The 72,089-nt window shown below is 36.8% G+C and overlaps 1 protein-coding gene across 3 annotated transcripts; it reads left to right on the top strand.

Moving 5' to 3' along the window:
• Positions 1–19,672: 19,672 nt before the first annotated feature.
• On the top strand, positions 19,673–42,144 carry LOC133877687 (dolichol kinase EVAN). Of its 3 annotated transcripts, none has more exons than XM_062316072.1 (15): positions 19,673–20,070; positions 20,447–20,559; positions 22,097–22,303; positions 22,575–22,679; positions 23,392–23,462; positions 23,552–23,632; positions 23,706–23,920; positions 25,729–25,918; positions 26,013–26,078; positions 29,787–29,875; positions 29,975–30,089; positions 31,559–31,610; positions 31,738–31,838; positions 32,177–32,312; positions 41,673–42,144. In XM_062316072.1, the coding sequence occupies exons 1-14, from the start codon at positions 19,877–19,879 to the stop codon at positions 32,288–32,290; spliced, it is 1,713 nt and encodes a 570-aa protein (XP_062172056.1). In that variant the 5' UTR covers positions 19,673–19,876; the 3' UTR covers positions 32,291–32,312; positions 41,673–42,144. The 3 variants fall into 3 exon arrangements, with proteins under 3 accessions (XP_062172056.1, XP_062172055.1, XP_062172054.1); XM_062316071.1 differs by lacking the exon at positions 41,673–42,144 and adding an exon at positions 33,605–33,752; XM_062316070.1 differs by lacking the exon at positions 41,673–42,144 and having other exon boundaries at positions 19,674–20,070; positions 32,177–32,806.
• Positions 42,145–72,089: the final 29,945 nt, after the last annotated feature.

Raw genomic sequence — 72,089 nt, 5'->3', positions numbered from 1 at the left:
TTGCAGATCCATTAACAAAAGGGTTACCACCAAAGACCTTTAAGGAACACGTTAACAAAATGGGTCTTGCTTGTAACCTATTGTGCCCGTAATGTTTATGGATTACATAATGTTTGTTTATGTTATTAGACACTTTTAAGATCTCATTAAATATGTTTCTGATTTTTCTTGTTTATCCATTTTGTACGTACATATAAGATTGGATGAATGACAACAGGAATAGTCTTTGACAAAAGACATTTTCGTTGGACCATTTTGGACACTTTTTATTTATGAACCATGATTGAACAAGTTGCTAGTGTTGTGGTACATGGAAGGGACTATGTCGCGTTTTGATATACAACCACCATGACTCATACTAGTAGGTTGTTTGATTATGGTATTTATGCTTACCAAATTGAAGGATGGATTAATTTTTTGCGCGCCTAATGTTAACCTTATCGAGTCTAAAATAGTATTAGTCATATGGGCCAAGTGGGAGAATGTAAGAATTTAATGTCCCACATGACCTGGCACATAAGACAACTTATTAGACTCAATCCTAATGTTGGTTAATTAATCCTCCTTTATTAATTGTTGGTTAATGGTTAATTAATACACCTTAATAAATTGTTGGTTAATTAACTACGAGAAGTTAATGTTTCTTATTAATTAATTCTAACTTTGATGGAAAGTAGAATTAATGGTGATAAAAGAACAAAGGAAACCGGTCCTCTCTCTACCCTATAAATATGTACAATATCTATCAGTTTTGTATATCTTAAGAGGGTCAAGTGAGAGAAACTATTTCCTAGTGTTTGAGCTTTGAAGAAGACTTTTATTGCTATGGATTTTGGTATGTTTCTTTTATTCTATTAATTGTGAAAAAAATCATGATAGTTAAGATCTTGGAAGTTATAAATATTATGTACATTACATTTAACAAAATACTCTATTATTAAGTGACGTAGCTAGAAGCGATAAACATGAAAGAGAAATTGTGTTCTCAATGCACAAAATCAACACACACGTTGATAGAGAAAATTAATAATATTATTGATGGCAAATACTAAACTATATATTCCATTATGATTGCTTCTAATTTATAATGAAACCCTAAAACTACAAAAGGATAAAATATTCTAGGAATGAAAATAAAACAAAAGAAACAAATTAAGGAAATACTTGGTAGCTACATAGGCTAAAATATGGAAAGATCCTAAAGCTATGAAAGAGTAAAATCTTCTAACAAAGGAAATAAACAACGAAGGAAAAATATAATAGCTATGATAATTCTTGATGACTTCATCAATCTAAATATCAGAATCTTCTAGAAGAGGAATCAGGAAATTTAGTAAAAGTTACTATGCTAAATATCTTTCAAATCACAATCAGTCTATAGTCTCTTCTTTCCTTCTTGAACGACATCTGGTAGTTGTCCATTTCATTTCTTGCTTAAATCTTCTTGATTTGATATATTAATATGATATCTGTAATGGATGTAAAAGAATCAATCATGTCACCAGATCATAGACCAATTAATTAATTTTCCACTCATGCCCTTTGGTCATTTCTCAGTCTTCATGGACCCAGCCAATAGGCTTTTCCTTTTGTACTTCCACTGCTGGATATTAGTTGTCCTCATTTCCACTTGGTGCCGACAATATAGAATGTCCCGCTTAAAGTAGTTTACTTGTCGAAACCTAATGTTTAGTTATGAAAATAAAACCTTTTCATCCCGACTAGCTAAGAACCCTCTGGTAAAGCTCTTTGTCCGACAGTAAGATTGTTCCTGAATAAGCCCGTTTGTTAACAATCCTGATGTAAAGTCATGCCCCATCAGTAATAAGAGCATCTTGGGAATAAGATGAAATTCTTGTCCTACATTAGTCACCCCTACTAATACAAAACTCATCCTTGATTTTTCTTGGGAATATGGTTGTTCCTCTGAAAGTTGATTCTTGAAAAGATATTCGCTATGTTCCTCTGTCGCCTGAGTGATTTGCACCAACTGTACGTGTTGTTCAAGAGGTGGTGGATAATCTTCAATTGACTCGGTAAATGGCTCACAATGTTGCGGTTGCACATGTTGTAATTTTCCATATTTCACGACAATGCCCACATCAGTCCGAAGAGGAAAGTATTGCGCCTTTTGTCATCCATTCTTCGCCCCCACTTCAAAAAAATCCATCCACGAGTTTCCATTCATGTATAAGGGCTTATCCAGGGGATGGGACTTGAGCAATTCACCAATGTTGTACACACTTGTTCCCCTTCAATCTACTATTGGCTTCAATTGGGAATTGGAATTTGTGCCTCTGTATCAGCATTGTATTACTTTTTAAATGGACGTTAGCCTTGACGAGCTCGTAATTGAACCTCATAAGCAACGCGTTTTTTTGCTTCCATTTAACCCTCATATTGACAAAGTGAGAGGGACATCCTCATCTCCTTTGATTGGTAAACCATGTGTGGCCAAGGGCCACATAGTTTGTGTTTTGTCTCTTTGTTGTGGGGCAAGTGGCAATTGTTGTAAAACACAAGTGACATGCCAATCTTTATTAGATTTGGAAAACTCACCTCCAACGTAGTCATCATGATTTTTAGTTTGAATCCTGTTAACTTCTCCACGCGAATCTACATCCTCTTTTGTCGCAATTATGATCACGGTGCCTTTTTGCATTTTGTTCTTCTTGCCTCCTTCTGCGGTGCTTCCTCTGAAATTTTCTCATTGTTGGCTTTCTTTGATTTTTCCATTGTCTTTAATGGGAACCACTACCTCCTCCACTGCAACTGGTATTGGGTGCACGCCAGTGGGGCTATCGTCGTCAACGCCCTTGCTTTGAGGTGGTTCAATTGGGTTGGTTGGGAAGTAGCTGCTAATTCTGTCTCTTGGAACTCGGTTGGTAGGCAATAATTGTTGCTGAGGTGGTGGTGAATGGGCTACTATTGGCCTTTTTGGCAAACTAGATGATTGTGATAGCGTGAATTTCTGCGCCAATCGTAACTCCTTCTTCATGGTCAAATTAACAGCTTGTGGTGTAGGACCACGACCAACAACCGATCGGTCACGAGTCATCTCATCAGCGCAATTTCAATTGTGATAGTGATGCCTTTTTCCATTGAGCCCAAGCTGAGCAATGTTTTGTTGTATCTCTCGCAACTCGTGTTCAATACGATCAAACCGCTAATCATGAGTACGAATGGTTGCCCAAAGGGCCTGCACTCCATGTTCTTTGTCATTGGAGTGGTTGCTTACGTTTTCGTCGTTTACCATCAAGTCAAGATAGTCAAGGCTTTGATACCAATTGACGTAGCGAGAAGCGATAAACGTGAAAGAGAAACTGTGTTCTCAATCTACAAAATCAACACACACGTTGATAGAGAAAATTGATAATATTATTGATCGCAAAAACTGAACTATTTATTCCATTACAGTTGCTCCTATTTTATAATGAAACCCTAAAACTATTAAAGGATTAAATATTCCATGAATGAAAATAAAACAAAAGAAACAAACTATGAAAATACTTGGTGGCTACATAAGCCGAAATATAGAAAGATCTTAAAGCTACTAAAGAGTAAAATCTTCTAAGAAAGGAAATAAACAGGGAAGGGAAAATATAATAACTAAGATAATTATTAATGACTACGTCAATCTAAATATCAAAATTTTCTAGAAGGGGAATCGGGAAATTTAGTAAAAGTTAAGGGTAATTACCTTTTCCCACCATGAACTACCAAAAATTGCGCGATGCCCCCATGAACTACCAACTCAACCAAAAATGAGCATCCAACTACCGCAATTACATGTTTTGCCCATTTCTGTTAGCCTAACTCGTGAAAATACTTAAATACCCTCGCTCAATTTTAAAAATGACCTAAATGCCCTCAACTTTAAAAAAAAAAACAAAAACAAAAACAAAGGAAAAGGGGTGCTGCCGGAGGGGGTGGCTGCCACCCCCTTTTCTTTTCTTCTTTTTTTTTTTTTTTTTTTTTTTTTAAATATATTAGTTTTAGTATTTTTATTAATAAATTTAGACCAAATTAATAAACCAATTTTATTTTTTTTATCAATTGAGAGCATTTTTGTCTTTTAATCAAAATTAACGTCCAAAATTGGCATATTTCGTCCATGTTAACGGGTCTAACTGATGGAAGGGGGCAAAATGTGTAAAGTTGATAGTTAGATGCTATTTTTTGGTCGAGTTGGTAGTTCATGAGGGCATCGCACATTTTTTGGTAGTTCATGGGGGAAAAGGTAATTATCCCTAAAAGTTATTATGCAGAATATCTTCCAAGTCACAATCTGTCAATAGTTTCTTCTTTCCTTCTTAAACGACATCTGGTGTTGTCCATTTCCTTTCTTGCTTAAATCTTCTTTATTTGGTATATTAATATTGAAAATAATTTATTGACTTCTAATTTAAACCAAGTGTGTGTTTGTGTACAAACAAATATCTTAAATGCGGAATTTAAATGAGACAAGATATTTGTTACGAAGTGGAAACTCTATGCAAAGAAAAAACCACTCCGGGTGTAACGCCCCACCTTTCACGTGACATTACGACATCATCAGAGTTATAAATTGGCAGCGGAATATTTTTTTTTTAATAATAACACATTAAGGCTTCTAACAAAAATACTTCAATATATATAGAAAGAGTGTAATTGAATAATTACACATTAAAAACATTATTTGTGCCATGTATGGCACAAATAATTTACAATCAAATCACTAAGAGTATCATTATTACAAATCAATAAATATATATATATATATATATATATATACATTAAAAACATTAATAAATAATTTACAATCAAATCACTCAGAGTATCATTATTACAAATCAATAAATATATATATATATATATATATATATCGTTTTCCAAATATAATAATAATAATGGACTAGACATAGTAGTCCACAAAAGTGGGAGGCATCCTAGCCTCAGCACTGCTATCAAGATCACCTAAAGGTCTAGACAATCCTGATACTCCCCTTCTTCGTAACCTGTGTTAATATATAATATAAAGAGAAACAATAATACAAAAATACCTAGTGAGTCCACTGCTTTCAATAATATGATGATCATTGATTTATTTAACAATAAACAATGCAACAATATGATGTAATGACAGTTTTATATGCACAGTCTCAATTATTTTCTTCTTGCACTCCTCTCATACCAGGGCCATTAAATCCTTGTTCGTTTAAGCGGCTAATTATTAGAGCACAGACTCCCTTACCATGTTTTCTTAGCTTTTCCGTACTAGTAGTCAAACTAGTATACTTAATACATTGGTCATCTCGACAACCAAGTACATTGACCATCCCGACTGTCAATTAAGTAGCCATAACTTGCCTAGCACATTCACCATCACAACAGCCAACTTGTACTTATTATTGTTTTTCGCATAAGCGGTATGCCTATACATTGGTCATCCTAACAACCAACTTGTTATTAAACCTGCATAATTTTCACAACAATATGCAATATATTATTCCTATTCATATAATTAAATAAAGCAGAAATCACAACATTATAGAAAACAACCACATATGATCTTCAGTGAGTAAGAAATACTCACTGTTATTCTCCGTAGTCTCTTAGCTCTGCAATAAATCCATCCACACAATAATATGTATATCAATTATTGAAAAATGGAATTGATTTCTAAAAAAAATAACAAGTGTGTGCTATAGTGTGCAACAAAATATCACAATGCGGAGTTAAAAGAGACAGATATTTTGTTGACGAAGTGAAAACTCAATTATGAGAAAAACCATTCCGGGACAGCCAAACCCAGGATATCCACTATTCAAAAGACAAAGCTAGATACAAAGTAGTAACACTCACATACCCCCTGATGCAGTGGTCGTACCTTGCTCTCTAACGTGTAACCCAACACGAACGCTTCCCAACCAGGTCTCCTACCTGAAGGGGTCTTCAATGGAATCCTTTATCTTAAGGCCGTCCCCTAAGATAAACTTCAGTTGTAGCGTAGCAACAACACACTTGCAATGGCTTGAGAGAGAACAAATCAGCTCCGAAAAATAACTCTCTAAGCTCTGAAGGAATTCAATACCGAATTCTTGCAGTTCTCAATGCCCAGGGGCCTCTATTTATAGGCTGAGGGTTCAAATGGGCGACTGCTGTAATATGTATGGACGCCGTCCAGACAGTGAACCTGAGCCATCCAGACGGACAACTATGCGACAGAATTTCTGAGATTTTCGCTGAAAATCTTTCCTATTTGAGAGCCGCGTCCAGACGGTGAGGCACTGTCGTTCGGACGGTCGCACGTCCGCTGCAAGTAATTTCCATATAAGGTTTCAAGCGTCCGGACCAAGGGGGATGGCCATCCGGACGGTTGATCTTCAACACGCAATTTCCATATCTGTTTAGCGCGCTTCCGGACCATGATAGGCAGGTGTTCGGACGGTTGAAGTTGACTACGCAATTTCCTTATCAGATGCACGCGCAACCGAACCATGCTAACAGACGTCCGGACGGTTGTATTTGAATTACGATTCTTGCCTTAAGGAGAAGCGCGTCCGGACGGGAATCCACTTCGTCCGGACGGTTGCATCAATCTTCCCTTATTTGAACTTTGGAATGAAAATCTAAAGTTGATCGATCACTGGAAGTCATCCGGACAGGCTGCTGAGACGTCCGCAAGCTGGAACAGAAGCTTCTCAATGCAGTGAAGGGTCCGGACGAAAATCCACGTCGTCCGGACATATGATGATTGGTCTGTCTGGGCGTCTGGACGGTATGGCACGTCGTCTGGACAGATGGAACAGTGGACAGATGAGCGTCCAGACGGGATGACACGTCGTTCGGATGGCTGGCAGGGAACCAATTTTTCTGACTTGTAGAATCTTCTGAAACACTTCTGAATAGCGGAATCCCTTGTAAAACAGCATCTTTACATACAAGTGATTTTGTCCAAACAGAATGAGGCCAATCACAAACTAACAATTATCTATCAAACAAATCATTGTTTATAGACTCTTATCTCTTTATATTTATTATTATGCATCACTTCATTATGTTTGAGAGATCAGTTATAACAATCTTAAAACTTTGGTTCATGATTTGATGACGAGGCTATTTGACCAATACCACCAAATATGGACCTAAAGGATTAAAATATATCATAAGGACAATAAGAGAAAATACGATCAACTCATGAAAGTCATGAGGACAATGAAGTATAAAAGGAAATATAAATACGATCAACTCATGAAAGTCATAAGGACAATGAAATGTAAAAGAAAATATAAATACGATCAACTCATGAAAGTCATAAGGACAATGAAATGTAAAAGAAAATATAAATACGATCAACTCATGAAAGTCATGAGGACAATGAAATATAAAAGGAAATATAAATACGATTAACTCATGAAAGTCATAAGGACAATGAAATGTAAAAGAAAATATAAATACGATCAACTCATGAAAATTATGAGGATATTGAAATGTAAAAGAAAATATAAATACGATCAACTCATGAAAATCATGAGGACAATGAAATGTAAAAGAAAATATAAATACGATCAACTCATGAAAATCATGAGGACATTGAAATATAAAAGGAAGTATAAATACAACCAACTCATGAAAGTCATGAGGACATTGAAATATAAAAGTAGTTTAAATTACTTTTTATTTTAATTCTTTTTATCTCATAAGCTTATTGGGTCTTTACACAACTCATAAAACAAGTAACATGGAAATTATATAAAATAAATTAAAGTCTTATTTAACAACTTACCAAAAAGTCCTTTCATTATCTATTTGAATTCAGGATTTCTGTCCAAATGGAGGGCAGCTTACTCCGACCTACTTTTCGATAGTCAAACCTACTCTGATTGACGTGCAATTTTGAGGGTAGATAGAAGACTTTAAGACAAACACTTTCTCTTTTTGATTCGACTCAATCCGAGTTCGTTATGACTCAGTTCTAGTCAGTCAAAGTTTATGGTTTTCTTTCTATTTTCTGGGTACTAGCCAAGCAAGAAGAGTAGAGAGGGGGAGCTTAGAGGACTTCTTCTCTCTTGGCTGTGTGTGTGAAGCTTGATGGGTATCGCATCCTTCTACCTTGGTTCTATTTATAAGAGAATGAATGATTAGGATCAAGTAGACACATTTTGATCAAATGGATGGGAGTTGATGCATCTTAGTCTTATTTCCAAGGCACATGGTTTCATCATTACTAAGGTAGTGCATTCTAGATGTGGGATGTGGGCAACACTTGTGGTGATGAGTGCACAAATCAGAGGAAGTGGGTGACGAGTTGTCCAACCAAAGTGGGTGAAAGTATTAAATAATGCTATATATGAATTTTCGTCCAAAATAGAGGTACTATGCTTTGGGGGTGTTTTCTCATCCTTAACGAAGTCCAAAAATTATGAAATTCGGAAGGTAGCTATAGGACTTCAAGACAAGTGTCCCAGATTTTGAATCGATCAAAACAGAGTTTGTTTGACCCTGTTTCCGTCATTCCAAAGTTTAAGGTCTGTTTAATGAATTGAAACTATAAACATTTTTTAATCAATGAATATTTATTTTCATAAATATTTTTATTTATTCTTTTGCCTTATTATTAGGTCTTAAATCTAATTTAAGAAATTAAATCTTATGTCTTAAAATCTGGGGCGCTACACCGGGGCAGCCAAACCTAGGAAATCCACTATCCAAAAACAAAGCTAGTTATAAGACATATGTACTCACATAACCCTATGCAGTAGTCATACCTTTAACTCTGACGTGTAACCCAACACGAACGCTTCCCAACCCGATCTTTCACCTGAAGGGGTTTTTGATGCATTTCTTTACCCTAGGGCCGACCCCTAAGATAGGCACGAACAATTAATCACATACCGGCAACGGCTTGAGAGCTAGCGGATCTTCGATTCTCCCTAAACACCCTCTCAAAGCACTATGGAATTCACCACCAAATTCTGTACAAAACACTAGCGTAGAGCCTTCTATTTATAGGCTTCAAGAGACCTCAAAAACTGTTAAGATTCAGACTCTGGCTGGCGAGCGTCCAAACGGAAGTTAGCCACGTCCGGACGGTTTTCTGCGATATCCTTTCAAAAACAGCATAATTCTATCTTTATCAGGTTCACGTCTGGACGGTCTTCGCTAAAATCCTTTTCGAGTTCGAACGGAACTCTGGAATATTTTGAACTACTGGACATCGCCCGGACGTGTTGCCACGTCGTCCGGATGGCTTGCAGAGACTTCCCAAATAGTGTTGACTTCTGAAAACAGACTCCTTGTTGAATACTGATTGACCTAGCGTCCGGACGGTGTTGCTCTGACGTCCGGAAGTCTTCAATGTTTATCTGTAAGACACTGCGGGGTGTCTGGACGCCTTTAAAGGCCCGTCCGGACGGTTGCACAAGAACTGGTTGTTTTTGTCTTGGGTTTTGCAAGAACTCTTCATGGACATCTTTAAGCAGCTTGTGATCAGTTATCGTCTTTGATTTGATCATTGTCTGAATAACATGAAGATTCTGAATTGAAAACTGACCATCCTATTAAAACACAACCATTACATAAAGTGTTTTTGTTTTATCAAGAATGTAGCCAATAAAATACTAACAAACTCCCCATTTGGCCATTCTGGGACAAAAACACTTGACCGGTTTGGAAACACATTTTCTCTCGAAATACCAAATACAACCAAAACATACTCCCCCTTTTTGTCACACAATGACAAAGGGTAAACAAAGTATTAATTAAAACCATAAGTGTTTAAGAATTACACAAAGTGTCAGCATAAATTTAAAATTGTTCTAAAAATAGGACAAGAACAACAAAAAATAATAACTCAATCATCATCATCATTCAGCTTTGGATGATGATATTTCAGGCATTCTCTGATGTCGATCTGGCTCTGCTCGACACGCTCCCCGATAAGATTGACTTCCCGCTGAAGAGCTGACATGGAAGTCATGAGCTGTGCAAAAGCAGCCTCAATGTCAAAAGAAGGAGGTACAGCCTGAGAAGATGATAATGCAACTGCTGTGGGGAGATCTAGTGGAGGCTGAGGAACAGTGCCTTGAGCCTCGTGTCGCAACTGGCATTGGACTTCATGAGAGTCTATATGCCAAGAGGATTTGGGATCTGTGAGCGGGGCTCCGAGTCTGAAATATCTGGCATGACCTGAAGGCAGATTTGAGTGATCAGACACCCAAACGACAGACTCGTGTTCTTCTCATCTCGAACCTCGAGCATAGTGTGCAAGATGTGCTTGCACATGCAAAATAGAGTCTGCATCACGATGGCATAGAGAAGGGTGGCCTTCTTGAGGGTAAGCTCACTCCGCGCGAGCTTGAGGCCAAAGGTTTGTGACAACAACCTTTGTTAAGAATCGGTGCATAGGAGCAAAGGCACAGATGTTGATCTGGGAGTGGGACTTGTCCTCGCCCTGTCGTCTCATCCCAAAGAACTCATGTAAGAACTCAATGCTGGGAGCCTCCTTAGGAAAAGGAACTCCGGAGACTAGTAGAACAGGGACTCCGATCACAGAACTGATAAGCTGGGGGTCTATCAAAATTGTCTGGCCTCTGACCATAGTCTGCATGATCAGTCCTCTGTCATCATCCTGAATGATGATCATGAGGCCATAAAATTCTCGCACCAGTCTGGGAAATGCCTGGCAGGCACAATTGTACAGATACTCCCAGTTGTTTTCCAATAGCATCTGAGTGATGGGAAGCAGAATTGGGTCTCTCAGATCTGCATGAAGAAGATTCTGCTCAGATAGGACCTGTCGGGATTGCATGCGGTGCAACCGGTTAGCAACTGATTCCTCAATTCTTTGCCTGACTTGGGAATGAGAGTCTTCTGAAGACATAATTTCTTAACTAAAAAAAAACACAGACACAAATCCATGAAAGCATTAATTCATGTTAGTCCAAAAAAATTTGGGCATTATAACGGCTATAAAATGGACTATCCCAAAAATTACAACATCAAGAAACACAACCCAAACAACATTTAAACCAAATATGCAAAATCTCAACCCCAATAATAGGAATTTTTGAGCAATAATATATATTAAACTAAAAAAAAAAAAAAAAAAAAAAACTCAAAAACAAACTATTTTAAGCATGAAAACTTAAAAAAAAAATTAGTAAAAGAGTATAAATACATACCTGGGGAGGAGATAAAATCCAAAGACGACACGTGCACGAGAGAAATACGCATAAAAAGCATAAGGAAAATGCACAAGACGACAAAAAACACAAAAGGAGGGGAGAAAATGACGTGCGGCGCCAGGGAGAATGCGATTTAACCCTACAGGGTTCATCATCTAGACGGAACTTAAGTGACGTCCGGACACAGTGCCATGTAGAGGTCGCAAAAACACGCTCGTCCAGACAAGAAGAATGAACGTCCAGACGAATCAAACGTATCGTTCGGACAACCAGAAATACCGTCCGGACATACAGGATCACCGTCCGTCTGTCCCGAAAACACCGTTCGGACGCTTCACACAAAAAAATTTGAAAAAAGAGAGGAAATAGAGCAGAAAAATATTTCCTAAATAATTTCCAAAGCACACATGTATATAACACTGATATCTTAGTTCAATTAGCATTTTTTTTAAAAGAATATAATTGAGAGTTAAGTTTTAATCACCACAAGAATTTCCCTGCAGAAGGACATTTTTCAATAGAAAACTTAACTCATGCAATGCGTGTGTGTGTGACGGCTTTCTCAATAAGGTATGAAGTATGCTGATATGACTTAAAACACCCAGATTTTTCAAAGAAGAGAGAAAATTAATGTTAGATCAGTCAATAGTCAAACCTTATTATGCTAGGGCCTAGTTACCTTCATCTGATACACTCCCCCTAAGCTGCAGCACTTTTCCTTTACTATGTCATTTAGTGATCGTCTATTTTCGCAATGATGTGGTCACTGACTGTTTCTTCAAAGACAAGATCAAGAACTGATTTAGCATAATCAATGGATCTTTTTATGAATCCATTTTTATTCAGTTTTGAATGCCTTTTATCACTTGGTACTGCAACCTAGAAAGAATGCCAGAATTTATGGGTTCTTGGTTCAACTAGCGAGTTGGTCAATTTGACCATCTTGCCAAAACAAAATCTCTCCCATTTAATAAAAATCCAAAAGCTAAAAGTCAGAGGAGAGACACAAATACCTTAGGGGAGCCTTGGATAGTGCACATTTTTTCATCGCATGAGAAAAGCAACTATCTAGAATTAAGATGCACAGGAAAACTTCACAAATATCAGACATAAACTCTCAATCATATATAAGCATACTCAATTAATGCACAATGAACTAAGATATCAGGCAAAAACACATACAATATCTGAAAAGCATCTCTAAAAAAAATAAAAATTCTGCATCTTCTCCCCAAATTTTTTTTTTTTTTTTTTTTTTGTTGAAAACATTAAAATAGAAAAACAGGAAAAACATGCTTACACAGAGAAGAGGACAGTTTAGTCCAAGCATGTAAGATAAGAGCAAACCTGACCTCAAGGAGAGAGGTTTGACTATATCAAGACAGAAAAGCAATGACATGCTTTCTCTGTCATCCCTAGAATGTACCTGTAGAAAATTCTCAAAGTAACCAAGAGAAAATCTAGGGATAGAAAAGGTGGTTCCTTAAACAGAATGCAAGGCAAAAATAGGATATATAAGATATGACAATCAATGCAATGCAAACATACCTGGTATGTACTAGGATTTAGGAACCAAAATCCTAGGCATGGTGAGATTGCACCTATACTAGGTGAGTCTACTCCCCCTCAAGGGGTAAATGGTCTCATCCTTTCTAACCCAACCCTGGTGTACCTGTGGTAGATGTGATCGGGTATTGCTCATACTGTCCAATATCCTCAGCATCCCTTGTAACAAGCTCAGCAACCTTTCATAGGCATTGTTGCTATTGGGCTTTTACGGCTTTTTCTTGTAGTGCCTTGATGTGTTCTTTGGAACAGACCACTGTTGTTGCCACTGATACCATGGAACCTGATGTCCTGCTGAAGGTAGAGTACCTGATGTGGTCTTAGTAGGCAACTTCCTCTGTGCCTTCTTCTTTTGAGCTTGGAGTTGTGGACATTTGGGTCGGATGTGACCGGTGATGCCGCTGTGATGACAGGTGGGCAGGCTTCTTTTGTTGGAATGCTGCTTGACTTTTTCTACAGAAATATGGTTAGCATTCTTACAAACAATATTGCCCTTATCTTTTATATGTCTCCTATGTGGACGGACATATTTTGATGAGGAAGAATCTTCAACTTCACTTTTCCTCAGAGCATCTTACTTAATCCAAGGCCTGTGGGATTTCAACAAATAACAATTTGGCCTAATATAACCAATCTTTCCACAATTATGACACTTAGGAATAAACTTGCCTTGTATTCCTGATTCCTTGGAGTTAGGCATCACGTGATTAGTTAAGCAAGAATTATCTAAACAAGCTGTATCTTCTATCACAGGCTTAATATCAATAGAATCTAATTCAGAATCAGAAGCATGTGAAGTAGAAGTACTTAAATCATTAACAATTAAATTAGGCTTGTTAGAAATATTTGTATGAATACAAAGCATACTTTTCAAATTATTACTAGAGAATTTTTCCAAGAGATCCTCTGATTCTTTTAATTTATTCTCTAGTGCATCAACAATATTAAAAAGCATGGTATTCTCATATTTCAAAGAGTCAATCAAAACATGTGATTCAGATAATTGTAAAAACAAAGACTCTTTTTCTTGCTTAATTTTCTTGAGTTCTCTATTGGATTTCTTAAAGAGTTTACCTATCAAAAGGGTATCTTTAGAGAAATCATAAAAATCATCTTCAGATAACTCAGGAGGATTTATGTTATAAGAAGTCATGGATCACACTCAAAAAATAAATCTAAAACACAAGTGTAACTTGCTCTGATACCAATTCAAAATAATTTATTGACTTCTAATTTAAACCAAGTGTGTGTTTGTGTGCAAACAAATATCTTAAATGCGGAATTTAAATGAGACAAGATATTTGTTACGAAGTGGAAACTCTATGAAGAAAAAAAAACCACTTCGGGGCAGCTAAACCCAGGAAATCCACTATCCAAAAACAAAGCTAGTTACAAGACACACGTACTCACATAACCCTATACAGTAGTCATACCTTTAACTCTGACGTGTAGCCCAACACGAACGCTTTCCAACCAGATCTTCCACCTGAAGGGGTTTTTGATAGATTCCTTTACCCTAGGGCCGACCCCTAAGATAGACTTCACACGAATAACTAAGCACACACCGACAACGGCTTGAGAGCTAGCGGATCTTCGATTCTCCCTAAACACCATCTCAAAGCACTATGGAATTCACCACCAAATTCTGTACAAAACACTAGCGTAGAGCCTTCTATTTATAGGCTTCAAGAGACCTAAAAAACTGCTAAGATTCAGACTCTGGCTGGCGAGCGTCCGAACGAAAGTTAACCACGTCCGGACGGTTTTCTGCGATATCCTTTCAAAAATAGCGTAATTCTATCTTTATCAGGTTCACTTCCGGATGGCTTGACCGAGCGTCCGGACGGTCTTCGCTAAAATCCTTTCCTCGCTCAAATGGAACTATGGAATATTCTGAACTATTGGACATCGTCCGGACCTGTTGCCACATCGTCCAGACGGCTTACAGAGACTTCCCAAACAGTGTCGACTTCTGAAAACAGACTCCTTGTTGAATACTGATTGACCTAGCGTCCGGACAGTGTTGCTCTGACATCTGGACATCTTTAATGTTTATCTGTAAGACACTGCGGGGCGTCCGGACGCCTTCAAAGGCCCGTCAGGACGGTTGCACAGGAACCGATTGTTTTTGTCTTGGATTTTGCAAGGATTCTTCATGGACATCTTTAAGCAGCTTGTGATCAGTTATTGTCTTTGATTTGATCATTGTTTGAATAACATGAAGATTTTGAATTGAAAACCGACCATCCTGTTAAAACGCAACCATTACATAAAGTGTTTTTGTTTTATCCAGAATGTAGCTAATAAAATATTAACAAATATGATATATGTTATGGATGTAAAAGAATCAATATCGTCACCACATCATTAGCCAATTAATTAATTCTCGGCGGTACTAAAAGTCTTGCTGGTAATTTCCCACTCATGCCCCTCGGTCGTTTCTTAGTCTTCATCGACCCGGCCAGTAGCCTTTTCCTTTTGTACTTCCACCGCCAGATATTAGTTGTCGTCATGTCCACTTGGTGTCAACGATACAAAATGTCCTGTTTAAAGTAGTTTACTCGTCGAAACTTAATGTTTGGTTCAGACAATAAAACATTTTCATCTCGGCTTGCTAAGAACCCTTCGGTAAAGCTCTTTGTCCGACGGTAAGATTGTTCATGAATAAGCCCGTTTGTGAACAATCCCGATGTCAAATCGAGCCCCCTCAGTAATAAGAGCATCTTGGGAATAAGATGAAATTCTTGCCCTACTCCTACATCATTAAGAGTAGTTATGATGCCTTTGGTGATAATTCTAATTCCCAAACACATGACAAGATGAGGACTTTTGAAGAATTAGTATCGCTCACTTCAGGAAACGTGGAACATTGCATAGATGTGATGAAAAATATTAGTAAGTTAATAGAGATAGTATTGTTGTGCTGCTTTTTTCCATTCATTTTTTTTTCTATGATTCTCCCTCTTTCGCATCTATTCTGCATACAATCTAACTTAAATTATTTGGGAATACTTGATGGTAGTGGCATGCCAAAAGCTCAATGCTCTGCTGGCAAGAGGTACTTGAAGCTATATCTTATTTTTTTTGTTGAGGTGATGACTATGTTTTTGGTAGCTCTTATTTAATAGTGAAAATCCGGTGGTCCATGTCCAGACATGTGGGACGATGATGGTCTATAAATGTAACTTGTAATGAACAATATGTATGGTTGTTTTGCTGTATCTATGCACAAGCTTGGATTATGGAGGAAGGGGTTGTGTTGTACATTTTGCCTTGGATTTTAATCCTCAATATACAAAATTTACCTTCCTTTATGTTTCTTTGCATGATAATTCACTTGTGTTCTTGCTCAAGATTTGTAGAATCTTGTAACAACATGGATGATAAATTGTTTTAAGCGTGAGGAATCATGGTACTACCAAAAGTATGCTAATTGCTTTACCATACACCATTTTGGTACAAGGGATTAGTACAACTTTGGTATAACTGACCAAGAGACACCAATTTGTTTTGGGGTCTAATGGCTCCATGTGGTAACCAATGTGTGATTCACTTACAAACTCACATAACAATTCGCTCAATTAAGCAACCAAATAACAAGATTACCATTACGAATCATTCTTCATGTGGACAACAAAACAATAAACAATTCCGAAGATACCCCATTTTACATCCTTAAGGTCCAAGAAATAACATTACAGCTGATTACAACAAATAACACTAACCCAATAGCTTATACATAGAACAAAAAGCAATCATGCTCATATACAATCATGAACAATTTTATTTGTTGCTACTACAAGGACACGTGATCTAAAATGAATACATCAAAGCAAATAAAAGTGCAACAAATAATCCCCATGACACAAACAAAAGGACATTTCATTGCTTCTCTTTTTTTGCTTGTTTATAAAGTTCTTCTTCCATAGTCTTAATCCTCACCTTCATTTCGTATACAAGCTTGCCGCCACATTCACAAATGTAAGGTTCAAACCATTCAAAATACTTGCAATGTGGGCTTTTGCCGTATTGAGAGTATCCAAAGAGCCGTCTTCCCGGATTTTTCTCGGTCCATGAAGTCCTTAGATATGTTCTCATACCACAATAGCATTCCCACGACTCTTCCCTGTCATTTCCCGAGGATGACCAGTTCAACGACATCTAAAGCAACATACATAAATGACTTCAAATTAACATGGACAACATGTGATTCCCATAGTATGTAAAGTAGATATGTGTCAATAACCCAAAATAAATAAAAAGACATATTGTACCAAAACAAATTGTTTTGTTTTTCCTCAAACTGAATCAGAACCAAGCAAAATCATCAACACCATCTAGCAATCAGCTTATATAATATCAAAAGCTAATACCAAAATAAATCAAAAGAACTATTGTACCAAAACAAATTGGGTGTTTTCTTTTTCAAACCAAAACAGAACCAAGCAAAATCATTAACACCATTCAACAATCAAAACCAACAAAATCACTAACACCATCCAACAACAAACAAAACACTGATTTTTTTTTTTTCTCCTTAAACCAAATTAAAACTTGGCAAAAATTTCAAACAATATGATTCAATAATTTCAAAGAGAGAAAGAGAGTCACCGGCAATGGAGACGACATTGGTAGAGAAGAGAACACCGGTGGAGAGAGATAGAGAATAGATGTGAGATTTGTAACATGGAGAAACCTTATACCCATTAAAATGTTAGCTCAATGGAGAGAGAGAGAGAGAGTATCTAAAATGATTTCATCGGAGACAGATGCAGCAGCCAAATCTGCCGAAGACATGAAAACGGCTGCCACAGAGAGAGAGAGAGAGAGAGAGAGAGAGAGGGATGACCATCTCCTGGATGGCAATTGAGAGGTTGAAACTGGTTAGGAACCGTTCCAGAGGGAGAGAGGGTTTTCGCGTGGGGGGAAGGGGGGGAATTTGGAGAAATGAAAGCTTCCCCCCACACTGGTATCAATGTTTATATTATATATATATATATATATGCACTCGCTGCAAAAGGTTTAAGTATGAGGATATGGACAATAGTACGAGCAGTATATTCATTTATTAGTTGAGGCCAACCCAAACTGCCTAGAAAAATAACTTTCGAAGTATTAAAAAAAATAAATGAATAAATATATATATATATATATATATATATAGTTGCAAATGCAAATAATAATAATAATAAACTTTCGAGAAGTGTTTCAAGGGTGTAAGAAGATGGAATAAAATAGTCTTGGTGTTGGAGTATATGATAATGATTTAACACTTGGCATTGTCATTTCTATCGCCCATAAGAATGACTATGAATCTTAAATTGAGGAATAACTATTTCTCTCAAATAGTCATTTCCTTATGGGCCATGAGAATGACTATTCTACGGTTGTTTCATTATATATTCTTCTATTTTCTATTAAAAGAAAAAAAAACAAAAAACTATTCATTTTTCTAATAGAATAATTATTCCACGTGTAACCTATTAGTCTTAAGAACCACAAAGGAGGAAAAATTTAATAAAGAACATAGGAGCGATATGTTATGAGTAAGAGATATAATATATTTACAATTTCTATATAACTCTTATATAACTCCAACAACTATTTTTAAAATTAACCATTGGATATGTGTGACTTACATGTAGGAAAATAGATCCAATGGTTAGATTGAAAAAAAATTGTTAGGGATAAAATCAACCCTAGAGACACGTGGATTCAAAGACATCTCGGAGTTATGTCTCGGACATTTGTTCCGCCCAGCAAAGAAAGATCGTCTAGGTATAAAGACGTCTCGGACATATAAAGACGTCTCGGACATATAAAGACATCTCGGAGGTATAACGACGTCTCGGTCTTCACATTCCAGGCAACGGTATATCCCGAGATCTCCTAGTCTAGATTTAGCAAACATATCTCGGGTATTTGTGTCTCGGAGTAATAACGCTTCGGGGTAATATCGCCTCGGGGTAATAACGCCTCAGTGTAATATCGATTCAGCGCGACAACATCTTGGCCTTACACGAATCTGTTATGGTGCGGCGATACCCCAAGATCTCCAAGTCGGAGCGAACATATCTCGGGTATCATCACCTCGGAGGTTGGTTGCAGTGTGCCGCAGTTGTCTTAGAATGCGATGAGGATAGAATCCCAAAAGATCAAGGATAAACCACAATTCCATAATTAATGGGATAAGATAGTTATTGATACGGGATAAGATAGTTATTGATACGGAATCAAGTTTAAAGAGGTACAAACGCAATCAACTTCGGACTCTACAATCCCATTCGAATTCCCTGAAGATATGGTTAAAGTTCAACTAAGCTAGGACTCCAACTCCTAATCCAACTAGGTGTCAAGAATTCTAGTAAGACTGCAAGTCCAGCCTATAAATACGATAGCCGCACCAGGTATGGGATCACGAATTCTCTAAGCTCTTGAGATTAAGATTGAGAATACTCTGCAGAAAATTGATTTAAACTGACTTAGACATCGGAGTGGGCGTAGTCGGCACCCCCGACGAGTTGTTTGTTCTTTTTGCAGGATTGAGGTAGTAGATCAGAATCCAGCAGCGAATCACCAGGTGACACGTCACCATACCGGAAACTGTACCAACAAAAATTGTTAAAATTGTATAAGAGTCGTACAATAATCATTTTTCTATGGGTAATGCTATTTAATAGACTTTTATATAATTATGATAATCATATAATGTGACGGTAAAAATTAATTTTTGGATCAATAAAAGCATGTAAAAAGAAAAAAATAATTTTAAGTGCTACATGATAATAGTTGTACGAGAGTGTATTAAATAACATATTTAATAGAAGAAAGCAAAATGTCAAAACGAAACTTGGTCCAAGTCACGTTGGTGATGGTTTTAGCGCGTAATGAGAGAGCGTATACGGTATACCGCATTTGACGTTGCTCTCACGGTAAGAACACCACCACCTGACTCATCGGTGCAAATAGAAAGTTCCCTTTGGTCATCAAAACCAATGACATCGAGTCTGCCGGGCCCACCCACCGTATTGGCAACCTAACGGAACCCCCCTCTTCCCACTCGACCCTTCCCGCGAAATTCCAATTTCTAACCGTACCTCTCTCTGCCTCTGAATTCTTGGGTGTTTGAGGAGGGCAGTGAAATGGCGACCACGGCGTCCTCGTCGTGGTTCAACGGTGAGAGAGCGGTGGTCCTCCTCTTCGTCGCTCGCGTTCTCTTCTCTCTCCCTCTCTCTCTTCTCCTTCACGGCCTGGCTCTCTCGCTTCTCGCTCTCTCCGCCCTCTTCCTTGAGATCAGCGCCGACACCTCTTCTTCCCTCTCCCTTTTCAAGACCAGGTACTTCCCCTTTCTAACCCTATTTCTTCCATTTTTTCCTACTCTTTTTGGATACCTTAACTAGGGTTTTTAATCAAAATTGGGGGTTTTCCTGATGATTCTGGAAGTCAAAATTGACGTTGGCGTGTGAATTCTACTCTCTGTTTAGTTTCTCAGAAAGCGTCGGAAATCTAAATAAGAAATTTCGGTTTTGGAAACCGATTGTGTTTTTTATTTAGTGGTAAATGTGACATTACGGCACAATTGGCAGAGTCTTTTTTCGAAGTAATTTGAGTTGTATTTTATATGATGTCCTAGAATTAATTACCAGGGTCTCTCCTTTTTTTTTTTTCTTTTTTTATTTTTAGTAAAATTGAGATATCAATTTTTTTTCCAGGCCTGGTGCTTCATCAGGAATACTTCTTGGGGCAGTAACACTTCCCGCGGTTATGCTCTCAAAGTTGATACATCTGTCACGAGCATTGTCATTGCATGAAGTTGCAACTGAGGGTACTACACTCAAATGATACTTTTGTGTCTATATATGTTTATTTATGTATACACAAACATGCATAAATTCATAGGAAAATATAGTTTAGTTTAGAATATTCGATACAAGAAACATATAGAATTGCAATATAATCATAACTGAAGGGATATAATTTTTCCTTTGAATTAACGGTTTATAAGATTTAACTATGTGATATGGAGACAGTTCACTGATATAAGATAATTGCACCGAGTTTGAGCCTATAATCATATGTGGTTCAGGGACAGTTCTTTACTAGTGGCATATGTTAAATTACCATTTATCCCAAAAGTTTAAGCTGATAGAAGAAAGTAAATTTAATTATTTAATTAATATTTTAACACTCTCCCTCACATGTGGGCTCAAACTCCCCTTAATAAGTGAGACTCAATACTTAAAATATTTAATTGAAATGTGATCAAACTTAGGATTTTTTGCTGTGATACTATATTTTTACATCACAGCAAGTGCCCTATTGCCTTGTCCCATCTAGAACCAAAACCCCTAGTATCATAATTAATCGAGCACTCTAAGTTTTTCACCTCTCTACTCCCTTTAGCTTAGGAGTGGAGACTAAAGCCTCTTGACGTTGCTCTTCATCAACTTGAGTCATTAAGTCCCAAAAGCCTTTCACATAACCCTCATGGGAGACCCCCAATGTTTGAAAACAGAAATCACCAACCCCTTCAAAATCACCTGTCTTTGAAGATTCACCCACATCTAAAGACAGAGGAGGGCACCCGACACCACAAGATGGAGGCTGGCCAGCTGAAGGATTGTATGGATGAAGAAATCAACGTTGAAAAAGACTGGCTGGAGGCTTCCTGACCGCCACAATCTCAATTGACAACAAAGAATGGAGACTCGGTGGAGAAGGAGAGATGGTGCCAGGCGAAGACAAATCACCCAAGGAGGAGTTATCGCGCTCCCAGGAGAGGAAGGAGTTATTGTGCTCAGATGGTAACGAAACAGCACCTGACGAGCGCGCCAATGAGCAAGCCAGATCTTTCGGTGACTAAACCGACCCCTCTGACTGAAAAAAGTCATCCCTGGCCGCTCCCCTATGATACTATATTAAATTACCACTTATCCCAAAAGTTTAAGTTGATAGGAAATGGTAAATTTAATCATTTAATTAATATTCTAACAAGGTCTTTTATTTCTTGGGTTTGTGGCTCCTTATCGTGGAGTTGAGTTCTTGAGACCATTGTTTTTTTAATACATTTTTTTTTTCTTGGAACAGGGTTCGCACAACATTAACTTGTAGCACCAAAGATTTAACCAACCAACCCCTGTCATCAAATTATCTCCTTTTTTATTTTTAAAATGGAAAAGGTTGTAACTTGTGATGTTACATCTTTGATGCACTACTTCTGTCATATAAATTGATTTTCTTTTATCTTATAATACAATTTTTTTGGGTTTCTAACTTTCATCTTCCTTTCTTTCTTGTTCTGTTATATGTATTTTATTGCAATGCCGCTATGTATTTGATACTGTTCAATTTTCACTGTGTAGAGCTTGAATATCTGACTCTGCAATATTGGGCCACATCTGCTAGCAGCTTGGGTGTGCTTGTGTTCCTCTACATAGTTCTATCGCGTGCAACTGACAATATGAGGCCCCCTTGTTCACGTATTAGTTTGGATGCTAAGCGTAGTTTAAGTGGTGTAGTCTTATATTCTGTCGTATGCTCTGTGTCTCTTGCTACAACATCACATAGTGGTGAGTTAGTAATTCTGCATTCATTCTGATTTTTTCTTTCTTTCTTTCTGTTTTTTAACATCTGTGGCATGTTTTACAATGATCAGGATAAGAAGATAAAGATGAGAAAATTGATGAAGTTTCTTTTAACTTTTTTCTTTTTTGGTAAAAAAAAAATTAACTGAGAAATAAAAAAGAAAAGAATTTTGAACTAACTGTTTCTAGCAGACGGATGGTTACCACTTTTTCTGTTGTTTACAAATAAAATTGTTATTTTTTTATTTGTTTACAGGCTTTGATACAGTACTGAAGTTATTGTGGGTGCTTTGTCATGGATTGGCAGCAGTGAAACTAATCCAGCATTTTCTTAATACTTTTCCATCTTGTGCTTCAATTGGTATGTGTCGTGCAATGTTTTCTATGTTACCTTTTCCTCTCTTAGTGAATGCAATGAAAATTTTCTATCATAGGAGGGAGAAAAAGGAAATTAAGAAAATGGATAAAAGAACAGCCAAAAGACAAATTGTAGTGCTTGAGCACTGTTATGGCACATGGATTCTTTTTTAGGAGTGTACAAGCTTACATTTATGGCTAAGTAAGAAAATCATAGGGAGTGTTGAGAAGTATTGACCATTGTCCTGCTTCTAATAGTATATAGCCATGAATATAGTTATGCCTTGTATGCCTTGCATATCATTAGTTCCTGAAAAAAAAGAAAAGAAGAGATCTGTAAGCAATAGATCACAAGTTAAAGAAATTAGGCAATATTTAGTGCCTTAGTTCTGTTGAGAAATGGTTGAAGATGCTTTGTTCCTTAAATGTTTCCATTATATCAGCCTTGAATAGCTAAAGTTGAATCCTTGTAGCATTGGCCTAATCAGATAATCAAATCTCCCTTCTTTTGAAGGAGATATCATATGGGTAGGAAGAGGGCGCTTGTGCCCCGATGGTGGGGCACAGTACACCCTGCACTTCAAGCGCACCTCTGTTTCGACTAAATCACTCTAAGAGTCTAGTCGATGGAACCTTATTATTGGTCAGTTTAATCCGGTTTTTCATGCGTTTCATGTTCTTTTGTAACTATTTATCTCTTCTCTCTTTATTTTTAGGGGAAGCACTTTTGGTGACTGGGGGCCTTGTTCTTTATTTTGGTGACATGTTGGCATGTACAATTGTGAAGGTTAGTGAAGTTCTACCTGGGTAGTTTATATTTCTCCCTGGACAAATGGCTGTATGTACATTTTATTGGGGATAACATTGTTTGAACAGGTGATTGGATTCTTAAGTTCATTTGAATGGGTTTCTGTACAATATGGAATCAAAAGAAGTGAAATTACTACAATTATTCAGGTATGACTCTTTAAGTGACAAAAATTATTGTGAAGGGTGTAACTAGATAGCTAAGGTTGTTCTCTTCCTGCAGGGGTTGCTACTAGGCCTTCTTCTTTTACCAATGGTCTTTAAGTATGTTGTTCAAGTGTGGGAATGCTCTTTATGTAAAGCTTACAGTGAAGCAAGGACATGCACCGAAATTGGGAGATCTCTTATATTCTTTGCATCCCTTGGATTTATCTTGATTGTGATCATCCCATTATGGATGCAGTTTGTTCAGGATTTTAATTTACATCCATTTTTGTGGTATTATTTCGCTATCCATATTTAATTGACGTTGATGCTTATATTTTCTTCCACTACATTTTGTTATTGTCAAATATGATCTGGTGACTTTGTTGAGTACTTATCATTGGATTCATAAATACAGGTAGGTGATGGAGTAGTATGTTTTGCCAGTATTTTCTGATTCATGGATTGTATGAGCAAAAAATATAAGCTCCTACCTCAGTACTGCCATTATAGAACTAGTGCTTGAAGTCTTAAGTCAATTACAACACTAGGCATGAAGGATGCATGTTAGTTTGTGCTGTAGTTTATAAATTGAATAAAAGGTGGTTAAACGGAGGACGCTCTCATGATATGTAATTGCTTTGAATAATTTTACATGTAGGTCTATGTGCATGTTCATATTTGCATGGGCTAGTACTTGCAGATCAGAATACAATAGTGAATAAACAGTCATATCTCTGAAAAACTTCTACCTTATGAATGTTTTGTGTGGAGATTGAAGCTGAAGTACTTTGCTCCGCTCAGTTTCCTTGGCTTGGGAACTTGCTTTTCATAAGTTTTGCAACTTGAATGTTCACTTATTACATCTGTAAATGGTTTTCATAAGTACTCACAGTACTATTACAGATAGGATTGTCTTGTATAATTGTACCTCAGTATAAAAATTTTGTTCTATGATGATACAAAATAGAAAGGTTGTTAATGTCATCCATTTGAACTTTGAGTTCTTTCCATCTGCATCAGCAAGCCAATCAACTTGATCTTAGCATTTTGTTCGGTTCTGCTTTCAATTTTTTAATGTCATGAGAAGCATCATGTCATATTTCTTTATCATCAAATAGATGTATGTGGCTACTCACCGTATCATGAATTATCTGAAATAAAGAGGTTGTATGTCTGTGGCCACTGACTGTAGATACTCTCCAACTGGCGGGTGGAAGTCTCTTTATCTTAGGGTTGAATAGTGATCATTTTTTTTTACCTGATGATTATTAATGGCTTTCATGAGAATCTGAGGCTTTGAGTTTAGCCTAACCCATTCAGGGATTTCCCTGTTGTAGGGTCTTTGTGAAAGGCTTTCTGAACCCTTTTGGGGTTTTTCTGTTTTTTTCCATAGGTGGAGGAAGATGCCTGCAACTTTAATTGTTGTGGCCTTGAAGCAGGCAGCGGGAACAATAATTAGGAACATTTTTCGTGGATAATTTATCTGTCATTTTGCTCCACTGGTTCTTGATCAGATCCAATTTTCACTAGGCTTTAAGAGATCTGTCTCCACGCAAATGGTTTGCCCTGTGGTTTTATTTGCAATCTAGTTGGGGAAAGTTTGCAAGCATTTGTCTATTGGTTGTGATGTAAGTCTAGAAGTGCATATGTGAGGGTTTTTTTTTATCTTTTTAAAACTTCTCATCATATAGAATGTTGTTGCTCTTTTTGCTACGCATAATTCCTGCATTTTGAATTTTAGGGTCCATGCTAAGTTCCTGCTTTATTCCCTGGTGTAAACTCCACTATGGACAATATATTTCAGAGTCATTACTTGAATGCTTTCCCTCATCCTAAATGTCACGAGTGATATAGATAATTTGATTTGGTGAAATAACTTCTACTCTTTACTTCGTTTGTCTGTCATGTTAGTATCCTATTTTATGTGTGGAAATGATATATATTATTATTTGTATAAAACTCCTGAAATCTACAATGTGCTTGATTTGGTTACGTACTGTAGTTGTTCATGGTTGTTTCTCTACAATATCATTTTCAGGTTTATTTAGCTGTTTTTGTTGGATTAGCTTCTAATATTTGTGTCATATCTTTTTTGACAGGGTAATCTCATTTGTTTTTTCGGAACCACTTAAAAGACTATCTTTATGTATCTATTGGGTGTGTGTGATATATGTGTCTGTTTTGCGATTCTACAACATTTCAAAGAATAGTAAGATTGAAAGGATTCTCCTTCGAAAGTACTACCATCTGATGGCTGTTTCAATGTTTATGCCTGCCCTTATCTTCCAGGTGATTTAGGAGTAAAAAGCATGTATCTTTTGTGCTAGTCCATTCTTGGAACCCCCTTTTTAGTAATACTGCTGACTATGCATTTGTTTTTCAGCCAAAGTTTCTTGATCTAGCATTTGGTGCAGCTTTGGCAATTTTCTTGGCATTAGAAATTATTCGAGTAAGTTATTGATGTTGACAATTTCATCATTTATCATATTTCTTAAACAAAATTGACTTGAATATTTGTTCCATTGCTTGCTAAATGTCTTATCACTCAAGGTTTGAAGTGTCAATATTGCATAATGCATTGCAATCTCATGATGCCAGTTATTTTTATTGAGAAAAAAAGTTGAGCTGTGAGAAATAGTTTGATGTAAGATTATAAGTTATAAGTTACAAAATGTCCACATTTTGTTTGTATATTTAGAATATGTTCTTAAGAGCGTATATGCACATAAAGAGTCTTTATATCTCTAAATCTTTTTTTATTATTATTATTTTATAAAGTAATCACTATTCATTAAAAACTAAAGGGCGCACCCAAGTACACATTAAGTATACAAAAGAAACACAGAATCAAAAAAAGAAAAGAGGTTAAGAAAGTCATGAAAACTAAAATTATGAAAACAATCATAGACAACCATCCATTGGAAAATGATATAGAGAAAGAAGGCCTTTAACTCTGCCACCGTTCTCATTGTCTTCAAAGCTCCTAGAATTGCTCTCCAAATGCTCCACATCATGCATAGCGGTATTGTCTTCCACATAGCTTCACTCTTGGGATTACCGAACTACCCTCTTCAACAAGCGAGAAGGTCTCTTACATGTTGAGGCATGACTCACTCTAAACCGAATAACCTGAACATAGAGTTCCATAATGCACTAACTATCTTGTAATGGAGTAAAGGTGGTCAACAGATTCCTCACTCTTTTGATACATGGAGCACTAGTCTACCACTGTGATATTCTGCTTCCTTAAGTTGTCCAAAGTAAAGATCTTGCCTAAAGTAGTCGACCAAGTGAAGAAAGCCACTCTCAAAGGGGTCTTACTCAACCAAATACACCTCCAAGGGAAGACAGTGGCATTTTTTCCCAGTTAGTCTAGTGAGTGGTATTTTACAAAATCATTGCCAAAGTTCTAGCTAACAGGTTGAAGATGGTTTTGGAGAAGATTATTTCCAAGTCCCACAACGCTTTCATCTGGAGAAGGCAGATTCTAGACCCTGTTTGTTAATGAATGCCTTGATAGTAGAATCAGATCTGGGGAGTCGGGTGTGTTGTGCAAATTGGATTTAGAAAAGGTCTATGATCATGTTAATTGGGATTTTGTGCTCTACATGTTGACAGGGAGCAGTTTTGGGGGGAAATGGTGTACATGGATAGCTCTTGTACCTCGTCAGTGTGTTCTTTTGTATTGGTGAACGACACTCCCTCCGGCTCTTTTAGTAGTTCTCGTGGTTTGAGACCGAGGGAGCCTTTGTCTCTATTGTTGTTTGTCATTGTGATGAAGGCTTTCGGCAGGATGATATATGCTGTAGTGAGGTGGGGTTAGTTTTCTGGCTTCTTTGTGGGGATTGAGAACATTGGTGGGATTGATATCTCTCATCTTCTGTGCGGATGGCACTTTAATTTTCTTTGGCAAACCCATATCACATCCATCATTTTTATTGTTTGTTCTTATGTTTTGAAGCCCTCTTAGAATTGAAGATCAATTTGACCAAATCAGAATTGGTTCCTGTGGGTTTTGTTAATAATTTAGAATGCTTGGCTATGATCTTGGTTTACAAGGTCTCTTTTTTTGCCTATGAAGGTCTTCCAATGGGTGCTTATTTTAAAACAAAATTTATTTGGAAAGGCATTATTGAGAATGTTCAGCGTCGTTTGGCTGGACATTATTATAAAAAGGCACAATGTACTTGCTGACCTCAACCTAGTCAATAGAAACTATACCATTAACTAACAAAGAATCAATGGAGCTGTTTCTCCTATTAGAGTTGGTTATTTTGTGGAAAAAGCTGTGCACTTGTAACCTTCCCTTAGCAACAAGGCCCTAGATTCCTGCTCCAATTCACCTCCTCAATGAGAGTGGACCTCTCCAAATCACTTAACACTTTCGCCTTCCGCTCTCTTCTTGTCAGATAAGGCCCTCTCTTCTTAATCGATTTCAAGACCTCATAACTCTTCCAAAAGCATCTTTTTCTGCCTCTCTATGTTGCCAAATACCTCCTCATTCCATCTTCTTAAATCAGTTTTCAAAACCTTAAGCTTGTGAGCCAGAATGAAACTCAGGGAACCTTGAAAATGATAAGAGTCCCACCACTGTTTCAACCTGTCAGAACTTTCAGATTTTAGCCCCGTGCTGTAGTAGAAAATAAAGAGAGAAAGAAATTCTTTTTACTTGCCTATAGTTTCATACGATTAAATAGTTTAAATAGAAGAAACCTATAGACTAATATGGAAAGAAATAAAGATAATATTACAATCAGAATAACTTGAGGAGAATAAACATAGTATGTCGGTAGTTTCCATCTTCATCAGTTTTCGAATGAAATACCCTCCTGAAAATCAATCTCTTGCAAGTCTCTTAATTGTATCTGGTTTTTATTAAGTTGTTTTCAATTTCTTCTACCCTTTTGAAAATCACCATAGAGAAGAAGGATCGGGAAGTGGTCAGAGTGCAGTCTAGGAAGCCTCCTTTGGGACACACCAAGAAATTGGGCTTCCCAATCCAGAAACAAGAAGTCTATCAATTCTAGACCAAGAGGGGGGATCCCGATTATTCAACCAAGTAAAAGTTCCACCAACAAGAGGGAGGTCCATCAAACCCTGATAAAAATTGAAATTAGAGAACTCCACCATAGCTGGGTAAAAACGAGCTATTCCCGATTTCTCACTAGGAAATGGGTGACATTAAAATTACCCCCAATTCACTAAGGCAAGTTCCACCAACTGAGAAAACTAGCAATTCATCCCAAAGAAGGCTTCTATCCCCATCCAAGTCAGGGTCAAACAGCCGCAAAAGCCCAGGTGAAATGATCTTCAATGTCTCTTAATGAACACGGCAGAGTAAACTCCTCCACACACTCGTCGATTTTTTCCGCCACCCTCCTATCCCACATAATCAAAATACCACCGGAAGCCCATCTAGACTCTAAACAACATCAATCCACATGATGGCAACTCAACACATTATGCACAACACTACAAGACAACCTCCAGCTTAGTCTCTTGAAAACAATTCTTAATCACCCGAAGTGTGGCTCTGGTGGCCTGGCATAGTGTAAACCTTAGGTCACAGGGAGGAGGGAGGGAGACTTGATTCTAGTATCGTAGATACCTTTAATTTTTTGCAATGATGCATTGGCCTCATAAATCTTGTGATCCATGATCAAATCCTGTTTTCAAATTATCAATCATGTAAAAGATTTGAATTTCATTGGAATATGAGCATATAACTGCCCTGAAATATGTTTCATCCAAGAAGAGCCTCAAGTGGAATATAAAAAGAAAAGGGACCTACCAATGCCTGTTGAAGATCTTGTTATATATTACAATTATCAAAAAAGAAGATGATGATCTATTATTATTACCAAGATATTGCAATTATTGAATGATTCAGATTTTGACAGAGGCAGATTAGGTAGGGAAATTATATTGTCATCCTTACAAAACGTGACAACTAAGCCTTTCCCTAACTAGTTTGGGTCAGCTGCCCTAGTCCTTTTTCCCAATCATTACCAAAAGTGAAGTACAATTATTACGATCCTAATAGTTATGAATTACAAGATGGATCTTTTCGTTTTTTACATGCTTAAAAACACTGGTTTTTGAAGTTTCTTTCTTTGTTTCTTGGTTGATCTTTCATAACCATTCTCTTGTAGCCCAGGTATGGAGAATTTGGCCTTTGGGACAACCTGTACATCAATTTATGAATGCTTTTACAGACCATCGTGATTCTGATCTTCTTATTGTCAGGTATGCCATGTCAATTTTTATGTAGCTCAAACCTTAAATGGTATGTTTGATACAGAGAAGTTTGAATGCCTCTTTTTTTTTTGTTATCTGCTTTTTCAGCCATTTCTCACTCTTATTGGGTTGTGCACTTCCAATTTGGATGTCTTCTGGGTACAATGATCGACCTCTCACCCCTTTTGCTGGAATTTTAAGTCTTGGAATTGGAGATACAATGGTGAGTCTGCTTCTTGTTATGTAACATTATACTGATGTTTAGGTTCATAAAAGCTCTAGCATTTTCGGACTATTAGATTTATCAAGTAATGTATCAATGTCCAACGGATTGAAGGTGCATTATCTGTTATGAGTTCATGAATAGGATGGGAATAGTACCTTCTGTGTATTTTATCATTTTCTTTTGTAGATGAAGTGTGTTGTCCAATTCTAAGTAATGTGATATAGGTTTAAATTCTTAAATTGTTAGCTCTCCTTTAGTAATTTGTAAAATTGAGTCATCATGTATAAATATATATTTGGGAAGAAGATTATTTGCACTTCCAAGCTGTTCTACATTTTGCAACTTATTTTGATTTAAACTTTGACTTCAGATTGATCTCTTATAGAGAAGTGGATTGAGGTTGTGGAACTTGTTGAACTAGAGGGTTCAACCCATGATTCAGTTGTCCCGGAAATGATCTTATTGATGGGAATCATGGAAAGAAAAAATCATGCCATGGCATATATAAGTACATTCTTTGTAAATTTTTGTTTTCCTTAACATCTTCTCTTTCAAAGAAAAAGAATATAAGTAAAATTTGTTATTGAAGAGAGTCAAGAGGCAAAGTGTAGAAGAGGTGTACAGTAAGAAAGAGAAGCCTTTAGGGGAAAAACTAACATGGTTTGCCATCATGCTATCCTTTTGGAGTTGTGCTCTAGGAAATTGCACTTTTCCAAATCAAAGATTTCCAATGATCTTGACACAATTGTTACTGACACATTCTCTTGCAAGTCTCTAAATTATATCTGGTTTTGATTAAGTTGTTTTCAATTTCTTCCTTGGAACTGTAGGGCCTCAAAAATCTAAAAAACAATTTTTTATCTATGTTGAGCTTATATATTTGAGACAAGTTGGCCAAACTGATGCCTTTAATCTTCTGAATCGCTTTAGAAGCGATTTAGAAGTGTGATTTTGCGACATTATGGTATTCAGGAGTGCACTCGGAACCAGAGAGTATTCTTGCTGTATCCTGTTATGGGCTTGTGAAGAAGTCTTAGATTTTTCTCAATAGCCAAAATTGTTTTGATGTTGGAGTTGAAGTTCATAATGGCATTCCTGATTGTAGGTGTCATTCCCACTAATAACACTGTAACAGGTAAATAAATAGGACAACAATGTTACTCTTGGCACGATGCCTGTGGATCTAGGGCACAATGTTATTGCCTGTAAAAGATGGTAGCAAATACTTGTTTTAGCACCATGCTAATGATCTGCTAATCCTAGAAACGAGAAGCAAAATAACATTACTGAGAGTAAACATGCATATGGGCCATATGGCGGAATAGTAGGACATAAGCAAACTATTAAATTGTGGGGTTTACTAAACATTCATTTTGACTGTCATGGTTTATCTTTCCTAGTTGTTCATAGGCAGTTCTATTTTATAATGAGAGAATTACTAGAATGGTTTTCCTTTAATGCTCCAGGCATCAATGGTTGGCCACAAATATGGTGTTCTTAGGTGGAGCAAAACTGGCAGTAAGTATTCCCCCAAATCACAGCTTTTTCTACAGATCTAGTCTCTCTCTTTTTTATTTTATTTTTTTGGGCATAATAGTGCTTTTGCTGATTTTCTAACATGTGTGGTACTCTTTCCACTTGCTAGAGAAAACCATTGAAGGGACTGCAGCTGGTATAACATCTGTCCTGGCTGCTTGTTCAGTTCTGGTTCCAGTTCTAGCCTCTACTGGATATATTCTTAGCCAGGTCTCTCTCTCTTTCTCTCTCTCCCTCTCGTGGCTCTGTGGCTTCTATATGGGCACACATTTTAGGAATTGATTTACTTTTTGTTTCTTGACTCTGTACTTTAATGCATATGCTTTATGCCTGAGGTTTTTAGGTTCAAGAAAAGGACTTGTTTTTGTGCCTGTACCCCTTCCTAACATCATCAGTCCTCCCCAACCCCCTCCTACCTGGGAAAAAAAAAAAAAAAAAAAAAAAAAAAAACAACCCAAGGCTTGATAGAAACAATGAAGAAATTTGGGTAACTATAGTGAAGGAAATTCTTGTTTGGGTTATTGATGTCTCCATGCCAATGTTTGCAGCATTGGTTCTCTCTTCTTCTAGCTGTGACCGTGAGTGGTTTGTTGGAAGCGTACACAGCACAACTTGACAATGCTTTCATACCACTGGTGTTCTATAGCCTTCTGTGTCTGTAAATGCAGCTCGAATCTTACCAAGGTATATATTGGCAATGACTAATAGTGACTAAAACTTCGATGATTTGCGATTATGTGCTTTTTCGAGCACTTATTGGTAGATATAGATAGTCCACCATTGGAGAATACAAACAACCTGTTGTATGGCATATTCTTTATATGTTAAGTTGGTTTCTGGAGTAGGTTTAGGATTAACAAAGTTTCCAAACTGCAATGGTAGTTTTTTAAGCATTCGTATAAAGGTGTGAGCCTCCACATGCTCATTTACGAAGTATACAAGAGTAATTTCCAGTGAGAATGGGTCGTTTGTTTTTTTCTTCTTTGAGTTGTTGGGGGAGATATTAATATCTTAGAGATACAAGAGTAATACGTTTCCCGGTGAAAATCAGTCCTTTTTGGTTTTTCAATTTTTCTTTTTGTTGTTGAGGGAGATAATCACATTGGAGGGAAGGAATTGAAACTTATTGGGATTCGTGAATAACATTTGTTTTATTAATGTAAATTTTTTGTGGTGTATATATTTTCTCTGGCACATCAATTTATTTGTCTCTGAAAATTTTTTTTATCGCATATATGGATGAGACTCCATATGTTTGAGATCTGAGGTAATTTTGCTGCTATTTTATGTTAATGTTCGCGTTCTTGTTAATGATTATAGAACTTTCCGGAAGGAATAAAATGATATCCAGCATCCATAAGCTTGGGGCAAGTTGTTTTTGTGTGTAATGTTATGGATTGCGTTTCATAACAAAGGCATATAGCAGGTGATGCATAACTATTTAATTATTATTTTGACTTCAAAAACTCCTTTTGCAAAGCAAGTTTATGTTGAATGCCATATAATATATTCATGATACTTTCATACCTTCATTTTTAAAATAAAATAATAAATAATATATATATATATATATATATATATATATATATATATATATATGAGGTACATTGAATTCCATTCTATTAATATGGTTCCTTCTTTCTTTTTTTTTTAAATATGTGTGTGTGTGGATGATATGATAGTTGTACTCTTAAAAATGATCGTGTATATGATGATTGCATTAGTATAACAATATTACAAAGTAAATGAAAAGGCCTCCGGGGGTCTAGGAAAAAAAAAAGAGGCCACTGAGGGTTTCTTCCCCAAGTACCTGACAGACAGAGAGGACTTAAGCCAGTCTCCATTTTAAATGAACGCTAATGCACTAACAAATCTACTCTGATTACAAAAAGATTACAGAAGAAGTAACCTTTTATTCTTATTTTTTAGCCATGGAAGTGCTTTTTCTTATTATTTTTCCATTTTTCGTATTTTAGGTGTTACGACCCAAAAATGTAAGCCGGAATTGGGTGCATGACCAGCATGGCTTGACCTGATATTAATAAGAACCAATCGAAACTTTTGGATCTCTGTTTTGAAGACAAAAACATTAATAAACAATTCAAAATACTAATGTTTCTTTTAGTTGTTGAATCTCTCGTTGATGATTAATTTGTGATATTCTGAATCCTCATTGCTAATGGAATCGAAATAATCTATGGATTAATCAGAAGATCTTTTCAATTGACTAGAATCCGTTACTTAAACAAAACGGTTTTTACCTTTGTGTCATATTACTACACTTTCTTAAACTCAAATCATGAAAATTCTTGAAAACACGTTAAGAAACTTTTTCTTACTTGATTTTTATTTTTTTATTTTTTATTTATAGATACATGAAAAGAAAATACATCATGAAAGGAAATTAAAACAAGGGTTGGGTAACCCAAAATAAAAATTAGGAATGTAAGTACGCGGTTACAATGCTTCTGAAGATGTGAGTCAAATGATATTTGGCACGGATGCCAATAATCTGGGCCACAAGTAAAGGTAGTTTGTGGTGTGTAAAAAGTCCTAAGGACCCAAACACAGAGACAAGGATAAACAAGGAGAAGTTGCAGAAACAGAAAAGCCGAGAAATACGAAGGAAATAAAAACAAATATAGTAACATAGACAGCAACACAGTTCCAGTAGAGAAGAGTGAATGGGAGTTGCCAGAGGCGGCGCATGAAGACCACATGTTGTCCCTAGAAAGCCTCTCTCTAATGGGTAGCCCAAGGAACCGTCGAAAACCGGGGTGCGTGGTCACCACGCGCCGGAAAGGGAGACAAACTCCCTGTCGCGTCGCGTGCAAGCCACGATGCAATGCGTAGGCGGCGGATGAAGATGCAGCGACCATCGGAGGAAGCAGAAGTCGCCGGCGAACCCTGTGGAGAGCTGCATGTCTTGTAAAAATTGATGGAGAATCGTAGATTTAGATTCAAAGATTTTGACTCAACAACCAAGCCAAAAATTACAGAAGACCTCGTGGATGAAGGAGATGGCAATCGAAAATAGTTGTGTTGTGTTGGAGAAAAGCAAGAAAAATACCTCAAATGAGGTGGATAAAGCTAGAGCAAGCTCTAGCATAATAAAAGCCTCGGAAGAGGCGTTAGCACAGGGAGGAAAGGGGAAAAGCGAAGGAGAAAAGGGAAAGGGGGAAGAGGGAAGCACAGTGCTTCCCTCCTCCCGTGTTATGTGGGTAGAAACTGTTTTCAGGGAAAGCTAGAGAGAAAGCAGAGCGTCTCTCTCTAAAGAGCGCTAGAAATCCTTATTAGTTGAATGCATTCTTACTTGATATTCAACGTATAAATTTTTATCCAAACGGCTAGAAAAAAGGAGAAATACCGTATGTCTACAAAATTATCTAATTTATATACAGAATTTCAAGTCTCAAAAATCTCAAATACACTAAACTCGAAAATAGTTTTAACTTATGTGAAAGTTAAAAACTTACAAGGTCCATCCTCTAAAAAAATAAAAGAGAGAAGCGCTCTCCTCTCTCTAGACTTTCCTCTTCCTTGTGAGACTCTCCACTGCCTCCGGCAAGTACTCTGAGGAGGAGGGATGGATCCTTTCCCTCCCTCCCTTCGCCTCTTCTCCAATCTTCGTCCTCTGTTTTTTTTTTTTTTTTTTTTTTTTTTTCATTGTTTCTATTTAGTTTTCTGTTGTTCCAATCAAGTAGCGTCGCCTTCACCACCCCAAGCTCATTGTGCCTCTCGCCACCGTACCGTCTTGCCCTCCCTGTTCTGTGCCAAATCTGTCCAAAGTTGGCCTAGTTTTGTCTAGCTTTGGCTCATAATTGCCCATATCTGTCTCACGCCCCTTCGATGTGCCACATCACCATTTTCCTTGGCCTCACCGCTGCTTCGCTCATCCTTCTGCCACCACGCGTGATCCTCACGTTTCACCCCACTCCTTCTCTCCACCAATGATGCTGTTTTTTGGATTTTAATTTATGTTCTCTTGTTTGCTTTTATTTTTTGTTGTTGTGGCGGTGGTTTGTGGGTTATAGTCTCCCTGTTTCAATGTGGTTTTATCTTGTTGTGGAAACTCTTGTAATCAGAGTTTGTTCCTCGTTTTCGACGACTCTTGATTGAAAAACGACAGTGTCTCTCCTTTAGCAGTTTCATTCCAGTGGTTGTTGCAGCTTTCAAGCAGGTTAACTTATTCACTTGCATCAGAAAATACATTGTGTAGCTCGTTTCTTGGCTTTTTGTCCAAGATACAAAGGACAGAGCCTTTTTTTTTTTTTTTTTTTTCATATTTATTATTTATTGTTATTAATTTATTCATTGTATCAGTGTTTGGGTATGTTATGTTGTTGGGGAGCCCACCCCCACTTGGGTTTTTGTTTCTTTGTAACCCTTCACCCATTTTATTAGGAAAAAAAAACTATTAAATATGTAACTGAAAGCAATACCTATCTAGCCTAAAACAAACTCCTCAAGCAAATGTGAAGTATATTGAAGATCGAGATATGATATGTTTACAACTTTTGTACAATTTTTGTATAATTCTAACAACTTTTTTTAAAATCAACCATTAGATATGTAGGACACAAACTGAAAAATAGATCCAATGGTTAGTTTGAATAAAAGTTGTTGGAGTTGTATAAGAGTTGTGTCAAGAATTGTATAACAATCATTTCTCATTAAAGGTCTGGCTGCTACTCCAAAAGATAATATGGCAACTAAGGGTGAACAACGAAGCATATTAAAGGTAAATGTAAATAAAGAAACGAAAAAAGGTTAAAGATTAATTTGAGATGGGAAATTGCTAAAAATATACATGTGTAGACATTCTTGTACTTTTTATATGCTCAAAAGTGTAGTTTAAAATAATAATAAAACAATGTTAATTCCAAATCCACAATAAATTCCCTAAAGTCTCCGGTATTTCAGGTTGTTCCCAAGTTAATTCAAGAAAGGTCATTGACTCATTGTCAAAATAGATTGATAAATTAAAGTGTGCTCATAAACTTAATATTAGGGATTTAATAGTTCTAGTAAGTTAGATAAGAAACCAAAGGAATGGCAAAAGCCAATAATTTGGAGGCAGACATGAGTAGCCGAAAAGGGACGTTTCATGGTAAGTTGAAGGCCATGAGTCTATGACTACTCGCATTGGCCGGTTTCATGGTAAGTTGTGGCTCCGTTAGGCTATTAATTCAAACAACTAGAAGATGCTGTTTTCTCTTTTCAACTTTATTTATGGACGCACCTTTAATTTGTGAATTGCAGGGCTACACAATTTACATGGTGCATCTGGTCTTTTCTTTAATTTCAAGGTCAAGTTTCTCTCACCTAAAAATTAAGATAAGCAAATCTATGAGATATCTCAAACATAAACGAAATTGGAGGAAGGTGCACAACTTGACCGGCTATTTGGCTTACGTGGTTTTTTTTTTTTTTTTTTTCTTTTCGTTCTTTTCATGGAGAATAGTTAGGGTTGTCGGCGATTTGGGGGTGTTTGTAGATGTTGTTTGTTTAGTTTAATTTTGGTCGGGGTGTGGTTTAATTTTTTTATGTATAAATTGTCAACGATTTGGTATAAAAATGTTAAGGTTGTCAGGGATTTGGGGGTTTCGGTTGATTTGTTAGATTCCCTTTATTCTCTGCAAATTGATGTGCATGTGCTCCCGATCTTCCCTTTTTTTTTTTTTTTTTTTTTTTTGGTTTTTTTGTATCTTTTGGTTTGTTTTCTGCCGAGACAAAGATTGGGTGCATGCATATGATTTTTTTTACTTTCTCTGCATTGGGTCCATATGGTTTGTTTACTTTATCTGCAATGGGTCCATGTGCATGGTGGATTATTTAATGATGTTGGTGCATACTTTTTATTTGATTCGAAGTGTGAGTACTGTATTGGGTCCATGTGCATGATTCAACTTAGTTAATTATGTGGGTACATATTATAGTGGTTCCATGTTTTATGTTGGTGCATATTGCATATTAATTCTGTGGGTACATATCGAGGGCATTGAGTCCATTAGCTGTAGCACATGTACATACAAAACTTTTACAACACAAATCCAATTTATAACAGTAAAATGAGCATTTGTAATATCCATTGTCCAAAAGTTACCTATCCAACCATTTTTGTACAGATAAAAAATTGGTTGGATAAGTGAACATTTTTTATTATTGTTTGGAAACTCAACTGGCCAAAAGTTTACAATCTTCGGAAGTATTATGTCTCTTTGATCAATTTGGTTTTTAATTTCATAGGAAATGCGAAAATAGAGGAATCAGGACTGTAACAGTTAAAAACATGTATTTGTTATGTTTAGATAATTAGTATATCATACTTAACATGTCAAACTTTTTTTTCTCAATTGTACTACCAACAAAAATTCCATATAAACCATTTTTTAGGAAATTTTTTACAAAGAGCTAGCCATACTATGATTGCAAAAGTCAATGACAGGGATAAGACCCTCCACCCAAATAGTCTCTCCTTGAATTGTGGTCCCATTTATTATGTTGGTGCATATTGCATAATAATTCTGTTGGTATATATTATTGTGGTTCCATCTATTATGTTGGTGCATATTGCATGTTTATGTTACAAGTGCTTTACGTTGCAAGTGCTTCTTAAAATGTCAATTGTATACTAGTGGTCTCCTTGTCCCATTCATAATGTTGTATTTTTGCATGTATATGATGAAATTGGTGTTTGAGATAAACTATGGGGATATGTTCGACAAAAAATATGGATACATCTATGTGGGGGGTGAAATGGATGTTCATCCTGACAATGTTGATCCGGATAGTTTGACTTTTTTTCTACTTGAGTCTATTGTGGAACAATATGAATACAGTTCAAGTGATTTAATTTACTTCAGAGACCTTGGTAAAAATCTAGTAGAGGGTCTACATCTAGTATCCTTGGACTATGATGTGGCTTATGATGAGTGTCAGATATTATATATTTAGATCCCTTAATTTGTATGTGCTAAACCTTTAGTTTTGTTATTTTTTGATTTTTTTGTTAATTTTGGTGTTTTGCACGTAATTGAGAGAATGTTAGTTTTTGATTGACTGCATTCTGTTGGCAAAATCACTATCATGTAATGTTGCTGCTTCATCAGGAATGCTGTATATTTCAGAGTTTTTAAATATTCAGAGTTTATTTCTCTAAGATGGGAAGAGCCTTATTATAACAAGTTCTAGTATTACAAGCTGCAAGAAGGCTATTTCAGTGATCAAGGAAGATTCTGTGCAGATTCCAACTCAAAAAAGTTAGATCCTTTGCTTCTGTCCGGACGGCCTAGTAAAAACGTATGAACGCTTGTCAGTCAGCAACATCCGTCCGGACGACGTGGCAATATCGTCTGGACTTTCATCAGTGTTTAGAAGATTCGAACTGTTCAAGATTGTAACCATCTGGACGACATGGCAACACGTCTGGACGCTATTCAGAGTTCGAGAAGACTCCAGCGTTCCAGTGCAACTGTCTGGGCGACGTGGCAATATTGTCCGAATGCCAGTCAGAGTTCGAGGAGAATTAGGTTTTCCTTTGCAGACACGTATATGGGAAGGCAACTGCATCTGAAGCGCCCTAGATTTTAAAACATAAGATTTAATGTCTTAAATTAGATTTAAGACCTAATAATAAGGCAAAAGAATAAATATAAATATTTATGAAAATAAATATTCATTGATTAAAAAACATTTATAGTTTCAATTCAATAAACGGACCTTAAACTTTGGAATGGGGGAAATAGGGTCAAACAAACTCCGTTTTGGTCGATTCAAAAACTGGGACACTTATCTTGAAGTCCTCTAACTACCCTCCGAATTTCATAATTTTTAGACTTCGTTAAGGATGCAAAAACACTCACAAAACATTGTACCTCTGTTTTGGACGAAAATTCATATATAGCATTATTTAATACTTTCACCCACTTTGGTTGGACAACTCATCACCCACTTCTTCTGATTTGTGCACTCATCACCACAAGTTTTGCCCACATCCCACATCTAGAATGCACTACCTTAGTAAAGATGAAACCATGTGCCTTGGAAATAAGGCTAAGATGCATCAACTCCCATCAATTGAATCAAAATGTGTCTATTTGATCATAACTATTTATTCTCTTATAAATAGAACCAAGGTGGAAGGGCGCAATACCCATCAAGCTTCACACACACACACACATGTCCAAGAGAGAGGAAGTCCTCTAAGCTCCCCCTCTCCACTCTTCTTACTTGGCCATTACCCAAAAAATATAAAGAAAACCAGAAACTTTGACTGATCAGAATTGAGTCATAACGAACTCGGATTGAGTCGAACCAAAAAGAGAAAGTGTTTGTCTTGAAGTCTTCTATCTACTCTCAAAATTTTACGTCAATCGGAGTAGATTTGACCATCGAAAAGTAGGTCGGAGTAAGCTTCCCTCCATTTAGACGAAAATCCTGAATTCAAATAGATAATAAAAGGACTTTTGGTAAGTTGTTAAATAAGACTTTAATTTATTTTATATAATTTCCAAGTTGTTTTATGATTTGTGTAAAGACCCAATAAGCTTAAGAGATAAAAAGAATTAAAAAAAAAAAAGTAATATAAACTACTTTTATATTTCAATGTCCTCATGACTTTCATGAGTTGATTGTATTTATACTTCCTTTTATATTTCAATGTCCTCATGATTTTCATGAGTTGATCGTATTTATATTTCCTTTTACATTTCATTGTCTTCATGACTTTCATGAGTTGATCGTATTTATATTTCCTTTTATATTTCATTGTCCTCATGACTTTCATGAGTTGATCATATTTACTCTTATTGTCCTTATGATATATATTAATCATTTAGGTTCATATTTGGTGGTATTGATCATATAGCTTCGTCATCAAATCATGAACCAATGATTTAAGATTGTTATAAGTGATTGTCTCAAACATAATGAAGTGATGCATGATAATAAATATAAAGAGATGAGGTTTATAAACAATGATTTGTTTGATAGATAATTGATATACATATTATTGTGTCGATGGATTTATTGCAGAGCTAAGAGACTACGGAGAATCACAGTGAGTATTTCTTACTCACGGAGGATCATATTTAGTTGTTTTCTATAATGTTGTGATTTTTGCTTTATTTAATTATATGCATAGGAATAGTATATTGCATATTGTTGTGAAAATTATGCAGGCTTAATAACAAGTTGGTTGTTGGGATGACCAATGGACAGGCATACCGCCTATGCGAAAAACAATAATAAGTACAAGTTGGCTGTTGTGTTGATCAATGTGCTAGGCAAGTTATGGCTACTTAATTGACTGTCGGGATTGTCAATGTACTTAGTTGTCGTGATGACCAATGTATTAAGTATGCTACTTTGACTACTAGCGCGGAAAAGCTAAGAAAACATGGTAAGGGAGTCTGTGCTCCAATAATTAGCCACTCAAACGAACATGGATTTAATGGCCATGATATGAGAGGAGTGCAAGAAGAAAATAATTAAGACTGTGCATATAAAACTGTCATTATATCATATTGTTGCATTGTATATTGTTAAATAAATCAGTAATCATCATATTATTGAAAGCAGTGGACTCACTAGGTACTTTTGTATTATTGTTTCTCTCTGCATTATATATTAATACATGTTACGAAGAAGGGGAGTATCAGGATTATCCAGACCTTTAGGTGATCTTGATAGCAGTGTCTGAGGCTAGGATGCCTCCCACTTTTGTGGACTACTATGTCTAGTCCATTATCAGTATTATATTTGGAAAACGATATATATATATATATATATATATATATATATATATATATATATTGATTTGTAATAATGATACTCTGAGTAATTTGATTGTAAATTATTTGTGCCATACATGGCACAAATAATATTTTTTAATGTGTAATTATTCAATTACAATCTTTCTATATGTTTTGAAGTATTTTGTTAGAAGCTTTAATATGTTATTATTAAAAAAAAAAATATTCTGCTGCCAATTTATAACTCTGATGATATCGTAATGTCACATGAAAATTTGCAATTGTCCAGACTCTAAGGCAACACCGTCCGAACGCAGCCTTATTCAGGAAAGCTTTTTAGCACTTTATGGAAAGTCGATTGCACAGTTCACTGTTCGGACGGCCTTAGCTTGCGTCCAGACACCGTCCAGAGAAATCAAAGACAGACTCGTTTTAGGTCTTCTTAGCCTATAAATAGAGGCATTTAGGCATGTAAAATTTATGAATTTAGTGTCAAATTCTTCTGTACTTAGAGAAGGTGTTTAGGTAAACATTGTGAAGATCTGCTAGCTCTCTAAAGGTTGCCGGTGTGTGGCTACTTTGCTCGTGTGAAGTCTATCTTAGGGAGGAGCCCTAAGGTAAAGGAATCCATAGAAGAGCCTTTCAAGTAGGAGACTTGGTTGGGAGTCGTTCACATTGGGTTATGTGTTAGAGTATAAGATACGATCTCTGCATCGAGTATGTAAGTGTTACTGTCTTTGTACTAGCTTTCTCTTCTGATAGTAGATTTCCTGGGTTTGGCTGCCACAAAGTAGTTTTTCTCTTCATTGAGTTTCCACTTCGTTAACAAAATATCAGTCTTATTTAAATTCCGCACTTTTGATATTTTGTTACACATTACACACACATACGGTCAAATTAGAAGTCATACATATTTTTCAGAGAAAATAGCACTTTTTATGTGGAATTGGAAAGAAACGGGAAAATAAGTACATTCTGATCTATTGGCTCAAGCACATCTCTGCCCAAGACGCTTGAGCGAATTCCAAAAGAAAATAAAAATAAAGAAGCTATTTTGTAGAAGACCAAAAAGAAATGAAAGAAGAAGAAAAAAAAAAAAATTTAAGAAAGCCAATGTGCGTGGGACCAAAGAAAAGAAAAGAAGAAAAAAAAAGTAGGAAAAGAAAAAGAAGGGAAGTAAGGGCAGATGCGTCATTTTTGGTCTTTTGTTTCTAACCTTACCAAAACAATATAAAAAGGGAGCTTTTCTTTCGTAAAAGGGGGGGAGTGAGGTGCAGCCCTTGGGCATGCACAAGTCTTTCTTCTTGTCCGATTTGTTTCTTGCAATTTTTATCTTTTGTAAGTCATTCATATTTCTTATGTTTTTTTTTTTTAATAAAAGTTTTAACTCTTTTAGAAACGGAGTTTGAAAGAGCTAATTCGTTCTTAGTTGTCCTAGCTTCTTAGGAACATAGTTGAGGGAATTACCGGACGATGTTAGATAAAAAGAAAGAAGAAGATCATCCGCAGCATATCATCCGCTGCACTTATCTTCTGTTAGTTCAATAGCCTAGCTTCCTACTAGCAACTCGGTCAGATAAGAATGCCCACTACAAACTACCTAGAGAAGAGATTCTGTTAGTTAGGTTTTATTTTTGTTTTTAGTTATGAGAGGCTAATTTTTCAACTAAGGTTGAAGATGAAGCCTCACCATTGATTAGATTTTGTGTTTTCATGTTTTGTTTGTATAATCTTAATGTATGTTCATTTCAATTCAATTTAAAGATTAAAACTATAACGCTCGAAAATAATAATAATAATAATAATAATATATATTAACATTATGGTTTTTACACACTTTTATGCCTAGCCTAGTCCACTCCACTCCAGATGCAGATCAATAGCTTGATTTTCTTCCACTGTTCCGTACGTACAAAAGCCCAATCCAATAGCAACCAAAGTAAGACAAAACAAAACTTAGTTAGTAAGAGAATTAGAGCTGCGTTAGATTGTAAAACACTAGTTAGATAGTGATAAGGATTTGTCGATTCAACAAGATTTTATTCCACTTTATGATACTTTGTACCAGGTCATTGAACACCTGTGAATGCCTCAGCCATCGATCAAAAGACTTTTAGGTTAAATCCAACCCTTGATAATCCTATAAATGTGGAGCTTGCACCAACGTTTGCTTATTAAAAAAAAAAAAAAAGAAAAAAAAAAAGAGAAAAATTTGTAGTTTTCTTCTCTCAATGAGTTCTGTGAAATCCTTGTTTTCCCAATTCTGTTTCCAGCAGTAGAAGATACAAATTCTCTCTCAAATAGAACCGAAAATAGGAGAAGAAATACCTTTCTTCTCTCCTTTTTCTGCATCACCGAAAATCAGGGAATTATTCTGCTGTGTTTCAAAAAAAGAAAAAAAAAAGAAAAAAAAAAAAAAAAAAAGAAAAAGAGGGAAGAAAAAAACAGAGCAGGAGTAAATCAAACAACACAAGGATTAATTTTAGAAAATATCTCCTCTTGGCTCACACATACTTCACGGCAGCAGCTTATCCTTCACAGTAGCAGTGGACCCGTGTCCCTCGCTTCTTTTTGGTGAGTCTCTGTAGCAGTATCTCCTTCCTTTTCTTTGGAGGTAATAGGCTAGTGTATAGAAGAGAGGAAGTTTTTGGGAAAGAGGGAAGTAGCACCGGTTTTCCTGAGAGAGTAAAGAGAATTCTAGAAAAAAAAATCTATCTCTTTTGTCTCTAGGAATAATCGTTGCTCCTTTATAGAAAAAGACAAAAAGTCTCACTTATTTCTTTTGGTCAACAGGTTGTTTCTTTTGGTTTTGACCACTTCTAGACTTCTTCAACTGGTAGAAGACGGATCCGGCTTGTGTGCTGTAGTAAAAACTACAGCATGTGTGCGGTAAAAATAATAAAGGGCTGAGATTTGATCAAACATTTTTTAAACAAAACGCTGCCGTCTCATTCAAGGACAACGTTTAAAGCAAATGTTTGTCATCGACGCCGTTTAAGGAAAGACTTATGCAGGCTATGCCGTATGCGTTGTTAGAAATAATAAACGAAAGCAAAAAAACGAAATGCTCCTAAGGCGCATTACAACGTCGTTTTCCTTAAGAAATTATTTGCCCCCAATAGAAAGGTATGCAAAAAGGTTACAGCAAATATTTCTCCATGATACAATGGAGCCCAGAAACCTTTGTTTGTTTAATTGCGTTTTGCACTAACGAAAAATTAAACCTGAACACTTTCAGATTTTTCTATTATATCAAAAGACAGACAGAGACTTTTTAATTTTACATACAGAAGGTATCAGAAAACATGACTTGATGGTGGTTGAGGATGGAAACACGAGTTGTCCTTCAATCTTTTAGCCGTTCTTGTTCACAACCCACACAGAGCAGCAGTTCATCGTTCCCCCTCCCCCTCCTCCTTAAACGGCGTTAATCACAAATGTTTGCTTCAGATATTATCCTTGAAAAGAGAGAACGTTTGGTTTAAAAAAACATTTGATCAAATCTCAGCCCTTTATTATTTTTATAGCATACGTGCTGTAGTTTTTACTACAGCACACAAGCCGGATCCGCAGAAGACAAGAGTCCTCTAGGTGCTTCTACCCTTACGGTTAAAAAAAAAAAAAAAAAAAATTGTTTTATAATTTATATTCTTAAGTCATTAAAGTTAAAATATGTGCACAAAAAGGTATAATTAGGAAAAGATATATATATATTGAATGATAAATAATCTATGCTTATAAATTGATATGTGTATTGAGTGATAATATATATAGGTGTAAAATATATTTTTTGAAGGAGAGTATGTTTAGTGGGAAAATGAATATTTTTGATAATGCTGTTATGCTGCCCAAATAGTTAATGATGTCTTTAATAAATAAAATTAATGACGGTAATAAAGAATTAATAATAGCAATGATAATAATATTCTATTAGTACGTTATGCTTATTTATTATGTGCAGTTTGTATTTTCCTTTGGACATCATTTGGAGTAGAAACAGTAAGTATCTCTATACTTACTGAGGACGAAGCTGGTAGATTTTTCCATAATATTGTGTTTACTGCTTTATTTAATTTGGTTGCGCATGTGAATTTACATGTTTTATATTTTAATTAAACTAATTAATAACAAAACTGGAGAATACAGTGGGAGGCGAATATATTGCCAATGGGACCTTAGGTTCCCGGAAAAATAATAATCAAATGTTGTAACCGTAGGTTTACAGGCCAGCTAGGACCTTAGGTTCCTAGCCCAAATAATTAAGCTTTAAGTGAGGAGACCGTAGGTTCTCACAACATGCTAAGACGAATCGTAGGTTTCATTATGAGAAGTGTGCAAAAGAAGATAATTAAAATATTGCATATAAAACTATCATATTATTGCTTTATGGTTATGTTTATATTTAATCTATGTCTATGATTCGCGACCGTAGACTATATATTGCATATACATGTGATTATGAAGCCATATTTGCATTATGTTGCATTCATAAATAAAGCAGCATTTATAATATTATTGGAAACAGTGGACTCACTTAGGTATTTTTGTATTATTGTTTCTCTTTATATTATATATTAATACAGGAACTAAGGAGGAAGAATATCAGGATTACCCAGACTCTTAGGTGGATCCCGATAGCATTGGTTGAGGCTAACTTGTGTAACACCCCATATTTTAAGATATTAAATAAAATATCTTAAAATATGATTTATGACCCATTAATAAGGTAAAAGAATAAATATGAATATCTATGAAGTTAAATATTCATTTATTAAGAAGTGTTTATAGTTTTAGTTTAATAAAAACTCAAACAGACCTTAAACTTTAGAACGATGGAAACTCGGTCAAACGAACTCCGTTTTGGTCGATTCGAAAGCCAGAACGCTCGTCTCGGAGTCCTCTATCTACATATAAAATTTCATAAAAATCAGAGTTTTCTAGATTTGCCAAAAGTGTCCGTGAATCTACTGCCCCTGGACTGGGCAGCATGCATGTGTAGATTCTGCCACGTCATCGCCATGTCACCCTATTGATTTTGTGATATTTTGTAACCAATTAGTCCTATTTATAACTTAGTTTCATTTCTTAGTAAACCCATGTGCCAAATCTAGTTAGGATAGAAATATTTGCTATAATTGGATTTGATTTTATCTGATTTGTGATGATTGAGATTTTAAGATATTTTGTGGGGTGTCAAATTTAGTTAGAATAGAATTTATTAGATTAGATATTATTTGATTTTATTTGATTTAAGTATTGATGAAACCCATGTGCCAAAATTCACATGAAATGCAAATTCATATGAAATGCAAATGCATGTAGATATTTATCAAAGTAATAATGACACCCATGTGCCTTGGAGGATAAGGCTAACTCCCATCCATTAGATCAAAAAGTGTCTACTTGATCCTAGCCATTCATTTCCTTATAAATAGAACTAAAGAAGGATTCAAAAGCCCATCAAGCTTCACACACACACACTCACGGCAAAGAGAGAGAAAGAGAGAGAAAAGTGTGCTTTTGTGTGCTTTTGTGTAGTCCAAGGCTTGGAGTGTGTTCTAGGAAGTCTTTTGGTAAGCTTCCAATCATTAATTTCATTGATTTTATGCTTTAAGTTTTGATTTCATTAGTTTAAGCTTGATTATGTTCATTATGTGTTATGTTCAAAGTTGATCACTTATTTACCAAATATTCCATTATGATGCCCAAATTCAATTGGGTATTCCTTAAATGTGCCGTTATGCTGTCAAAAGTTTTGAAAGGTTTTTTTAAGCATTAGTTATAAAAACGTCGTTGTTTTGCCAAATTTTATAAAAGGAATTATTCATAATTATGCCGTTATGCCGCCCAATATTCTAAAAGTATTTTTAGACATTACTAATACTAATGTTGTTACTCAGCTCAATTGGAATTGGTTATGTTATATAAATATATAGCTTTTATGATTAAAAGTGTTGGTAAAACGATTCTTATGTTCATAAGTATTTTAAAAATGCAAAAGGGTATTTTGGTCATTATTTATAAATGTTGTTATAATGCCCATATGGAATATGTGGCATTATAATTAAACCATTTTTTATATGTTGTTATTATGTTTAAATGATTTTAGCAATTACGTTAAGGTTTAAAAGGTTAAAAATAAAAATAGTGTTAATATGAGTTTATAAGTGAATTGTACTAATTAACTATTATTGGTATTAAATTATACTGCAGCTAATATTTATGTGAACACTTTTCTGAAGTAAAGAAAGAACTGTGAGTATTTCTTACTCACTAAGGGTGATGCTGGATTTCCATAATGTTATGGTTTCTGTTTTATTTAATTGTTTGCTGTAACGTCCCGCCTTTTACAAAAAGGCGTAAGTGAAAATTTTTCGATTTCCACGTGACATTACTACAACATCAGAGTTATAAATTGGTAGCGGAATATAATATATCCAACAAGCTTGGATTAAATAACACATCAGAGCTTTTAAATTAAATACCTCTAGACATTCAATAGAAAATACTTAGAACAAATACATGGAAACAGGTGTCCATAGTGACACAAGAGAATACATGGAAATTATTAGCAATCTTGTCAACATAAAATGTTATAAACACAGAAGACTACAAACAAAATACAAACTATATATCTTTAACTTGAAGACCACTCGAGCTCTAATCTTTGTCTATAAACCTGCATCAATGTATATATATACATATATAGAAATAAAAACACAAAACAACCTAAGTGAGTCCACTGTTTCCCATAATAATATGAATGCTGATTTACTAATAAATGCCACATAATGCAAATATGGTTTTATAGTCACGTATATATGCAATATATAATCCGTGGTAGCTAATCACAGTCATATATTAAATGTATACCTAACCATAAAACAGTAATATGACAGTTTTAAATGCAAGGCTTAATTATCAATTTTATGCACTCCTCTCGTGAAGGAACCAACGGTCCGGATTAGCGTGTCACGGGAGCCAACGGTCCCAGTTGGCAATACCATCAACACCCCAGCTGTATTAGCCAACTCTCACATTTATTAGTTTGTTACTGGAATCCAAAGGTCCCAGCAGACTATGAGCCAAAGGTCATAACCCATTTAATTAATTAAGTGTCACGGAAGCCAAAGGTTCCACTGGCAGCCATCACCCCCCCGCTGCATACCAGCTTTGTTATTAACCATTTTAGTTAAAAATAGAAAACATGTAAGAACACATGCGCAAACAAATAAATAAAGTAGTAAACACAATATCATGGAAAAATCCACCAGCTTCGTCCTCAGTAAGTATAGAGATACTTACAGTTCTCTGCTACAAAGAGAGATCCACGGAATAAAGACTGCACAGTTATATACATTTGATAATATATTAGTATAAAATACTAAGAACCTATTTGAACATTTTATCACTTTCGACTTACAAATCACTAATCCCAATTTCTAATGTCGCTTAGATATTATAACGGCATAAAATAGGTTAATTATATTACCACATATTTTATGCGGACATTATTACGGCATTTATTAATTAATATCCACAATATCCTTTTAAGTAAAACGGTATTATAAAAGCTTATCTGTTTTTGTACCAAATCAACATAGTGACTCGATTAATATAATTAATTGGTTTTATATTTTAAGAGTACCCAAGCGGTACAATATAAATAATCCTTATTTTAATCTTATTATAAAATTTGGGTGGAATAACGGCATTAGTGTTACTAATACCTAAAAATACTTTTAGAATTTTTGGCGGCATAACAGCACTTTTGTAAAATTTTACTTTTTATTCGGGCATCACAATGGCGCGATTTATTACTTAAATGCGCCACTTAAAATACCCTGTTAAAACACAACTTAAAATAATAAAAACTGTAACATTACAAAATATTAAAACAAAGTTAATAATTTAGAAATTATGTAAAGCAAATCAAAACTTTCAATTAGATACTTACCAAATATCTCAAACCATCCACACTAGAATTGGCCGAGTCAAAGGCAAAAGAGAGTTCATTTTCTTTATTTTATTTCTTTGCTTTTTGCCTACTCTTTTTGTGTATCCACCGAATTGCCCAAGGAGAGAAGAACTTGTTCTTTGTTTTTAGAAAAGTGAGTAATAAAACAAGAGAAAGATGACTTACGAGAGAGAAAGTGAGGTGGGTCCTAGAGTCTCCTTTTTCTTTTTCTTTCTTTTCTTTTTCATTATCTATATCAAAGTTGACTCAAGACTTTCCTCTTCTTCTTTATCTTATTAATTTTCTTTTACTGCAGGTGAAACCCGAGAAAGACAGTGAAGAGAAAGGGAGAGAAAGAGAGTCAGAGAGAGAGACTACCTTCTGTCTTCTGAACTTCCTTTCTTGCTGCTGGACAAGTTATTGTACTAAAGAAAAAGAAATGAAAACTAGAGAGAGAGAGAGAGAGACCCGGTTTTTCTGGGTCTCCTGCTCAGCTTCTTCTCTCCATCTCACGGTCTCTCACTCTCTCATTCAGTCTCCCTGTGTCTCTCGGCAAGAGAGCTTAAAGGGAAGAACGGGAAAGGAGGAGAACAGAGAAGAAAGAAGAAGGAAGGAGAGAGTTTGCAGAGAAGGATGAGAAACGGAGATGGAAAACGAGAAGAAGGAGATGAGCGTGGATGAAGGGAGAGGGGCTGCACCTTTTATACAATTCTGAACGGTGAAGATTGCCCCACCTTGATTTAATTCAAGGGCCGTAAATTGAACTTGGAGAACAAGTTTGATGTAAGATATTTGTTCTGGCATATAAGACAAAACCAAGAAAAGGAAGAGAATGAACTAATTGGGAAAGGGGGCTGCACCGTGACTCTTTTAATCCCCAAGGAATAATTGTTTTCACCTTTTAACACATGTGGGCTAAACTGATCTACGGCTGGGGGTTAATTCATCTCACCTAGTCGATGAGTCATCGCTGCAAAGGGATAAGATAATCATTATATGCTAATATTCATCATCCCTAACGAACTACTTAGTTCATTTCTAACTTGATAAACTTCTAATTGAAAGTGCATGTGAACTAGATCATCGACGTGTACTGGGCGGCTGGGTGCTGGGTTCATGGGCTGGGTTTATGGATAAGTAAAATGAGCCCACAAATTACATAATTGAATTTTCGTCCAATTCAGAGGTGTAGTTTTTCGCGGATGTTTTCGGGTATTAAACGGAGTCCAAAAATTATGAAATTTGGAGGGTAGTTAGAGGACTTCGAGACGAGCGTTCTGGCTTTTGAATCGATCAAAACAGAGTTTGTTTGACCCTGTTTCCATTATTTCAAAGTTTAAAGTCCGTTTGAGTTTTTATCAAATTAAAACTATAAATGCTTCTAAATGAACATTTATTTTCATAAATATTCATATATATATTCTTTTATCATATTACTAGGTCTTAAATCATATTTTAATATATTTTATTCAATATATTAAAATATGGGGTATTACATTTGCGCATGTGGATTTTGCATATTTTGTTATTTTAATTAATGAATTCAATTATAACAAAATTGGGAGTGACATCTGCCAACGGATCAAGGAGTGACGTCTGCTTGAGCCAAAAATATTAATAAACAACAAAGTAGGGAGTTATGTCTGCCTACGGAACAGGGAGTGACGTCTGCCTGTGTCAAAAAGATAATAAATTGTTAGAGGAGTGACGTCTCCTTAGAACTCGCTAAACGGGAGTTACGTCTCCTATAACTCGATAAGCGGGAGTTACGTCTCCTATAACACGTTAGACAGGAGTTACGTCTTTTAGACTCTATTAAATGGAATTACGTTTCCTTAAATCTATGTGTTAGAGTTGCGTCTCTATAAGATTGAATACAAGAAGCTTATGATTCATTTTATAATAAAACTGTGCATATAAAATTGTCATTACTTTATATTATTGCATTGTGTTGCATTTACTTAAATAAATCAGTAATCATGTCAATATTGAAAACAGCGGACTCACTTTAGTATTTTGTGTTGTTGTTTTCCTCTCCGTATTGTGTGATAATACAGGATATGAAGAAGAAGAATATCAGGACTATCCAGACTCTTAGATGGTTCCTGATACTAGTTTTTGAGGCGAGACCGCCTCCCTTTTTGGGAACTACCATGTTGTAGTTCAATAACTTAGTTTAAAGACAATATTTATAATTCTGCTGTTATGTAGTCATTAAACCTTAGATATTTTGGCTTGTATGACTATTTATGCCCTGTGAGGCATGACTACTACTACTTTGTATAATTATGCTAACTTACTTATTATATATATCTTGAGGTATTTCAGTAGAAGCTCTGAAGTGTTACTTAATTCCTAAGTCTGTATTATATTTATATATATTACGTTGCCAATATTTAACTCTGATAAGTTAGTAATGTCACGTGAAAATTCAAAAATTTTCACTTACGCTTTTTGTAAAAGCGGGGCGTTACAACTTGCCTCTCATTTTGTTGACTATTATGTTTTAGTCCATTATGATATTATCTTGAGAACAATATTTATATTTCAGTTGGTGTGTATTAGCTATACTCTAGATATTTTGGTTTGTAAATTATATATGTGCCTTTTGTGACACAAATACTATCTCATGTGTAATTATTCAGTTACACCTTATATATCTATTTTGAGGTATTTTTGTTAGAAGCTCTGATGTGTTATTTAATTCCAAGTCTGTTGGATAAATATACATTCCACTACCAATTTATAACTCTGATGATTTCGTAACGCCACGGAGAGAGAAAAAAAAATTCACTTACGCTTTTTGTAAAAGCGGGGCGTTACAGAGTGGTATGAGAGCAGTTTGCTCTGAGGACTCCTAGACTTGACCCTAGCATAGAGTTTAATATAACACGAAGAGCTATAGGAATACAAAAGTATTTTTGTATATATATATATATAGATACTAAGTTTAAAAGTAGAATTTTACAAGTTTTAGTATAAAATTCCTTAACATGTTTTGTTTGATGGATGCATGTATAAACTTCAAATTATATTGTTTGCGATATGAACTATTTATTGATGTTATTTGTTGCTTTTAAGTGTAATATTGATTGTCTTTGAAAAAAAGAGATTGATTTTGTTTTTTAAAGAATGTGGGATAGCCATTCCTTTAAATATAGAATCATGCCTCCTAGACGCCGTCCTCTTTGTGATTTTAACCAAGATCCACGTCATGATGAAAATGGTGACGAAGAGCTACCACCTCCGCCTCCACCTCCACCTCCACCTCCACAATTCAATGATGGAATACACCCAGCCTTAGTTCAATTCATGGCCGACACGACAAGGCACTTTGCCGAAGCGGTATCACGGATTCCACGACCCAATGAACAAGTTGAACCCATAGGTTGCTCGCTACGTGACTTTTCTAGTTATCATTTTCGAATTTTTGAAGGAAGTGAAGGGCCAAACGCCGCAGAAGCATGGCTCACGGACATAGATGTGCTGTTCAATACTCTTGGTTGTACGGACGAACAGAAAGTTCGGTACATCGCACTGCAGCTGACAGGTGAAGCTAAGAGATGGTGGAATTCGAAGATGGTGCTATTTGGGGATGAGACGGTGATCACTTGGGAGATGTTCAAAGTGGAATATAACCGACGCTTTTTCCTTAGAGCTTAGAGGCAGCTTCGGGCAATAGAATTCCAAAATCTTGTTCAAGGTAATATGACTGTTGAACAATATTCTGCTAGATTTATGGAATTAGCCAGGTTTGCGGCCAACCTTATTCCCGACAAAGAATCGAAGGCAGAACGATTTGAAAACGGCCTCAATCCTCGCAATAAGGAGAGGGTAATCTGCTTAGAAATAAAAGATTTTGCCAGATAGGAAGAAGTGGCATCGCTTGCTGAAAGGGGAATCTGCAAGTCCGCGGCAGCTTACGATTTAAAGAAGCACTCAAAGCAACAAATGTCATATCCAGCTAAGAGGTCAGCCATAGGAAACGGTTCCAGGCCATCCGTAGGTAAGACTCTTCCACCGGCAGTTAGAAATCAAGGACCTCCCTGCAACAAGTGTGGGAAGACACACACGGGAGACTACAGAGAGGGAAGCAAGAATTGTTTCAGATGCGGTAAGTATGGCCACTACTCAAGGAATTGCCCTAAAAGTACTGCTGGAGGAACACAACAACAATACCCTGCTCAAGCACGAGTATATTCGCTTACGCCTGGAGGCATGGAAGAGGAAGATGAAGGTGAAGAAGAAAACACAGACGTGGTGACAGGTACCATTCCTTTATTCGGTAACTTAGCAAGCACTCTTTTTGATTCTGGTGCTATGCATTCCTTTATATCATCTACATATGTTAAATTAGGTAGCATGATCACTCAACCTTTGAATCAAAATATATCTGTATCAACACCGGCTGGAGATGTAGTTACATGTAGAAAATTCATTGAGGATTGTCCAATTGTTATAGAAGACAGAGTCCTACTGGCAAATTTAGCAATCTTCCAAATGCTAGGTTTTGATATTATTCTAAGAATGGATTGGTTGTCAAAATACTATGCTAACATTGATTGTAGAAAGAAAGAAGTTATTTTTCGCTCACCCAGTGATGTAGAATTCAAATTTTGTGGATCTCGAGTACGAGCCACTCCACCTCTTCTTTCTGCGATTCAAGCAAGAGGGAGCATTAAAAATGGTGCACCGGCATTTCTAGCTTATATCAAGGCTGAACTAGAAGAAGAACGTAAGCTAGAAAATATACCTGTAGTGTGCGACTATCCAGACGTTTTTGTCGAGGTCACGACAGGATTACCGCCCGATCGAGAGATTGAGTTCACTATAGACCTGATGCCGGGAACTCAACCCATTCATAAAGCACCATACCAGATGGCGCCATCTGAATTGAAGGAGCTGAAGAAACAACTTGAAGACTTGGTAGACCGGGGTTTTATTCACCCTAGCATCTCACCATGGGGAGCACCAATATTGTTTGTGAAAAAGAAGGATGAATCTTTGCGTTTGTGCATTGACTATCGCAAACTGAATCGGGTGACGATCAAGAACAAGTACCCATTGCCGAGGATCGACGATCTCTTCGACCAACTGAAAGAAGCTACAGTCTTCTCTAAGATCAACCTTCGATCAGGATATCATCAGCTCAAGGTGAAAGAAGCAGACATACCAAAGACGGCGATACGTACACGGTATGGTCACTACGAATTCCTGGTTATGCCGTTTGGAGTGACCAATGCGCCTTCAGTGTTCATGGATTTAATGAATCGGGTATTTCATAAGTACCTTGATTGGTTCGTAGTCGTATTTATAGAGGACATCCTGGTTTATTCTGCTAATCATGAAGATCATGGAGAACACTTGAAGACGGTGCTGGGTATTCTGAGAGAGAATAAGCTTTTTGCCAAGCTCAAGAAGTGCGAGTTTTGGCTGGAGAAAGTCTCATTCTTAGGTCACATAATCTCGAAAGATGGAGTAGCGGTTGACCCAAGCAAGATCAAAGCAGTGATGAATTGGGAACGACCAACAAATGTACGAGGGATTCAGAGTGTTCTGGGACTTGCCGGATACTACTGAAGATTCGTTGAAGGCTCTTCCAAGCTTTCAAGCCCTTTAACCGCCCTAATGAAGAAGAATGCTCATTTCACTTGGAGTGACGAATGTGAAGAGAGTTTCCAAGAACTTAAGCAGAGCCTAGTGTCTGCACCTGTCCTTACACTTCCTAGGGAGTTAGAAAAACTCGTGATCTATAGTGATGCGTTTCTTCAAGGACTAGGTTGCGTGCTTATGCAGCAAGGCAAGGTAATTGCCTTCGCATCCAGACAACTCAAAGACCATGAGAAAAACTACCCCACGCACGATCTAGAACTTGCAGCGATCGTCTATGCCTTGAAAATATGGAGGCATCACTTATTCCGAGAAACATTTGAAATCTACACTGATCACAAGAGCCTCAAGTATATTTTCATGCAGAAAGAGCTGAACATGAGACAACGTAGGTGGCTGGAGCTTATTAAGGATTATAATTGTTATATCCTATACCATTCAGGTAAGGCGAATGTTGTAGCAGATGCATTAAGTAGGAAATCGCGAAGTGAAGTTCTAAATTCTATTATCACCCCAGATCAACTTGCTCAGCAAATGGGGATGATCCAGCTGAGCATTACACTGACTGAGGAACAAGCGACTTTAGGAACTTTAGTTATTCGCCCGTTGATTTCTAATAGAATCAAAATGGCCAAAGAAAATGATCTCAAGCTACAAGAACTGATGGAGAAGGCTAACCACAGCGATGCTCTTGGATTTCACTTCACATATGACAATTTACTACGGACAGGTGATGCCAGAACTGTCATACTAAATGATGCAGAGCTAAGAAGAGAAATTCTTGATGAAGCTCACAAATCACGATATACGATTCATCCCGGAAGCACTAAGATATACCAAGATTTGAAGAAGAAATTCTGGTGGCATGGTATGAAGCGAGATGTTGAATACGTGGCCCAATGTCATGTTTGTCAGCAAGTAAAAGTTGAACACCAAAGACCTGCAAGAACCCTTCAACCTCTAAATATTCCCGAGTGGAAGTGGGATCAGATTGCCATGGACTTTGTGGTAGGTTTGCCAAAAGCACTTGGTGGCCAAGATTCCATTTGGGTCGTAATTGACAGACTCACCAAAAGTGCTCATTTTATTCCATTCCACATCATCGACTCTGTGCCTAAGCTAGCAAAGATGTACATTAGAGACATCGTCAGACTACATGGAGTGCCTGCTTCCATTGTGTCTGACAAAGACTTCCGTTTCACATCAAGATTTTAGAAATGTTTACAAGGGACAAAGTTGAACATTAGCACTGCGTACCATCCTCAAACCGACGGCCAATCGGAGAGAACAATTCAAATTTTAGAAGTATGCTGAGATTATGCATACTCGACTTTAAAGGTAGGTGGATTAAATATCTACCTTTAGTCGAATTTGCTTATAACAATAGTTTTTAGGCAACTATTGGTATAACACCATATGAAGCACTATATGGATGTAAATGTAGATCTCCTTCATATTGGGATGAAGTTGGTGAAAAACACCTCATCGGGCCAGAAATGATACAAGACATGAGGGACAAAATCTCTATTATCCGAAAAAGGATGTTGACAGGTCAAAGTCGACAAAAGAGCTATGCAGACAAACACCGCCGCCAACTGGAATTTAGTGTTGGTGACCTTGTGTATTTAAAAGTATCACCAATGAAAGGAGTAGTGCGGTTTGGCAAGACAGGGAAGCTGAGCCCAAGGTTTGTAGGTCCTTTTGAAGTGAAAGAAGTTGTTGGCCTTGTAGCGTACAAAGTCAAACTACTGCCAGCCTTATCTAGAATACACAACATCTTCCATGTATCAACACTAAGGAAACATGTCCATGACCCGCTACATATTGTAGATTTTGAACCACTACCAGTACAAGACGACCTCAGATATGAGGAACTGCCAGTTCAAATTCTTAATCACAAGGAACAACAATTAAGGACAAAGACTATCCCTTTAGTTAAGGTCCTCTGGCGGAATCACGATGTAGAGGAAGCGTCTTGGGAACTTGAGCATGACATGAGAAGCAAATACCCACATTTGTTTTAAGGTTTGGAAATCCTTTGCAATATTTGATTGAAATACTTGCTGTGTGTATGGGTGTTATACAATTGTGTTATATATTTGTTAGTCTTGGCTTTTTAGGCATGGACCCGCAAGGGAATCCAATGCCACCAGACTTTCCTTTGGTACCACCAGTACCAGCTAACATTCCTATGGATCCACCAGTTCCTCAATTGGTGATGATTGGTCCCTTTCCTATGGGGCAGAACAACCCTGTGGGAGAGTATTTGTTTATTGAGCAGACGTTAGTAAATAATCTAGCCATGAATGATTTGATAATTCAGAGGATGACACAGATCTATCTGGACATGGGATGGGATATACCGCTGGAGGATATTGCTCCTGTGCAGCCTGATGAGGGACAGCTTGATGTTCCGAATATGGAACAACCAGTGATCTTGGCCCCCATTGAGCATTGGGAGGAAATTCCTGTATCGCCACTAGAGAGTGTCCTCAGTAATACTAAAGACAAATAGGTAACAAGAAAAGAAATTTTATTTCTTAATTGTTATTAGTTAGTAACATGCTTGTTAGGATTGCAAATTTCGAGGACGAAATTTCAGTAAGGGGGTGGGATGTAACGCTCGAAAATAATATATATATATATATATATATATATATATAATAGTTAAATTGTCATTGATTTTAGCAAAAATCATCGTTTTCCATTGATGATTTTTAGTTATGTGGGGACTCATCATACGCAGCTCCTAAATATTATAAGCTAAATTTTTTTAAAAATTCTAAAGTAGAAAAACTAGTTTTTAAAGGAGTTATTTTGATCTTTGTCCATTTTTTTGAGACACATCATACGTAGCTCCTAAATATTATAAGCTAAAATTTAAAAAAAAAAAAAAAAATTCTAAAGAAGAAAAACTAGTTTTTAAAGGAGTTATTTTGATCTTTGTCCATTTGTTTGAGACACACGGACCTAGGCTAATTAACATTATGGTTTTTACACACTTTTATGCCTAGCCCAGTCCACTCCACTCCAGATGCAGATCAATAGCTTGATTTTCTTCCACTGTTCCGTACGTACAAAAGCCCAATCCAATAGCAACCAAAGTAAGACAAAACAAAACTTAGTTAGTAAGAGAATTAGAGCTGCGTTAGATTGTAAAAAAACTAGTTATATAGTGATAAAGATTTGTCGATTCAACAAGATTTTATTCCACTTTATGATACTTTGAACCTGGTCATTGAACACCTATGAACGCCTCAGCCATCGATCAGAAGACTTTTAAATTAAATCCAACCCTTGATAATCCTATAAATGTGGACCTTGCACCAACGTTTGCTTATAAAATAAAAAATAAAAATAAAAAAATTGTAGTTTTCTTCTCTCAATGACTTCTGTGAAATCCTTGTTTCCCCATTTTTGTTTCCAACAGTAGAAGATACAAATTCTCTCTCAAATAGAACCGAAAATAGGACAAGAAATACATTTCTTCTCTCCTTTTTCTACATCACAGAAAATCAGGGAATTATTCTACTGTGTTTCAAAAAAAAAAAAAAAAAAACAGAGCAGGAGTAAATTAGACAACACAAGGATTAATTTTAGAAAATATCTCATCTTGGCTCACACATCCTTCACGGTAGCAGCTTATCCTTCACAGTAGCAGTGGACCCGTGTCCCTCGCTTCTTTTTGGTGTAGGCTAGTGTATAGAAGAGAATAAATTTTTGGGAAAGAGGGAAGTAGCACCGGTTTTCCTGAGAGAGCAAAGAGAATTCTAGAAAAAAAAAAAATCCATCTCTTTTGTCTCTAGGAATAATCGTTGCTCCTTTATAGAAAAAGACAAAAAGTCTCACTTATTTATTTATTGATTTCCTATGGTCAACAGGTTGTTTCTTTTGGTTTTGACCTCTTCTAGACTTCTTCAACTGATGGAGGACAAGAGTCCTCTAGGTGCTTCTACCCTTTACGGTAAAACAAAAAAAAAAAAAAACAAAAGAAGAATTGATTAATATTTTATATTCTTAAGTCATTAAAGTTAAAATATGTGCACAAAAAGGTATAATTAGGAAAAGATATATATATATATATATATATATATATATATATATATATATATATATATATATATATATATATATATATAGATATATTATTGAATGATAAATAATCTATGCTTATAAATTGATATGTGTACTGAGTGATGATATATATAGGTGTAATTTTTTTTTTTTAAGGAGAGTATGTTTAGTGGGAAAATAAATATTTTTGACAACGCCGTTACGCTGCCCAAATAGTTAATGATGTCTTTAATAAATAAAATTAATGACGGTAATAAAGAATTAATAATAGCAATGACAATAATATTCTATTAGTACCTTATGCTTATTTATTATGTGTAGTCTGTATTTTCCTCTGGACATCATTTGGAGCAGAAACAGTAAGTATCTCTATACTTACTGAGGACAAAGCTGGTGGATTTTTTCATAATATTGTGTTTACTGCTTTATTTAATTTGGTTGTGCATATAAATTTACATGTTTTATATTTTAATTAAACTAATTAATAACAAAGCTGGTGAAAACAGCGGGGGGCGAAGGTATTGCCAGTGGAACCTTAGGTTCCCGCAAAAACAATAATCAAATGTTGTAACCGTAGGTTTACAGGCCAGCTGGGACCTTAGGTTCCTAGCCCATATAATTAAGCTTTAAGTGAGGAGACCGTAGGTTCTCGGGACCGTAGGTTCCCACAACACGCTAAGACGGACCGTAGGTTCCATTATGAGAAGAGTGCAAAAGAAGATAATTAAAATATTGCATATAAAACTGTCATATTATTGCTTTATGGTTATATTCGTAGACTATATATTGCATATACATGTGATTATGAAGCCATATTTGCATTATGTTGCATTCATAAATAAATCAGCATTTATAATATTATTGGAAACAGTGGACTCACTTAGGTATTTTTGTATTATTGTTTCTCTTTATATTATATATTAATACAGGAGATGAGGAGGAAGAATATCAGGATTACCCAGACTCTTAGGTGAATCCTGATGGCAGTGGTTGAGGCTAACTTGCCTCTCATTTTGTGGACTATTATGTTTTAGTCCATTATGATATTATCTTGAGAACGATATTTCTATTTCAGTTGGTGTGTATTAGCTATACTCTAGATATTTTGGCTTGTAAATTATGTATGTGCCTTGTGTGACACAAATACTATCTCATGTGTAATTATTTAGTTACACCTTATATATCTATTTTGAGGTATTTCTGTTAGAAGCTCTGATGTGTTATTTAATTTCAAGTTTGTTGGATAAATATACATTCTGCTACCAATTTATTACTCTGATGATATCGTAACGTCACGTAGAGAAAAAATAAAAAAGAAAAAAAGAAAAGAAAATCACTTACGCTTTTTGTAAAAGTGGGGCGTTACAGAGTGGTATCAGAGCAGTTTGCTCTGAGGACTCCTAGACTTGACCCTAGCATGGAGTTTAATATAACACGAAGAGCTATAGGAATACAAAAGTATTTTTGTGTATATATATATATATATATATATACTAAGTTTAAAATTAGAATTTAACAAGTTTTAGTAGAAAATTCCTTAACATGTTTTGTTGGATGGATGCATTTATGCACTTCAAATTATATTGTTTGCGATATGAACTATTTATTGATGTTATTTGTTGGTTTTAAGTGTTTTGTTTGTGGAAAATGATTTTTGTCTAAATTGATTTTATTTTTCTACTAGTTTAGGTAGATTTGTGTTTTATTTTTTTATTTTTTTTCTCTTCTTGAAATTTTTGTTTATTTTTATTTTTATTTATTTTTGCTTTATTGTCCAAAAAAAAATTGCAATTTCTTTTTTTGTTTGTTTTTGTTAGTATCTGTTTTTTTTCTTTGCATTATCTTTTGTTTGTTTTTATTCTCTATTTTTTAAATATATATATATATATATATATATATATATATATATATTGGTCTAGTTTGTGGGATATCTGCATGCTAACGAGTGAGGCTGAAACATGAATTTTTCATTTGATGATTTCAATAATTTTTCTGTACAACATGTTTCACATAATTGTAGGGCGCCAGCTCCTATCAACTACCCTCAAAATTTTCACTCACATGGACCATGTTCATATTGCTCTAATCCTTATCATAGTTTGAGTAATTGTCTATCCTAGGGACAATGCTCCAATTTTTCATATGAGCAAATAAACATAAATTTCTCCAGCCCGAGATTTGAACCAAATTTCAATTTTTACAACTCGGACTAGAGCAACCATTCTGATTTCTCGTGGCAAACTCAAGCCATGGGAAATTATGCTCCCCAATGCCATGAACTGCACCATATTGAATATTCGCAGTTCGATAACCAATCTTCCCATCATTCATCTTACAATCAACCGGTACCACAATCCATTCTTGAAGATACTCTCAGGACCTTCATGCAGCACACAGGCGAAACTATTAGTGACATGAAGAATGCTACTATGGTCAACACCTAGGCGATTGCCAAGCTGGAAGGACAGATCGATTATTTGGTTGTTGAATTCAACAGAATAGAGGATGAAGAGTTTCAAAGTCAGCTGATAGCTAGAAGGCACTACATGATTGATGAGGACGAATCCAGCAATTCTTGTCATGAGCATGTCCCTACCGCCACCATACATAATAGCGAGAAAATTGTGGATAACAATGAGGATGGAGAAAAAGAGGAGCACTTGGAGTCCGTTGAGCACCTGGACCGAATTAAGCCCTCATCAACTACAAATTTGTCCAATGACAAGGAAATGACTACTGAAGCTCATTCCTTCATCACTATCCAATTTGAGACACTTCATGAGCCCCAAGCTTTAGTTCTTCAATGTCTCAAAGAGCCATCTTATAATAAATTTGTCAAGGATCTATGCACTCAAGGTCACACATCTAGGAATCATCTTCTTAAGAAGATCCTTTGAAGCAAGCAAGTAGGCTACCTGAGATGCCGAAACATTCTGTTAGAGGGCTATCAAATTCTAAAGAAGCAATGGTGGAAGGGATTAATTAGATATCCCAATGATAGGGGAAAGTGGGGTAACTTTTTTTTTACATTTTATTTTCTGCACATTTTATTTTAGTCGTTTTTCATTTCATTTGTGTCTTTTTCATTTGTTTCTAACAGCAATTAACCTTGTGATGTGTGTTTCTGTGAGAATTATTGTTGTTAGTTTGTGAGTGGTGTGCTCGTGTTTAAGTTTGGCGGACGCCCTGACCTTGTTCACACTCTTGGTTTCTACTTGAACACCCAAAGAACATTAAGCTTAGGATGTCATTCAAGTTTCTCAACCACATAGTCTAGAACCATTAAATGAATCCAACTCAAAGATAAATCACAAAGAGTACCCATTTGAAATCAAATCATCCAATGTATCCATTCAATGAACAAATCACAATGGATATCATCATTCAAACCGATAAAACAACGTAATCGATTGAAACACATTAAATGTCCTATATCTACCAACAACAACAACCACATTCATTGCAAAAGATAAAGCATTTAAATGAGTGGAACTTGAATAACAAATATGATATATCATCAAATGTGCAAGTATTATAACAAGAGTGTGAGTGTCATCAATGGAAAGGTTTCATCCTCAACCTTAGTTGAGGTTACTAGCCTTCCATGACCAAGAACACCACAAGAAAATGAAGAACAACCATAGAAATAAAAGGAAAGCTTTACAAAAAGAAAGTGTCTAAGAACAAAAGCTACTGGAATACACTACAAAATGCACGAAATTAAACCTAGTTACTGTTCTCTGAACTCTCTCAACAAGGAGGTATGGCTATGGCTTTTATAGAGGGAAATTAGGGCTAGAAACCCATGTAAAATGACTCCTCTAACCCCCTCTAGGGTTCTTCTCTTGCTAGAGACAACCAAGGTCATGCAACCAGCGTGTTCTGCTATGAAAATCAGAGGGAGAACTGCTTTTTGTCATGGAGAAGCTCCTGATTGGGTGTTCTGCGCGCTTCTGCAAAAGTAAGTTCTGGAAAATTTCGATCGATCGACTTTGGGCAAAATTCGATCGATCGACTTTTATGTTCTATCGATCGAATTCTTCAGAACTTCCGATTTTTCCAAGCAATTCCACATGAATTTTGCCATTCCTCACTTATTAACCTACAAAACATAAAAACACAAAAACTAACCAAAGCATCAGAAAATAACAAGGCTAAAGGTCTAACTTATGTAAATCAAGGGGTCCAAATAGACAATATTTGGCACTCATCAAATACCCCCAAACTTACATTTTGCTAGTCCCTTAGCAAAAACAAAATGGAAAACAAAATCAAAGCATGAAACATAAGTCTTTTTTCGTGGGAGAAACGATTGCATTTAGCATAAGCAACAAGCCTTTTAAACCCCTAGGACTCCCTAGTGGACGAGTGAAGTCTCGTGAGGGTTTGTCAGAAATGATACCCACAAACATTGAAGTACTGAATTATCAATTGAGCAAAAATCATCATTCAAACACATGGTTCACACATCATGAGTATATTTAACAAAATTAATATCATATTATCATGTTATCAAAAATCGATCAACTCATAGATGGAAAATTGAGACAACACATGTTCAAAAGTGTAAGGTGTGAATAACATGGAGTCATGGGGTTTCGATTTTTCTCAAAGCACATATATCCAAAAATTCGCAGGACTTCCATCAAATAACCAAGGCTTATCTTACGTTTATTATTGTTTATTTATTATTTTTGTGTCGGCTATGCAATGCTTGACTCCATTAAGCTTTCTAATTGACCCATGTAACGAGTGTTGGGCCAGTGACTCCCAAACCAGATGGTTTTAGGGCATTAGATGTAAAAACATCCCTAAGGGCTTAATTACTCAAGTCAAAAAGGCTACGAAGTCAAACTAGCCAAACAATCATCCAAGCTGAAATTCTCATCTTTTTACGCGAACACCCAATGCTTAATGAGGCAAGGGGCCCGGTTACTCAATGGGAAGTCAGATTGGTGATATTATTCTAAGCAGATTTTTTTTTTTTTGAATATATATATATATATATATATATAACAATAAGCCAAGGTTTCATCAACAAGTCATCCTACAAATCTCAAGATATATTATTTTTAATTCAAATCTCATACCCCACAGAAACAATGTTAATGTGCTTGTAATAAACAATTTAAACATGTCAAGTCTCTCTAATCCAAAGATGAGTCAAAAGATCTTAGATTTTAATGATATGCAAAATTCAACATGTTAAACAAACTAATGAGATGTAAACCACAGTAAGATGTAACCATGCTCAACTAACAATAAGGTATATATATTAACAAGTATTAACAAAGCAAACATAAAATAAAAACAAACAGAAATGTCTACCCCACCCCCAAACTAGAATAACACATTGTCCCCAATGTGGCTAGAGGTACAATACCGACATGGTGATGCAAGTTGGGTACACTGCAAGAGAAGCGCTCCCCCAAACTTGAACGGCAGACACTGTCCTGAAAATCACAACTAAAACACAAGAAATAAAATCAAATGATAAGGAAAAATGATGAGGGTTGCCTCCCACAAGCGCTAAGTTTTCAGTCTTCAGCCAGACTTTCCATCCTGACGACAATCACTCCGAGTAACTCGGATCCTCTAAAAAGGTCGTCTCAACCTCCGAGCTCTGTAACTCCAAAAATGGCTTCAGTCGTTGCCCGTTCACCTTGAACGTGCTACCATTTTTTGGATCCTCAATCTCAATAGCCCCATAAGAAAACACTGATCGAAATATGAAAGGGCCTGTCCATCGAGATCGGAGCTTCCCTGGAAACAGATGCAGACGTGAATTGTAAAGAAGGACTTTCTGACCGGGCTCAAAGAATCGCCTCAATATGTTTTGGTCGTGAACCTTCTTCATCCGTGCTTTGTACATCCTAGCACAATCATAAGCATCGTTCCTCAGCTCTTCCAATTCATTGAGTTGGAGCTTCCTCTGTGAGCCAGCCTTGGTGAGATCGAAATTCAGCTGCTTAATGGCCTAGTAGGCTCTGTGCTCCAACTCCACAGGTAGGTGGCATGTTTTCCCGTACACGATATGGTAAGGTGACATGCCAATCGGTGTCTTGAAAGCTATCCGGTACGCCCATAATGCATCGTTCAACCGGAGAGACCAATCTTTCCTTGACAGGTTTACCGTCTTCTCTAAAATCCTCTTGATCTCTCTGTTTGAAACCTCCACTTGTCCACTCGTCTGAGGGTGATAGGGAGTGGCAACCTTGTGCGTGATGCAATATTTCTTCATCAGCTGCTCGAAGACCCGGTTGCAGAAATGCTTTCCACCATCACTAATAATTGCTTGAGGAGTACCAAAACGAGCAAATATAGTGTCTTTTAAAAACTGAACCACAACTCTGTGGTCATTGGTCTTGCAGGCAACTGCCTCCACCCATTTGGACACATAGTCCACTGCAACCAGAATGTACAGATAGCCGAAGGAGAGTGGGAAAGGTCCCATGAAATCGATGCCCCACACATCAAAGATCTCAATAATAAAAATAGGGTTGAGGGGCATCATATTTCGGAGTGAAATACTCTCTAGCTTCTGACAGCGCTCGCATGAAACACAATAAGTGTGAGCGTCTTGAAAGACGGTAGGCCAGTAAAAACCGCACTGCAAAATCTTTGCAGCGGTCTTCTTTGCACTGAAGTGGCCTCCACAGGCATGATCATGACAGAAGGAGATGACACTGGATTGGTCAGGCTCGGGAATGCATCTCCTAATGATCTGATCGGGACAATACTTGAACAAGTAAGGATCATCCCAGAAAATATTCTTCACCATGGACATAAATTTGGACTTATCTTGCCGCCCCCCAATGCAAAGGCATTTGACCGGTGACAAGATAGTTCACTATGTCAGCAAACCATGGTGAGTGAGCATGAGCAATATGCATCAACTGCTCATCGGGGAAGGTCTCAGAAATGGGGACGGCTTCTTCCGTGAAGTCCACGGTAATCCTCGAGAGATGATCAGCCACCACGTTTTCAGAGCCCTTCTTGTCCCGAATCTCAATGTCGAACTCTTGTAAGAGCAAAATCCATCGGATGAGGCGAGATTTAGCATCCTTTTTGTAGAAAAGATACTTCAATGCCGCGTGATCCGAGTAGATGATGACTTTCGATCCTAGTAGGTAGGATCGAAACTTGTCCAGAGCAAATACGACTGCCAGCAGCTCCTTCTCAATGGTCGAATAATTCATCTGGGCATCGTTCAGAGTTCGACTTGCATAATAAATGACGTGGGGAAGTTTGTCAATGTGCTGCCCCAACACAGCTCCAACGGCATAATCACACATGATCTCGAAAGGTGTACCCCAGCTCGGGGGCCGAATGATAGGTGTGGACGTCATAATTGCCTTCAAGGCCCCAAATGCCTTCTTGCTGTCCTCGTCAAAAATGAAAGGGGCCTCCTTCACCAACAGTTTGCACAAGGGCCGGGCAATCTTGCTAAAGTCCTGGATGAATCGTCGATAAAATCCTGCATGGCCCAGAAAAGAGCGAACCTCTTTCATCGTTCGTGGGGGCGGAAGGTTGGATATCAGATCTACCTTCGCCTTGTCTACCTCTATCCCCTCACAAGAGATGACGTGCCCGAGCACAATTCCTTGCTGTACCATAAAATGGCACTTCTCCCAATTGAGCACCAGGTTCTTCTCTTTACACCTCACCAAGACTAACGTGAGGTGGTGCAAACACTCCTCAAAAGATGACCCAAAAACCGAGAAGTCGTCCATGAATACCTCTAGGAAACGCTCCACCATGTCAGAAAAGATGCTGATCATGCACCACTAAAAAGTAGCGGGTGCATTGCATAAGCCAAAGGGCATGCGTCGGTAGGTGAACGTCCCGAATGGACAAGTGAAGGTCGTCTTCTCTTGGTCTTCAGGGTCCATAGGGACCTAGTTATATCCAAAATAACCATCCAAAAAACAATAATACTCGTGCCCGGCCAACCGCTCCACCATTTGATCAATGAACGAAAGAGGAAAGCGATCTTTCCTGGTGGCGGTGTTCAGCTTACGGTAGTCGATGCAGACTCTCCATCCAGACTGTACTCGAGTTGGGACCAACTCGCCTTCCTTGTTCTGCACGACCGTTACTCCAGCTCGCTTGGGCACTATATGAATGGGGCTCACCCATTTGCTATTAGAGATTGGGTAGATGACTCCTGCATCCAACAACTTGATTACTTCTCCTCTGACGACTTCTTGCATGGTCGGGTTGAGCCTTCTCTGTGGCTCCCTTGATGGTTTGGTGTCTTCCTCTAGATGTATCTTGTGCATAACCATCGAGGGGCTGATTCCCTTAATATCTTCTATGGTCCAGCCTATAGCTTCCTTATGCTCTCTCAATATGTCTAACAATTTCTCCTCCTGAGAAGCATGTAGATCCGAAGCTATGATTACAGGCAAAGTTTCGGCTGGACCTAGGAACTTATACTTAAGATTGTCCGGCAGGGGCTTAAGTTCCTTCTTAGGAGGCTCAGTTACTGTTGCCTCCTCTTTTTCCTTGCTCACCAGAGGAGCAAACTCTGAAATGGCGTTTGCTTGCTCAAGTAACTCATCCAAGTCCAGATCCTCTCCGAACTGAGCAAAGCATGCCTCCAAGGGGTCTTTGGTGCTTGATTCTTCCTCTATGATCTCCTCAATCAAGCAGGCACCTCCGATCACATCACATTCCCTCGGCCTTTTGCTGATGTCAAAGATGTTCAGCTCCACTGTCATATTGCCGAAGGAGATCTTCATTACCCCAGTCCTACAGTTGATCAAGGCGTTAGCCGTAGCTAAGAATGGTCGCCCGAGGATCACCGGTATTTGAACTCCAACGTTCTGTACCGGCTCAGTATCTAGCACTATAAAATCCACGGGGAAATAAAACTTGTCTACCTTAATCAAAACATCCTCCACTATTCCCCGTGGTATCTTAACTGACCGGTCAGCCAGCTGCAATGTCATGGAGGTGGGCTTCAATTCTCCTAACCCCAATTGCAGGTAAACTGAATAGCGTAGGAGATTGACACTGGCTCTAAGGTCAAGCAGCGCCTTCTCAATGTGGCTGATGCCTATTGTGCAGGAAATAGTAGGACATCCTGGGTCCTTATACTTGATAGGCAGCCTACACTGGAGGATTGAGCTGACTTGCTCGGTCAAACAAACTTTTTTCGGGACATTGGTTTTCTGCTTTACAGTTATTAAATCCTTCAAGAACTTAGCGTAAGACGGCACTTGCTGGATGGCATCCAAGAATGGGATGTTGATCTGCACTTGTTTGAACACCTCCAGAATGTCCTTGAACTTTCCTCCCTTCTTTGGCGTGAGAAGTCTATCAGGGAATGGCGCCTTAGGTATGAACGACCTAGGAGGAGTTTCTATGGTCGGAGCTAATATAGATGGCTCGGCATCTCTCTTCTCTACGCTCCTGCTTCCTTGTCCTTCTTGTGCAGCAGGGTTCTCCTCAGGGTGAACCACTTGGTTGTCTACTTGTTTCCCTGACCTCAGTGTGACAACGGCTTGCACATGCTCTAGCCCATGCACTGCATTTGACGAACTTCCCTCATAGAACTGCAACTTTGGATTTGGCACAGGCTGACTAGGAAGCTTTCCCTTCTCTCTCTCCCCCAGGTGACTAGCAATTTGCCCGATCTGGGTCTCCATCTTGGCAATAGCTTGAGTGTTCACCATGGTAGCATTCTTCACATCATTGATGGATTGGCCTATAAGCTGGATGAAAGCCTTAAGAGTGTCTTCCAAAGAAGACTGTGAAGAAGAGGCAGGGGCTTGAGTAGGGGCTTGGTATGATGGTGCTGGCTGGGATGGACGGCTTTGATGGTGAACCGGCTGATGAAATCCAGAGGGGTATTGAGTATGGGATTGGTGAGGAACTCCCCCTTGAGCCATAGGCTGGTTCTGCTTCCAAGAAAAGTTAGGGTGGTTCCGCCACCCTAGATTGTACGATTCGGAGAAAGGTCCATTGGCTTGCTTCCTATAGTCGTTGAAAGCGTTCACTTGCTCCATTGGTGACTCGACAAAAGCCAGCAATGATGGGCAAGTCTGTGCTAAGTGCATGGGACTAGCACAAATGGAACAGCAGTCAACATGGAATGGATTGGCAGCATTCATGGATTTGCTAACAACTAGGGCTTCGACCTTTTTGGTGAGGGCATCTATCTTCATTTTTAATCCTATATCCTCCTTAACCTCGTAGATACCTCCCTTCTTCTGAATGCGAGTAGCTTTATCTCGACAGCTTGAAAAATCCCACTGTTGGGAATTGTCGGATAACTGATCTAAGGTCCTATACGCCTCCTCTCCCGTCAAACGCAGAAATGCGCCTCCGTTCATTGACTCGATCATGCTACGGTTGGATTGAGTTAATCCTTGATAGAAAAATTGCACGAGTCTCCACTTCTCGTATCCATGTGGAGGGCACTTAATCAGCATATCTTGAAATCTCTCCCAACTCTCAGAAAATTTCTCATCTTCTTCTTGATTAAATGAGCTTATCTCCTTCCTACACTCATTGACTTTGGACATGGGGAAGAATTTGCTGTAGAATTTGTTTAGCAAGTTCTCCCAAGAAGTGATGGAACCAGGCATGTTTGAATCCAACCATGCCTTGGCTCTATCATGGAGTGAGAAAGGAAAAAGCCTAAGATGCACAGACTCTTCAGAAAAATTTTGAAATTTGAAGGTGGCACAGATGTCTTTGAATTTCTTCACATGGCTATAAGGATTTTCAAGGTCCAAGCCATGGAATGCGGGTAAGAGTTAGATGTCATGAGGCTTGAGGTCAAAGTGAGTGGCATTGGTTGGGGGTAACACTATACATGATGGAGAATTTGTTGCAACGGGTGCAAACAAATCCCTAAGTGTCCTAGTATGATTGACGTTTTCTCCCCGATTCCTCTCATTCTCATTTGCATGCATGTTATCTCCCATCTCAACAGAATTTCTAAGACTTCTCCTAAGAGTTCTTTCAATTTCGGGATCTAAAGATGTCAAGTCTAAGTTCAAAGATCTTCTACCAAGCATACACCAAGCATACACAAATGTTTAACCAAAAGACAAACAAAAATAAAGAAAAAAATTTGCTTATGGGGAACAAAGTTCTCCAAAGTACAATCTAGGCTAGTTCCCAGGTAGGTGAGGGGGGTCACACTGGACACACTTAAATCCCAAGACCTTTCCTTGCCAGAATTCATCTTGTCATTGCCTTTAGATAGCTAAGTAGACCCACACTAGCAAGAAATGCTATTTTTTAAAAAAAAAAATCAAAGAAAAATAACACAACTAAGATAAACTGTAAAGACTAACAAAAATACATACAATTTACACAAAGATAGCAGCTAGAGTAAAAATAAGAATACTTACAAATTGGGACCAAAGAGAAGTTTTGGTAAAAATTTCTGCAACTGATCTTATCCAGGAGCTGCCTTCTGAGTTGAGGTCGATCGATCAAATTTAAAGTCGATCGATCGAAAATAGATCGATCGAAATTGTAGTAGATCGATCGAATATTTGTGCAAGAACAGAAACAAAAACAAAAACAAAAACAGAACAGAAACTCTTTTTTTTTTTTTTAATCTTTTTTTAGAACAAAATAAAACAAATTGAGGGTAATATGAAACACAAACTACACAGAATTTGAACTAAATTATAACGAACTAAAAGAAAATTAAACAAACAGCAAAATACTATTAAACAGAAACAAATTATGAACAAAAATGAACAAAATGGACTAAAAGAAGTACTGGAACAGAGATACTCACCTAGTTCCGAGCTGCTGTTGTGTAGAAAGTTCGCTCGATCGAAGTATATTTCGATCGATCGAATATATTTTCGATCGATCGACTTTATATGAGGCAGATGTTAATTCGATCGATCGAAACTCGATCGATCGAATTTATTTTCGATCGATCGATTCTTCAGGGCACCCAGTAAGTTGCAGAAGCTGCAGAACAGATCCGGGAAAAACAAAGAAAGAACTTAGAGTGCAGAACAGAAGCTAAACAACAGAAAAATGAAACAAAAATCTATCTAACTAGTAGAAAAATAAAATCAATCAAACAAAAACCAATTTTTGAACCGATTTCCCCGGCAACGGCGCCAAAAACTTGATGTGTGTTTTAATGAGTACTCGCAAGCGCACGAATCGTTTGCAATATAGTGTGTGCAAGTGCGAGGTCGAATCCACAGGGAAATGGTCAAATATTAGTGTCTTGTTTAATCAACCTCATTTTAACCTAATTCCAAAGGTTGGAGGATTGATTCAAGAGTAAAAGACTAAACAAACAAGATGAAATGAAATATGTAAATTAAAAGGATCTAAGGCTAAGGAATCTACCAAACCAAATCCAACAACTCACACTCTTGGTTTCTACTTGAACACCCAAAGAACATTAAGCTTAGGATGTCATTCAAGTTTCTCAACCACATAGTCTAGAACCATTAAATGAATCCAACTCAAAGATAAATCACAAAGAGTACCCATTTGAAATCAAATCATCCAATGTATCCATTCAATGAACAAATCACAATGGATATCATCATTCAAACTGATAAAACAATGTATCCATCGGTTGAAACACATTAAATGTCCTATATCTACCAACAACAACCACATTCATTGCAAAAGATAAAGCATTTAAATGAATGGAACTTGAATAACAAATATGATATATCATCAAATGTGCAAGTATTATAACAAGAGTGTGAGTGTCATCAATGGAAAGGTTTCATCCTCAACCTTAGTTGAGGTTACTAGCCTTCCATGACCAAGAACACCACAAGAAAATGAAGAACAACCATGGAAATAAAAAGAAAGCTTTACAAAAAGAAAGTGTCTAAGAACAAAAGCTACTAGAATACACTACAAAATGCACGAAATTAAACCGAGCTACTGTTCTCTGAACTCTCTCAACAAGGAGGTATGGCTATGGCTTCTATAGAGGGAAATTAGGGCTAGAAACCCATGTAAAATGACTCCTCTAACCCCCTCTAGGGTTCCTCTCTTGCTAGAGACAACCAAGGTCATGCAACCAGCGTGTTCTGCTGCGAAAATCAGAGG

Source organism: Alnus glutinosa, chromosome 9 (genome assembly GCF_958979055.1).
Source record: "Alnus glutinosa chromosome 9, dhAlnGlut1.1, whole genome shotgun sequence".
In the NCBI taxonomy this organism is placed as follows: domain Eukaryota; kingdom Viridiplantae; phylum Streptophyta; class Magnoliopsida; order Fagales; family Betulaceae; genus Alnus; species Alnus glutinosa.
This window is presented reverse-complemented; position numbering and strand designations above follow the sequence as displayed.

Coding starts and splice junctions, on each gene's coding strand:
- LOC133877687 (XM_062316072.1), top strand. CDS start 19,877: ATGGCGACCACGGCGTCCTCGTCGTGGTTCAACGGTGAGAGAGCGGTG. Junction 25,919..26,012: donor TGCCTGCCCTTATCTTCCAG/GTGATTTAGGAG, acceptor TTTGTTTTTCAG/CCAAAGTTTCTTGATCTAGC. Junction 31,611..31,737: donor TAGGTGGAGCAAAACTGGCA/GTAAGTATTCCC, acceptor TCCACTTGCTAG/AGAAAACCATTGAAGGGACT.